The 63,219-nt window shown below is 53.6% G+C and overlaps 1 protein-coding gene across 3 annotated transcripts; it reads right to left on the bottom strand.

The window, feature by feature from the left end:
* Nucleotides 1–7,121: 7,121 nt before the first annotated feature.
* RSPO1 (R-spondin 1) lies at nt 7,122–21,802 on the bottom strand (the record flags this gene model as incomplete). Of its 3 annotated transcripts, none has more annotated exons than XM_082832520.1 (5): nt 7,122–7,321; nt 8,030–8,218; nt 8,512–8,661; nt 10,648–10,934; nt 21,705–21,802. In XM_082832520.1, 5 exons carry the CDS (start codon nt 21,800–21,802, stop codon nt 7,158–7,160), a joined length of 888 nt encoding a protein of 295 aa, XP_082688646.1. In that variant the 3' UTR covers nt 7,122–7,157. The 3 variants fall into 3 exon arrangements, with proteins under 3 accessions (XP_082688646.1, XP_082688647.1, XP_082688648.1); XM_082832521.1 differs by having other exon boundaries at nt 10,648–10,839; nt 21,709–21,802; XM_082832522.1 differs by lacking the exon at nt 8,030–8,218 and having other exon boundaries at nt 10,648–10,839; nt 21,709–21,802.
* Nucleotides 21,803–63,219: the final 41,417 nt, after the last annotated feature.

The following is a 63,219-nucleotide window of genomic DNA, read 5'->3' as shown; positions in this document are numbered from 1 at the left end:
GGAGAAATCAAACACAGTCTTCAGCAATGGTTCTGCCCTTGGGAGACAGGCCAAGTACATATTCAAGGCAGTTGTTGCCCGTCTCCCAGCCGCTGGGTCAGATCCGGAGTCTGAACCAGAAGGGTTTTCTGTGTATCTCAACTGGCACAAGCAGCTGATGGGCCATCATCATGCTTTCTGTCTGCTCCCTTCCTTCCATGTGGAGTCCAGCCTTTGAAAGGTGGCTGGAGAGGCCAGGATTCCACTTGGTGGCCAAAGAGAGGTGACTCCAGCTTCAGGCCAGTCCCAGAGTACGGCTCACTTTGGGCTTTGCTCTGCCTTTGGCTCCCCGGCCCCATGGCACAACAGATCAAATGAGTAGAGAGCAGTCCAATGCCCTCTAGGATGTGGTTTCCTCATGCCCCAGGTGAAAAGCACAGAAATGACACACTGGCCCAAACCAGGAGCGATTATCCAAACGTAAAGCCCTCAACGATGAATCGAACGATAGAGATGTTCAGATGAAAATGCTGGGTTCTGCGATCACGAGCCTGCTCCTCACTTGGCCTTGACACCCGAGTCCTCCCCCTTTGAATCCTCCAAGATGAGACAGTGGGTTCGACAGCCCACATGGCCATCTGCACGTGCCCTCCCGGCAGCCCTGGGGCCAGCAGAGCCAGAGCTCATGGGGCCGTCAACTCAACTTCCCCAGCTTCTTTCCAAGTCAGTGTCTTGCTCCGGCTCCCAATCCTTGAAAGTACACTTCTCATGGTCCCTGGGATTGTGACACCCTCATTGTCACCACCATTGCCAAGGGAGCCATCCAGCACTGGCCTGGGAAAGCACTTTTCTTTGTTCCTTGAGCTGCCAGCTTGTTTGACAGGCTTGGATCTGGTCTGGCTGTCCCAGCATCACTTAACCCCCTCCACTGCTCCCAAATCCCTGTTCCCCCTCTTCCAGTTCCCCTGCCCTGAAGGCTGCCGGCTTATTCCTTTTGGAGATGAACTCATTGTTGACTTTAACTCACTTCGATGTTTCCCAGGGAAGCATGCTGGCGGGAGGCCCACCCCAGCTCCTAGAAGAAGACAGCAGGGCCGGTGCCAAGACTGGGTGCCAGGGGCCTTGGAACTGCCAAAATGCCTCCCATTTTATGGACAGGCCTGGCTCGACCTGAAGACATTCCAAGTACTTAATCAGCAGCCCATGGTACATATTGGGTTGCAGAGGGAGCCCTCAGAAGCCAGCCCTTTCAGGAGATGAAACTCAGCCAGAGGAAGGAACCGGCCTTCTCCATGGGCCAGGCTGATGCTCCGCAGATGGAAAAAGTGCCTCCCAATAACAGTAATCAATAACCAAAGGCTGGCAGCTGCCGCGGCCTGGCCTGAGGGGCCCTTGGGGGCCTTGGCTCTGCCCTCTTTCCCGCACAGGACTGAGTCCAGCCAGGAATCCATCTCACCCACTACCCTGCACCAAGCTCCGGGAGAGCGAACAGGCGAGGGAGGAACCATATTTCACATACTTTCTCTTTAAAAATGTAGCCCTGTTTCGCAATTTCCTACTTAAGCTCTGGAAGGCTCTAGGGTAGGACCCAAGCCACCCACTCCAACCACTGGCCTGGGTCTCTCGTCCTCCCCACCACTAACCTGGTAAGCTAGAGGTGGGAGAGGAAGGTAGGGACCCAGGTTGAGCAGCTCTCCCACCCTCCCCATCAGGGCTGCTGACCCAGGGTCTATTTGATGCCGAAGCCAAGCAAGGCTCCAGGCAAAACCTGTTTATTCTTCACCCTGTGTCAGCTCTTTCCCTAGGGAGAGCCAGGAGGGACACCACACCGAAGCAGGTGCTCCCAGCTCTGGTATGCTCCGTCTCAGCAACCCCTGAGGCACCTGATCTCCAGATTTTCTCTACAGCCCTGTAACTAGGCTTTTGTTCCGGCTCCCTTTTACTAGCCAGGCAGCACTCTAGTCCCTTTGCAATGAATCCATCTAATCCTTCAGAAATGGGACCTGTTCTCTCTGGTTGTTTTCTCCTTCCTTACCGTCGTTCATCAGGGTTTTCACTGTTTAGATCTAATCTGGACCACAGCTGGAATCAGGGGCAAAAACCCTCCAGCACCTGGATTACTGGCCCTGGGTCAGGGACTTGAATGGGGCCCAGGAAGCTGACCTTTTTCCTAAATTCTCTCTGTGCTTCCAAACCAAACCAAACCAAACAAACCAGGGTGGAGCGGGGGGAACATACTTAAAAAAACAAACTCAGAAAACACAATCCCATCACCCAAAATACTGAAATGGAAAACAAATGCATTCTCTGGAGAATTGATCTGAAACATACCAGAGCTGGCACTGGGTAAGGTGGCCAGAAATGTGTTAGTCCGAGCAAGTCTGCGACCCTGTAGAGGAAAAACTTAACATTTTCCAAATGACACTGTGGCCAGATAACAGCAGTATGCACATCACATGCTATTGTTGCCTAAACCTGGGAGTCGGGTTAGGAATCTTTTTCTCTTTTTAAATATTTATTTATTTGGCTGCGTTGGGTCTTAGTTGCAGCATGTGGGATCTTCGTTGCGGTGTGTGGGCTTCTCTCTAGTTCCAGAGCACTGGCTCTCTAGTTGTGGCGTGCGGCCTCAGTAGTTGCGGCACGTGGGCTTAGTTGCCCCTCAGCACAGGGGATTAGTTGCCCCGTGGCGTGTGGGATCTTAGTTCCCCAACCAGGGATCAAACCCATGTCCCCTGCATTGGAAGGCCAATTCTTAACCACTGGACCGCCAGGGAAGTCCCCGTGTTAGGAATCCTGACGTGACTCCTCTCTCCAGCACACCCTCACTCTGAAAATCACAAAGTGTGACTTCTTATCCAACCTATGGTCTCTGGCCTCAGGTGGGTTGCTTCTAAGGCTGCAAGCAGGTAACTGCCCCCCCCCATCTTGAAACCCATACCCTACCTCCAGCTCAAAAAAAGCATTGTTAGTCTTAAAAGGACAGAGTGAGACAGATGGGGGTAGATCCAGGTGGGAATGTTTGCAAGGACACACTGGAATTGTACCTGAACGCACCAGTATATCCGTCCCAGGAGAATTCCCTCCCACCGGTAATTCTGCAGATGTGGAAGCTCAGGACCCCCTGGAGCTCCTATTAAGTTCCCTCCCTTAATGCCTAAAGCATCAAGAGCGGCGTTAGGAGGGATGTGGAGAAGTGGGATGCCTCAGCATCACCCGGGTGATGCAGGAGCTACAGGAGGATCCAGCTCACTCTGATTCTAAGATTCTGGGTTTTGGTTTTGATGTTTTAGAGGAAAGCTGAGGACAGTGCTTCTGAAACGTTTAACATGCATGTGAATTACCTGGGGGATCTGTTACAAGGCAGATTCCGATTTCTAGGGCTGGAAGGGGCCTGAGAGTCTGCATTTTTAGCAAACTTTCAGATGAGGCTGAGGTTGCTGACCCATGGCCACCCTTCAAGTAGCAAGGACCTGAGGTTCTGGGAGATGGGGACAAATCAGAGCCAGAGACAGCCAAGACATGCAGGGCCTGATACCCAGACAAAGACAGAAAAACAGAGAAGCAATGGCACACACAGATAGAGCTAGGGGTTGATGAGGTGGGAACAGAGAAAGACACGGTGACAAAAAGTGGGACAGAGAAGGGACAGAGTCAGAGAAGCAGGGAGGGGCAAAGGCAGAGAGACCAAATCAGAGATGGACGATGCATAGGGCTAGAGAGACTGGCAAAGACAGAGCCGGGGCAGAGAGAGAAGGCAAAGTAAGGGGTTAGGGGAGAGGACGGAGCCAGCCCGTGACCACCCAGGCTCCTGACCAGCAGCGAAGGGGCTCAGAGATATGGGTGGGTCGATCCCCACAGTGTGTCAGGTGCACAGACCTGAGATTCTCCACTTCCAAACCTCCCAGCCTTCCCGCTCCGGCACCCCCGTCTCTTTGCTCCTGTGAGAGCTGTCCCTCCCCACAGAGTCTTTCGGCACTGATTTCCCCTTCTCTCTCCTGTGTGTTCAACCTCTTCCTCTTAACTGGACCCTTCCCAGCAGGTTTTAAACATTTTCAAATCTTTCCCACCTAAAAAAAAAAAAAAAAAAAAAAAAAAAAAAAAAAAAAGACACTCTCTTGAGCCCATATCTCTTTCTAGCCCCTGTCTTACTTCTCTGTCTCTCGGCTAAACTTCTGGAAAGAATTTGTGCTGAATTCTGCCTCCATCACCTTCTCCAAACAGCTCTGGCTGAGGCCACTGCTGGTGCACATGTTGTAAGTCAGTGGTCAGTTTCCAGGCCTCATTTATTTGCATCTAGCAGCTTTTGGTCCCCTTGATCTCCGCTCCTGCTTGCTGGCTTCTGGGACGTGACCCTCCCTTGGCTTTTCCTTTGCCCGCTTGTTCTCTGACTCTTCTGCCAACCGATCCTCTGTTATCTGATCTTCATCCTTGGAGGGCCCAGAGCTGGGTGCTGAGGCCTCTCTTCACCCAGGGCTCTTCCCAACCCACAGCCCCAGCGATCTTCTCTACGCCAGTTGGCATTCCAGCTCAGACGTCCCCTGTGCGCTCTAGACCCGTATCTGTGTCAACGCAACGTCTACCCACCCTCGTCACCAGGATGTCTCATGGGCACCTCAAACTCTACACGGTCAAAACCAAAGTTTTGGTCTTCTTTCTCCTTCCAAACTGGTCTTCCTCACGAGTTCCACATCTCGGAACACAGCACCATCCTCTGTCTGGATGTTCAAGCCAGAAATGGGGACTTCATCCTTGACACCTCCCTCTCCCTTTCTCCCCTTTTCCATGTCCGGTTTATCACCAAACTCTGCCAACTTTATTTTCCAGATACCTCTGATTGTGTCCTCTTCTCTCCATTTCCACTGTCACCACCACATCTCACCTGGATGAGAGCAACAGCCTCCTGAACAACTTCCCGAAAATCTGTCGTCTATACAACGGCCGACATGATCAGACTTGCCTTTTGCAAATCTGGTCCTGTGGGCTGGCTGCTTAAAACTCTTCAGCGGCCTCTCTTGGCTCTGAGAATAAGGACCCAGCTCTAGGCGACCTTTCTGGGAACATCTCACCTCTCTTGCCCTCCAGGCCTCCCAGCTGTATTGGCCTTCTTTCAGTTCATTGAACACCAAGCTCCTGGCTGCCACAGGACATTTGTATGTGCTGTGCCCTCTATCTAGGACTATGCTGTCCAATACAGTAGCCACGAGCCACATACGGCTAGTGATCAATTGAAACGTGGCCAGTGCAACTGAAGAACTGAATTCTTAATGTTATTTCATTTCAATTAATTAAATTAAAATTTTTAAACACATTCAATTCAGTTATCAGAAAATTTTAACCTAGTCTTTAAACACTTTGGGTATGTGAATCTACTTTTCGACTTGAATTTTTATTAAATCAAAATACATATCAAGTATTCCTGGTGAAAATTTAGTATCTGAATTAAGATACGCTGTAAGTGTAAATATACACACAGAATGTTGAAGACTTAGTTTAAAAAAAGAATGTAAAATATCTCACTACTAATTTTTTATATTGATCACATGTTAAAAAGATAACATTTTTGCATATATTTGGTTAAATATAAGATATAATTAAAATTAGCTTCACCTGTTTCTTTTTACGCTTTAAATGTGGCTGTTAGAAAACTGTTAAATGAGATAAGTGGCTCATATTGTATTTCTATTGGACAGCACTGGTCTAGAATGCCGTTCCTCGTCTTTGTGTTAACTCTTATATTTATCCTTCAGAGCTTGGCTCAAAGGTCACCCCCTCTAAAAAGCTTCCCCGAGATAGGGTCTTTTATTTTTATTTAGTTTTCTTTACTTTCATAGCTCTGTGTATGTTTCAGTGGTTGCCTGCCTTTAACTCCTCTCGTTTATAATTATACATTTATTCAAATGATTACTTGATTCATGCCTGTTCCCCCACCAACCTCTAAGTTCCATAAGAGCAAGACACCTGTCTGGCTCCCCTCTGCAAACCAAACATTCATCCAGAGCCTGGTGCCCGGATGGCTGCCAGTGGACACTTCAGAGCACCACAAGAAGTGATTTTATCCACTGTTCTGCCTTCCCGTCCAACGGTCCCCAACCATCTCAGAGAGCCTGAGCACTCCCTCCCCCTAGAAGTGCCACTATAGCCCTTCCGTATATAGATTCTGCCTCTCCCAGGTGGGAAGTCTCCCTTTACAGCCGACCAGAATCCTTCCTGCTGCAAGCTGGCCGAGACCTTCGTTCCATCCTTAGAGGTAATTAAAGCAGTGTCTCTCAAACTTGAACGTGCATGCCAGTCACTTGGAACCTTGTAAAAGTGCAGACTCTGGTTCATCAGGTCTGGGATGGGACCTGAGATTCTCACTTCTCACAAGCTGCCTAGTGGTAATGTTGATGCTGGTCTGCAGACCACACTCTGAGTAACAAAGATGTAGAGAATCTGGTTACTGCTCTACATATCCCCCAAGTTTCCTTCCTGCTCTGGACCTTCTGTAAATTAGACCAGGAGGGGTCTCTTGAAATTCATTTCCTGCTCCCGTGTACTCTACCAACCCCATACCCTGAAAAGAAACGTGGTACCTGTGGCTACTGTTGTCATTTGGTTTTCGTTTTTAATTTGAAATAAACCTTTAAGCAGTTTTCAGAGTCAGGAAAGCCCTGATACGGATCGTGGAGGTGTAACAATACTCTCCAAAGATAAAGTCACACAGCTGGAGATGCTGAACCCCTCTCAAGCTTTGGCTGCGGTCTGCCACACCGGGCTGGTCCTATCAGCTCCTCCAGAAGTCTCCACTCTGCAGAGTCTGGGCTCGGAGGCTGGAAAACATTCTCTCTGATGTGCCCGCCGGGAGCATCACAAACCAAGTGTGCGCCACTAGGCCCTCTGCAGGGCAGAGACGACCCCTCTGCCTCCCTGCCCTGCTGACCCGGTGATGTCCGAGGGACAGAAGTGTCTTCCGGTAACCTCGATTGTGTGTGTGTGTGTCCGCGTGTGCGCGTGCACACGTTTGCATGTATGTCAGTTACACGTTTGGACGTGGGGTCTGTGTGCTCGTATCTGTGTGTACGTGTAGGTAGGGAGAGTGTGTGTATGCGTTGCCCCCAGTGCTCAAGTTCGGTAAAGCTCTCATCACACAGAGCAGTGCTGGACTCTTTCTGCACAGGCCCGGACGCTGAACAGTGTCCCTAGGTGGACCCCGCAGAGGTGACCGGCCCCACTGTCCCTTGCTGCTGCCGCTGCTGGCCCTTGCGTCTCCGAGCACCGGCGCCCGCCTCCTTGTTCTCCTTCCGGCCGGGGTTCCTGTTGGCATGCTCCTGCCGGCCCTGGCCGCCCTTCCTCCTCTTCTGCCCTGTAAGAGTCAACAAAGGGCGTCCTGACACAGCAGGGAGGCCCTGGGCATGGCCAAGGGCCCCGAGGAGGAATGTGGTGAGGAAGCTGGGCAGGGGGAGGTGGGGAGGAGGCCCATAAGCAGTCGGGGTCCCCTCAAGGTCTCCTCTGAGAAGCAGCCACTGCAGAGGGCGCTGCAACATGGGTACTGAGAAGGGGTCCCGTGAGCCTTTTCACCCTGCACCCCTCGATGAACCAGACGCCCTCCTCTTCCTCACGTCTTCCTCAGACCTTTGATCCCAATGGGCCGAGGGCATCTCCCAGATGGTCACTGCAGCTCTCGGGACAGGCAGGACGCCTCCCCCCCACCCGCCACTCCCCCACCCCAGGACACTGCCACATCATTGTCACCTGCAGGCTGTGTGACCTTGGACAAATCACTGCACCTCTCTGGGTCTTAACACCCCCTTCTACGTCCCCATCATCTGACCTCTGAGGGCGCTTCCAGTGCCGACATCCACTGGCTCAGAAGAAATGGGGAGGGATAGGGCCATAGCAGCTTCCCGGCCCATCACACAGCTGCGGGGCCCACTCTCTGCCTGGCATGCGTTTGCACAGTATGGAGTCCTGGCCTGAGCCCTCTCCTGGGCCACAGGCAGGAAGCAGAGGGGGTCAGAGCTCTCGTGGCTGTGTTGACCCCCGACCCCAGGGAGGTGAGGCCGCAGCTCACCCTCCGGGCAGGGTGTCCTCCGCCCCGTGCACCTCCGGGTCTCCTTGGTATCGGAGCAGACGGCGTGGTCCCCCCCAGGGGCGTGCAGCACTCTCCGTGTCCGCTCCTCCGAGCCCCTCCGGAAGCCACAGAGCTTCTTCTTCTTGGAGCATGGCCCCCACAGAGACCACTCGCTCATTTCACATTGCGCTGGCAGGAGGGGAGGGAAGCAAGAGGACAAGGGGGTCACGTCTCCTCCCCTGGCCCCGGGTACCCCAGGGGAGCCCCTCCCATCTGCTCTCAGCCGCAGCCCCAGGCTAGAGGCGTCTTTAGCCCAGAAGGCAGAAGAGTCCTGAGGGGAAGCTCAGAGGGTGGTGGTGATGCGCTTTCGCTGCACAGGGCCCAGCCCACGCTCGCCCTGGCCAGATCCCCCCAGCCCGCCCCTCCTCCGGGGTCCTGGACCCTGGGCCGCAGCGTTTGCCCGCCGCGCCTTCCTGCCTTACCGGGGCTGCTGCACTCCATGGTGCCGTTGGCAGCCGCAGAGCCCTCGGGACAGGCGGGATAGCAGCGGCCCTTGTGCAGGTACAAGCTCTCCTTACACTTGGTGCAGAAGTTGTGGCTGAAGCAGGCCTCACAGTGTTCGATCTTGCATTCTGAGGAGAGGGCCAGATTGGGGGCCTCTGGCTCAGCCGCGGATAGACGCCTCCCCTGGTCCCCGTGGCCACCCAGCCACGCCCACTCACACGGGGCAGGACAGGGGTCTGGGGCTGCAATTACCGCAGGGGAGTCTTGGGACGGAGAGAAAGGAAGGCAAGGGGATGGGGGGAGAGGTCAAAGCAGCCTCTCTTGAGGGCTGGCTGGGACTCCTGCCACGGTCAGCCAACCTCAGCCCCAACCCAACCCCAGGCCCGGGAGCCCAAGGGGAGGCCCAAGAGAGCCGGTTTCAGAGGAGAGGAGATTAGTGGGGGCGAGAGGAGCGTCCCAGCCTCTCACGGCACCCCGAGGACCACCTAAGCAGAGCTGAACCGAGGGATACAATGACACCCCGAGAGTGGCTGTGTGGTCTCCTCTCCCCCTATTGCCGGGCATCCACAGGACCCCAGAGCCCGGTTCTCCTCCTGCCCGGGGCAGCAAGAGTCTGCCTGGAGTAGGGGAGAGCGATCCCGGGGCAAATTCCTCTGCCTCTACAAGACCGGCTTCCAGGAACCACCTTGGTTGGACTCCTGGGTCCCTCCCCGAAGCCCTCCTGCCAGCTCTCCCTCCTCTGGGGAAGTGGGGGGAGGGTGGGTGGCCGGGCTAGGCTAGAAGCTGGAGGGGTCTTTCACAATCTCTCCCCTCCTGGATTGTGGGTGGAGCTGACTTCTCCCCAGTCTCCACCCCTGAAGCCTGGGATGACAGTTTCCCAGAAGCTGACACAGCCAGGAACGCCCTACCCCAAATCCCTGAGGACCAGGGTTCCAAAGGACCAGTCCCAGGGTCCTACCTCCGTGCTCACAAGCTTCCCAACGCCACCCCACCCTCCTCTGTGCCTCCTGGCCTCTGATTCCTGGGTTTGGTGGCAGGCAAAATATGAACAAAAGTAAGAATAACAGTAGCTGTTTATTGAGTGCCAGACCCTGAGGGCCTCCACATGCCTCTTACAACAGCCCGAGGGGGGAAAAAGCAAGCAGCCACGTTTGGAAGATGAGGTTTTGAGAGGCTGTGACTCGCCCAAGGTCACACAATGAATAAGCAGCAGGGCTGGGATTAGAACCCAAGTCGGCTGAACTTGGATCAGTCATTTCCCCTGAGACCTCGACGTTATCAGCTATGAAAAGGGTACCATCACTTAAGTCCATCTCCCTCCAAAGGTGGTTGGGAGGCTCAATTGATAGGAGGTCTGGAAATGCCTTCTAAACTCCAAGGCTCTGAACAGAACGGGAAGGTCACTGGCATTGTTTACAGGAGAGTGTTCGCTGCATGTCCCCCAGCCGAGAGGGAGGTGTGACAGCATGTGTCTTGGAGCATGTGGGACAGTAGCTGGTGTGAGAGAGCGGAGCAGAGTGAGAAGGGGGGGGGGGGGAAAGGGTGGGGAGAGAAGGCTGACCAGGGCTTGAATTTCCCTGCCCTCAGTGGAGCCGGCAGTGATTTTCTGGTTATGTGTCTCAGAGGCATCTTTCTGGCTGCAGTGCAGAGGGAGGGTGGAAGGGAACCAGATGAGGGTTGGGGGACAGATGAACAGGCTATTGCAATGGTCAAGGAGAGACGTGATGGGACCCTGAATAAGACCATGGCAGTGAGGATGGAAAGAAGATGAAGGAGGCACAATTTGGTTATTGGATGGATGGGGTGGGAGCATAAATGAGAGGTTGGCTCTCAGGTCTGTGGCCTGGGTGATGGGTTGGGACACTGAGAGTGACCCAATACAGGTCAGCGCAGGTTTGGAGGGAGGACATGTGGCTATGGTATGGGTTGGAAACGTGGGTGGGATGTCTGGGGAGAGGTCTGGTCAGCAGCTGGATTTTTAAATCAAGAACTCCCCTCCTCAGTATCCCTCTATTTCTCTTGTAGTACATCAACAGTTCAAAGCACCGCCCCACCCCACCCCCGCCCCATGTCCAGAGCTTCCGGTGCCCTTACCCAGCCCCGCCCACACTCACTGATGCACTTGTTCATGTCAGGGTTGCGGGCATCAAAGTATCCAGGTGGGCAGGACGGCAAGCAGACGCCCACCTGGCGGATGTCGCTCCTCTCCAGCAAGATGAACAGCTTGGGTGAGCACTTAAGGCAGCCGTTGACCTCCGAACAGAGCTCACAGCCTTTGGCACAGGCCTGGCTCCCCTCAGCGCTGACTGCAAGGATGGGGCAAGGGTGAGAGGCAGCTGTGGGAGAGACCTCCATGTTTCCCAGAATCCCACAAGGATGGGAAGTGAGTAGACAGGAGTTTCAGCCCGTAGAATGAATGTGCTTCTCAGAAAGCACAGGCCAGGCTGGTAGCTCTCTGCAAGGCTGCTTTATAAACCTCCCCAGTATCTGCTTTCAAGGGAGCTAGCACAGCAAGAGCTGCCACCCACCCTAAATGCCTCTTTAGGTCCAGGTGCAACACAAACTCACCCTCCAGGCTTGCCCCGTCATCCCCAGAGGAGGCACTGAAGCTGCACCCATCCTGGAATTTACACATTCCCTCATCCCCACCCCCACCCCAGAGGAAGGAAAGCTCAGCCTCAGGTATGGATGGAGGGCTTTCATCCTTGAGAAAAGTTTAAGGACAAGAGGCATAATGAGAAAGACACCACCTGCCCAGAGACAGGAAGACAGCTGGAATAACCTGCATCTAGAACAGTGCTCTCAAGCAGAGATGAGTCTGCTCCCCAGAGGACATTTGGCAAAGTCTAGAGACGTGTCGATTATCACACTGGCGGGGGGGGGTTGCTAGTGGCATCTGGGGGACAGAGGCCAGGGAGGCCGTTAAACATCCTACGATGCGGGGGGGCAGCTCCTACAAAAACAATGTGGCCCAAGATGTCAAAGGTGTTGAGGTTGGAACCATCCTTTGAGCCAACGTGGTCCCCAGCCCCAGCGTCGAGTCTCAGACCTTTGATCTTGTTTCCTCATTCACTCGTTCAACCAACACTCACCTGGCCCCTCCCAGGTACCATGTGCCGTGTGAGTGCTGGCGACGTGGAGGGAAAGACGCCCGGCCAAGCTGAACTAATCTCTCAGGGGTTCAGACAGACCCGCAACCAGGAACATGCTGGCAGCCACAAGGCCACGCGATAGAGGACCCAGAAATAAGGGAGGAAGGAGTCACAGAGGAGGCGCCATTTGGGCCAGCTCTTGAAGAATAAGTAGCGATTTGTCCATTGGGAAGTGGAGACAAGGGCCCTCCAGGGGCAAGACCACAGAGGCGCAGAATGACCCCAAGGGAATTGCGGATAATTTGGAGTACAAGTGAAAGATAAGGTGTCCTATCGGGAGGGGCCTTTTATATCATGCCAATGGACTTGAATTCCATCCTGTCGGGCAGCTTTTCCCAAAGAGTATTCCTTGGAACGTGATTCCCCTAAATGTTCATAGAAGGATGTGGAGAAAAGGCCATTGCACCAGGTGAGACTGAGAACCACCGGGTCCGACAAGTCTAAGCAGGATTCTTTACTGCAGGACGTTTTGCAGCCTTTATTAGGCTCCTGTGAATTAGAGTGACTCCGTAAAATGGGGAAAGAGTGAACTGCACCTCTGAGACATTTTGGCCACAGAACCCTTGTTTTGCAGAGTTTGGGGGCCATCTTTCTGAGAGCCGATAAGACAACAGGAAGTCATTGGCAAGTTTTAAGCAGGAGAAACACCCAGTCTGATTTACATGTTGGGAAGCTTCCTCTGCAGCCTGGGGAGAGACCAGAGACTGGAGGACCTTTAGGGAGGAAGCTGACCTGATCATCCAGGTGAGAAAGTCTTAAACCGAGTTCTGTTCAGGGGAGATAAAGAGAAAACGATCTGAGAGTTGCTTAGGGGAAGCAATCAGTGTGGTTGTGGTGACCAAGCGTAGCGGGAGGAGGCTGCGGTACTTCCCGGGGTTCTGGCATAGGGGATGAGTGGGGCCAGTCACTAAAAGAGGAACCAGGCAGCGAGGTGCTGTAGATACAGGCTGGAGGCAGAGAGCCAGGGGAATCAGAGCAGAGATGGCAGGGGGTCGTGCTGCAACGGAGGACCCAGAGCTCAGGCTTCAGCTGGCTGGGCCTGAGCCGATGGCCCAGCCTGTGACCCTGGGAGAAATACTGCATCTTGTGGGCCTCCCTTCCCACCACCAAAATAGGGAGATCAGGAGGCCCACTCTGCAGGGTTGCAGGAAGAAGCACGTGCTCCAGGAATGATCCCTGATTTCAGAACAGGGGAATGAGTAAGAGAAAGGTGAACAGAAGAGAAGAGGGGAATAACAAACACAACAATAAAACAACAACAACAAAATCATAATCGTAATCATGGCAGCTTATTCCTAAAGGTTGAACACGTATTCTGTGGCAGGCGCTGCTCTCAGTGCTTTACAAATATTAACTCCTTTGAGCCTCACAACCCGTGAGGGGGGCGCTACTACTTTTATTTCATCCTGTTTCTCACAGATGAGGAAATGGAGAGGTCGAATTACTTAAACAAGGCTTCACCGCCAGTATGTGTTCCAGGCAGAGGGGACAAAGTTTATGAAAGCCAGGGGGTAGGACAATACAAGGTGACATGCAAACTGAAAGCATGGTCAGACTGATTTTTTTAAATAGAGAATTTATTTATTTATATAGAGTCAACGTTACCATTTAATTAATCAATGAATTTAAAACTTAATATCAGGGCTTCCCTGGTGGCGCAGTGGTTGAGAGTCCGCCTGCCGATGCAGGGGACGCGGGTTCGTGCCCCGGTCCGGGAGGATCCCACATGCCGCGGAGCGGCTGGGCCCGTGAGCCATGGCCGCTGAGCCTGCGCATCCGGAGCCTGTGCTCCGCTGCGGGAGAGGCCACAGCAGTGAGAGGCCCGCGTACCGCAAAAAAAACATAAAACTTAATATCACTCTTGTTGGTTGGGTCATTGTAAAAGAAAAAAACAAGGCTCCAAATGTGGTGTCGAAGTTACGAGGGAGCCCCCTTGGGATTAGTTTTCTAGTTCGGGCCATTATTCAGCTGTATTACAAATTAATGTCACTGTAGATTTTAGTACCAGTTTTGCTTCAAAGATATGAAGTTGTCTATACTCAAGGTTTTTATTTAAGTCATTATTGAAATGAATGCTCCTTCTAGGTTTTTGCCTTGGTTTCGAAAACCAAAGTCATCCAGGTGTCCCAGCTGTGGGCCTCTATCACTATGCTCCCGTAACTCATTTATTCCTTCCTTATCACTTCTGTTAAGGACAGATTTGCAAAGGGCCTTCTCAGAATCCTGCTGCCCGACCCCACTCAACCAACAACAGATCTCTGTGTGCATCTCCCTTCAGAGCTCTCAGTGACACGCAAGAGAAAGTGCGGCCCGTGGGGGATCTGAAATTAGTTCAGCATGGCTGGTGTGTGGAGTGAGTGGAGAGGGAAGCAGGGGCCAAAGCAGGAACAGCCTCGAACCCTTATAAAGGAGTATGGACGTTACCCTAAAGGCCATGAGGAATCCCTGGGGGCTTTAAAACAGGAGACATGGCCAGGATTCCAGTTTAGAAAGATCACTCTGTGGTGTGGAGACCAGATTGTAGGGATGGCAAACCTGGAGGGAGGAGGACTCCCAGGTTCAAAGAGATGGAGCTGAACCAAGAGGATGGACAGGTGTAGACACAGGTGAGATATTCAGATGGTAGAATCAATGAGACTAGGTGATGAACTGGACGTGGGGTGAGAGTCCGGGGAAAGCACAGGTCAAGGGTGATGCCTAGGCGTTGGGCTTGGGTGGTGGGGTAGCCGTTGGTCCTTCACCAAGAGAGGGCCCACAGGAGGAAGAGCAGATCTGGGTGGAGGAAATGATGCCTTGTGTTGAGTTTGTGGTTCTCATGAGACGTCCGGGGGGATCTACTAGGCAGCTGAACCTGTGGGTCTGGAAGTCAAGAGAAACATTTTGCCTGGAGATGGAGACACGGAGCCCTTTATATAAAACAGTCATCAAAGGCCTAGAGGTCCGTGAGATGACTAGCAGAGAGGGCACAGACAGTGAGAAAAGGCATTAGCCATTGAAGAGAAGGGCAGAAACAGAAGGGCCAACGAAGGGGCTGAGGAGGACCCAGACAGGTAGGGACACTCAGAAGCTGCATCACGGAAGCCAAGAGAAGAGGACACTCAAGGGGGGAGCGGGGAGCCCAACGCCAAACGCTTCTGAGATGTCACGTAAGGAATCAGCCACAAATCAGCCACGTAAGGAATGGCATCCCTGGTGGGGGTGGAGGGCAGTGGCTGAAGGGTAAAGGAAGGTGAGGAAAGAGAAACATCTTATTCAAGAGACTGGCTATGGAGAAGGGAGAGAACTCAGGGATCCGTCCTGGGAGCCATCACTGGGGCTTAAATCCCTGGGAGAGGAAAGCGTCCCGGGGGAAGGAGCTGTGCAGCTTGAGAAGAGGATCAAGAACTGCGGCCCGGGCAGTACTCGCATTCAACACACAAGTAGAGGAAGGTGCCCGGAAAGAAGCTGAGAAGGAATAATTGGAGAGATGGAAGGACATTGACGGGGGTGGGGGATGGAAACCGAGTGGAAAAGGGCGAGATCTGCGGGGACCGGGGCTGGGAGGAGACCGTGAGGGGGGAGCCCTGGGCAAATCTACAACACGTGCACTAAGAGGTGATTGGGTGACCTCAACAAAGGCAGTTTGGTGGAGTGGTGGGATGCCAGCCAAACCACAGGGGGCTGAAGAGTGAGTGGAGGGGATAGAGGTGGGGGGGGGTAAAGTGAGGAGAGGGACAGAGGGGGTCAGGGAACACAGACAGAAAGGAGAGACCAGCTGGGGGTGGGGAATGTGATCACAAGACAGAGGCAGGGTGAAGTGATGGAGTGAAGACCCAAGGATACGAGAGGGTCAAGATACAGAGCTCAGGTGGTAAGACAGGCCTTGAGGCTTGGGGCTGGGGTCAGGGACAAGAGACTAGGGAGCTGAGCTCCATGAGGTTCGGGGACTCAGGAAGGGAGAGTGGTGCTCAGCAAGGAGGAGGGGGCTTGGTGACGGGCAGGGGCAGTCCGCTGAGGAAAGAGACACTTATCAAGGGGAATGGGAACCAAAGGGTGTTCTCGGCTTAGTGAGGCAAATAGATGGGCAGCAAGCGGATGGAAAGCCAGAGGGGAGGGGGCTCTGTGTGTGCCGGGGTGGGGGGTGTCCAAGGAAGATGCTGGGTATGGGCAGAGGTTACATAATGATTCAAAGGGAGAAACAGGCTCACTCATTCCACGGACGTTCACCGCACACCTAACACGTGTCAGAACTGCTAGGAACTGGGGATGTGGAGATGCAGCAACAAACGCCCACCTAGGGCTGGCTGCACACTGTGAGGACTGTAGGAGCGATGAAGGGCATGCCCTTATGCAGCAGGCTAGGTGAAGAGGGAGTGCAGACAGGAGAAACAGCCTGTGCAAAGGCTCTGAGGCACTGACCATCCGAGGGCATCCACAGAATGGAAAATAGGGCTTTAGTCTATTGACAGGGAAAGGGACCTCAGAAGGGCGTGGTCAGATTCACAATCTGAAATGCTGCCTCGGGCTTCTGTGCCCCAGACAGGAGGGTTGCATGCCGGGGAGGCAGCCTGGCAGGGCTGGAGCCTGGCTGAGGATGGGTGGGCTCAGTGATGGGGAGGGCGCTCAGGGAGCTGACGGAGCCTCCTTCCAAGCTCTTCACGAAACCCCCTCATGCAGTTCTGCCCTTCCCACCCCCACCCTACTGCCCCCGCTCCCAGGCACTCAGTGGAGCCTGAGTGCATGAACCAGGAAGGCAAGGCTGTGTCCTCCTCCCTTCCCTGGTGCGTCTCGCCCCCTTCATCCCCATGCAAACCCCTTTCGGGCTGATGTTTCTACAGTCAGGCCTTGCCCCAGGGTGGCTCAGCCCCCACCCCGCTGAAGAATGGCTTCTGGCCGCAGTGCCTCCTCTCCAGGGACTTCACTTCTCCCAGGTCCCCAACTTTGTCATCTCGAGATCTTTCCAAAACCCCAATTCTGATGGTGTCACACCCCTGCCTAAAACCCATCAATAGCTCCCTATTGGCTGCAGAATTAATACCCAGCTCTTCCACCTGGCCTAAAAATCTTCCATAGGCAGATCCCATCCACCTCATCTCTTCACACTACTTCTAAGCAATATGGAATTATTTTTGTTCCTCTGAACACATCACACTACTTCACACTTCTGTGCCTTTGCTCAAGTTGTTCCTTCTGCCTGGAACACCCTCTGCCTCCTCTTGAGTTTAACTTTTTCAAGTCTCAGAACTAAGGTCACCTCCTACAGGAAGTCTCCATTGATCTCACCTCCATGTAAAATCTGGATGGAGTATTTCTGTGTGTTCCCTGCCCCCAGTACTTGAATCCATCATGGTAGACGTCACCTTGTGTCGTTATTATCTGCTAATATGTCTTTGCCTCTCATTAGAAAGAGCTTTGGAGGTGGAGCCTGTCTTGTTTCTGAATGGGAGCCCAGTAAGGGGTGAGGCTCCACAGGGATAGGGCTACCCCAGAATGTAGGGCTGAGGATGTGACGAGTGAGGCAGAGGCTCAGGGAGGGGGTTATACGGATGGAGCTTACTGGGGGGCTTGATAAAGTGTGGGGAGCAGGACAGGATAGGAATGAGGAGTTACGGGAGGTTGGGCGAAGGTCAATGCCAAGGGAGGGGAACTCTCCATGACCCAGAGGAGGGCTGACCTTTGTTTGGGGGTGGTATCTAGTCTTGGAGGAATTAGACTCGGTGAGAGAGCCCTGAGTTAAGTGGGCGGGGGCAAGGGCAGGGCAGGGGGATGACAGGAACTGGCACCTTGCTGAGCGTGTTGAGGCCACATGCTCTCCCAGGAGATGTGCCCATTCCTGGTGCCCTGGGCACATCCCCCGGGAAGATCCGGCATCCTTTAACTCAGCTGTGAGCTTAGTTTAGACCTACACTTTTTCCTCGACCGGGCCCAAATAGCCTTTAACTGGCCTGTTTGCCTCCCATCTCGAACCACCTCCCCTCGCTCGGTCCTGCAGCTGGACCACACTGCTCCCCTAATTCAGATCTCTCCGTGGGTCCTCATTACCCACAGCTCAAGTCAGGTCAAGGGCCAACTCCTCAGCCTGGCGGGTACCAAGCGCTCCACCCTCCGACCTCTGCCCACTTGTGCGGCATCGCTCCCAGGACGCTCCCTCAGCTCCAGGCAGCTTTCGTTGCTCTACCCTGATGGGCGTTCAGCTTTTTGTTTTAACAGCACAACCCTTCTTTTCAGTAGAAAAGAGCGTCCACGTATAACACAGAATGAGCAGAGCGGCTCCAGTGAAAACCTCAGGGCTCCCTAGAACTGCACCCAGAAACCACTCCTCCAGCTACCCCCTAGCCGCACCCCACTTCCTGCACAGTCTGTGCCGCGCCCCAACTCCTCACCTTCGGACAGGCTGGTCCCCTGCCTGGAGTGCCCTCCGCCTCCCCCACCCCCCCACTCCCTTGCCTGCACATCAACTACTCATCTTTAAAATCACATCTCAGGAGTCACTCCCTCTGGGCCCTCGCAGCCCTCCTGGTTCCTTTCCACATCCTCTACACCAGGTTAAATTGCCTCTTCCCCCTTCACCCACGGGCTCCTCATGACCCGTCTCTGCCACCCGGGGCCGGGCTCTGGGGGTTCGCAACGGGCGAGTGGGGAATGGCCCAAGGAGTGAATGGGGCTTCAGCCAGGGAAGAGGGATTCTACAGATGGTTAGTGGCAGAGGGGAGGAAGGCTCCAGTTGGAGGACGGGGCAGTGAGAAGGGGCAAAAAGGGGAGTCCAGAGAAAGACAAATATGATATGATATCCTTACATGTGCAATCTAAAAAAGTGGTACAAATGAACATATTTACAAAACAGGAATAGAGTCACAGCTGTAGAAAACAAACTTATGGTTACCAAGGGGGAAGGGGAGGGGAAGGATGAATTGGGAGATCGGGATTGACATATATACACTAGTATATATAAAATAGATAACTAAAAAGGACCTGCTGTATAGCCCAGGGAACTCTACTCAGTGTTCTGTCGTGACCTGGATGGGAGGAGAATCTGGAAGAGAGTGGATTTACGTACACGTGTGGCTGGTTCCCTTTGCTGTGAGGCGGAAGCTAACACAGCATTGTGGATCGACTATATTCCAATAAAAATTAACTTAAAAAACGGGGAGTCCAGCTTCTGGAAGAGTCAGGGTTCAGTGAAGGAATGCAGGCTTCATGGGGGGCAGGACTGAGTGAAGGGGCCCAGGAATCAGACGGGAGAAGGGTCTCAGTAAGGGGAGGGGCACTCAGTGAGAGGCATGGTGAGGGAAAGACGGCCTGTGATGGGCAGGAAATCCAGGTGGGGAGGCGGTCAGCAGAGGGCAAGGGCCAGTGAGGGTGAGCGAGGAGAGGGTTCGGGGAGGGGAGGTGTCCTCAGTGAGTGGGACAGGAGGAGGACGCCCTGTCAGGGTTTAGGACTCACAGCTAAACTTCTCCCCTCTGTGCAGGGACACCATCTCTCAGACCTGAGATCACACATTTCTGGGCTCGAAACTGGTGTATGGCTCAGAGCTATACTGGGTGGCTTCTGGTGGCCCCACTGGCATGCAGTCACGGGATGGCAGAGGCGACAGACCTCAGGCTCATATACACAGCAAGCCTGCCTCTGCCCCCCAGGCTGCCCACTGCCCTTGCACGTGGTGGGGCCCAGAGCAGCCACACGTGCTGTCTCCATCCTTTCTTCCCTCCTCCACTCCCATGGAAACCCTGGGGCAAATGGTCCACAGCTTGTTTATATAATAATGACACGCATCTAAAAGAGCGGATATATGTATATGTATAACTGATTCACTTTGCTGTATACCTGAAACTAACACAACATTGTAAATCAACTATACTCCAATAAAAATTTTTAAAAAAGGGGCTTCCCTGGTGGTGCAGTGGTTGAGAGTCCGCCTGCTGATGCAGGGGACACGGGTTCGTGCCCCGGTCCGGGAATATCCCACATGCCACGGAGCGGCTGGGCCCGTGAGCCATGGCCGCTGAGCCTGCGCGTCCGGAGCCTGTGCTCCGCAATGGGAGAGGCCACAGAAGTGAGAGGCCCGCGTACCGCAAAAAAAAAAACAAAAACCATGACATGCATCCTGACCATACAGAGCTTGATATTTCACAAAGGTTTCACAATATGTGCACCTGTTATCTCATGTAACCCTCACTGCATTCCTGTACAATCACTCTTGCAGGTTTATGGTTATTTCACAAGTGTTGCCTAGCAACGTCTACCCCCATATCCCCCCCGAGCCTCTGTCCATTTTGGACCCTCGTCGCATCTTGAGTCTTTCCCACACCTCTCCCCAACCTCGTCGCACCCTTGATGGTGATCAAGGATGTCTGTCAGTGACGCCGTTTGGTAATAAACACTGGGCTAAATGCTATCGAGGCTGTGAGATGCGGCTCTATCAAAAGCGGGCACATCAAAATCGCTGCATTTGACTGGCTGTTGCTGGGAGTGGCCCATTCTGATGGCCAGACCAGTATTTTTCTCTTTTTTTAGTGCAAGCGATGAACCCAGGTCTTCTGACCCCCCCTGGTGTAGGTGAGTGTGCGGCTCACCAGTGGAAGCGTGACCACTAGTGCACATCCCATGAGGATGAGTGGCCTCTCCCGTTCTTTCTCTCCTCTCGGAAATAGAGGAGACTGATTATAAATCGCTAAACCGCATCTGGCCCGTGGAGTCCACACTACCGGGCACGACAGATGAGAAGGCAGGAAAATTAAGGCCTCGCTGCTGATTAAACCTAACCGTCTCTAATTGTTTGTTAAGCCGGGGATTTTCAGCTTCACCAGTTCACTGAGCTTCTCTCTCTGGGCTGGGTTCTGGCCTTGGCCACTCCCGTGGAGACCCAACAAAACTCCATTGCCTTTCAGCCTTTCCTGGCGGACCTGAGTCAGAAGGCCTCAGAAGTGAAGCAAGAGATGGTCGGACTAGACTTCAGAGGACCTGTCTGCCTGGGGGCGTGACATCTCGGGAAGCTGAGAGACAGATAGGCTCGGGTCGGGCCTCCATCCCGCTCCCTGGCACTGTCCCTCACACGCAGTGGCCACTCCCACCACACAATGGCAGGTACTGAACCCCCATCCCTGGAGGCATCAAGTGGAGCATGGGGGACCTGCTTTCAGGACTGCCTAGGATGGGATCCTGGGAGGGACGGCGAGGATGGCGGGGACAGGTAAACTCCTTCAGGCTCTGTTTTCAAGAAGACTGGGCTCACGGGGACCAGGAGACCTGGGTTCCAATACTGACTGCGTGTCCTTTGGAATGTCATCTCTTCCCCTTTCTTAGCCTCAGTTTTCCCATCTGTACAATGACAGGATTTAATTTTTTTTAGGCTGTGAAGACCCTTTCCTCCAATGACATCTTACGTGGAATCTTCCCAAAAGCAGGCAAGAGGGAAGCTGCTCTGGTTTGAAGGTGGGGGGCCAGCCTCCTGCCCACGGCCTCCCCTTCACCCCCCAGCACACATCTTTGAATCCCACTGGGCAGGTTTAAAAACCACAGCAGTGGACAGTCCCACGACCTTCTCTACTCCACTGTTTCTGCCCCGTGATCTGGGCAGGGACATCTGTTGCCCACCACGAGGCTGTGTGGGGTTCCTGGCCCCAAGGGGTTAAGGGCTGCACTTCAGACACCACTAAAAGAAAGGAGCCCTGAGCTCCTGTCCATAAAGGGGGGGACACAGCACCCCAGGAGCACCGGGCCGGGAAGCACTTCCATGGATACCACACAAAGCTGGTGTTATGTCAAAGGGCAGAATCCACAAACTGGACCCTCACAAGAGAGGGGTTAATCTAGAAAGCAGAGTCTACAAAGGGGAAAACAGACAGAGTGAGTAATCTACAGAGTGGGTAATCTCAACAAATTAATCCACAAACAGGATAATCTACTGAGCAGTGTAATAGACAAAGTAGAAATCTGCAATGGTCATCATAGAATGAAACGACCAAAGGCCCTAGTCCCCAGACAGCACCCTCACCACCACCACTCCCAAGGCCCACGGTGGTCCAGCCGCCTCCGTTACTCACTCCGCCTCTGCCTCTTCCCCTTGATCCCCCGGCTGCCGGCAGCGAGATGCATCCAGCTCAGAACCAGGGCCACCACACACAGCCCAAGCCGCATAGTCACTCGCCAGCTCAGGCCCCTGGTGGGAGGGGTGGTCTCTGGGGGGTGGATGGCACAGGGCTCTTGCTAACGCCTCCGGGGCTGGGTCAGCAGCAGGAGGCCCAGGCCTGGGCTGTATCCCAAATCCACCATAATCTCAGCTGGGGACAGAGAGGGTGTGGGGAGCCCACTTCTCCATCAGCCCATAAGGAGGTCCAGAGAGCTTTCCTCAAAGGCACCTTGGGGTGTCACATGGGAGAACTCTTTGTCCTTCAGCAGGGACACCTCCAAAAACCAACCTGTTGGGGGAGGAAAGAGAAGGGTTAATTCTGGGGAAACATGGGGCCCCCCAACCTATGCCACCTACGCTCCCATGTGGTTCCCTACCCAGGAGACTGTGAGAACTCAGAATGTTTGGACATTACAAGTTACCCACCTGGCGCCCCTGTAGGAGAAATCTGCTCCTCTTCCTATCTTGTAAGAGTCCCTACCATGGGATGGGAGTTGGCTGCCCAAGTGGTTGGAATATGGTGGACACTCAGATCAAACTTGTGGATCCCTGGAAACCAGCTGCCTGGTTTCCGACCTGCCCAATGTTAGGAAGTCCTTCTTTAGGTCTACCCTACAGACTTCATGCTGCAGTAACATCGTGTCTTTTAAAGAACAGCTCTCTCTGTCCTTCTGTGAGTGACCCCTCAGCCTTCTCTCCCCAGTGCTGAGTCACCAATGTGCCTTTCACCTGCCTGGAGCTAGAGCAGTGGCCCCCGACAAGCTGGCAGACCCTGCGTGGCCCTCTGGGCTTGGCGGGAGAAAAGGAAGTAAGGCTTCCCCTGGCCACAGAAACTCTGACACAGCAGGCCCTGCGGGCCTGGCCTTTGTGAAAGGATAAAAGAGGCAGCGACGCCCGCCCTGGCCAGAGACACAGAGAATGGGGATAATCCCCCTGCCCAGCGAGAGCCAGGTCTGTGGACCCGCTGGCCCGGGTGATGGGGGCAGGGGGAGCTGGTCCCTCCCCGGTGAAATGTGTCTGGGAAGTTGGAGCCCAACCTGGGAGTCGGGGGACGAAAACCCACTTCCCACTCACAGTATTGCACACTTTCACAACAGATGCCTGCACGTCCATTGGCCCACACACTTGCTGCACACACACCCACACCCACACAGGGACGGGAGGAAACAGAGAGCCTTAGAGAAGCTTTGTAGATGCCAGAGAAGCATCACCCTCCCACCGGCTGCTTAAGATGCCTTTGGACAAGTCACTTAGCCTCTCTGAACCTCAGTTTCCTCATCTATGAAATGGGGATAAATATTTCACAGGTTTACTCTGAGAGCCGGCTGAGTTTTGGCTTAACGAATGAGAAAGCTGAAATGCTAGAGCGGAGGTGTCCCTCCCAACCCCGTCCCAATCCTTTCCCCCTTCGCCTCCAGGGAGGCCCCAGGAGAGCCCACCTGCATGGGAGATAAATCATTATCCCACAGGGGAGTTCAGCACTCCCTCCTTGGCCTCTCCCACCGGCTTTGAAGGCCAGACACACTCAAGTGGTTAAGCTGCTTGTGAGAAGTGTTTACATGAGACTGATGGATCCCACCTGGTGCTGTGGCCAGAGCCTGCGGAGATGCCCCCAGCCACCCCCAAGCGCCCTGTCAGCTGCCAGCCCCTACCTGCCCTTCCAGTACTCCCTGCGTGAACCACCAGAGCCTTCCCGCCTTCTCCAGCCCCCACCACACACTTCCATCACCCACAGATTGCAGACATCCGGCTGAGTTTATCAAACCGGGGTCTTCAGCTCCAAGTACACAATCCCAGACGCTGGCCGTGGAGTATGATGGTTAAGGTCATAAACTTCAGAGTCAGACTGCCTGGCTGTGAATGTTGCCTCTGCTACTTACTAGTTGTTACCTTAGGCTAGTTGCTTAGCTGGTCTGAGCCTCAGTTTCTTCATCTACAAGAGGGTGGTTGTTGTTTTTAGAGCTTAAGTGAGTTAATACATGAAACTGCTTAGAACAGTGCCTGGCACATAGGGACTCAATAAATGCTGTATTTTCTATGACCAAGACCGTATTTTGTGTCTCCCTTCTGGTGGCCATCTAAAAAGCAATAGAAACAGTTTTCATACCATCTGGATCCTAATCTTAACACTGAGCACTGTTATGCCATTTCCATATTTGCATTTATCTTTATGGTTGATTGCCTTGGCCCCAGTGATCACTCAAAGTGATAGGGTTAAACTTTAATGGTGGCCTGTCTCAAACTGAGATCTGAGGACCCCTGGCAGATGCATCCTCAGGGTGCCCTGCGTCCTTAAACTTGACACACTGGAGGAAGACCGCATCGGACAAAGCTGGTGTTAAATCCTGAGTGTGCGAGGCTTTGGTCTCGCTGTGTGATCAGTAGCCCTGGGTCCTTGGGGCAGAACAGGTCTATGCATCTCTGCACTCCCTCTGCCTGCCCAGCACGGTGCCTGGTACTTCAGAGTTAGTGCACAGCAAATGTTATCACCCTTCCTCTCCCTCCCTCTACTTTTCCTCAGTCCTCCTGGGTCTTAGCTTTCAGTCTGGCCCTTGCCAGGCTCACCCAACCCTTGCCAGGGAGGATCTTCCAACCCACTCCCACCAGTATCCCCATCAAACCATGATCTCAGCAGGGAAATGGGGAGGAGGCTGCAGATCTGCATGTCACTGGAGCAAGTGGCACTGGCCTTCCTTGCCCGTCACTGGATAGGAAGAGTTTCAATACAGAATCAACCCTGGAAAGGAGCGAAGAGTTCATTCTATCAGGGATACAAGCAACAAATAGGAGGGACACTGGGTGTGGAGAGGGTGAACTGGAGGGCAAATGTCCCATCCAAAGGGAGCATCTGCTATTCCATTCCAACTGATAGTTGATAGGCAGAAATACTGGTTCCACATTGCTAGATCTTCTGATTTTTTAAAAGAGAAGTGGAAAACTCTGAATTTTATGTGATATCTGATTTTAAAGGCAGGACAGGTCTCAGACTAGGAATGCTGCAGTACCAAGCCCCAGAAGGTCACAGGTCCCTGAATCCACATCCTTCCAGAGAGGAGGTCCCTGCCCGCCCCCCGTCCCCACACACACATATGCAGTGGGTACGCACACAGAGACAACCTTGGACCAAGGCTGAGAGAGGGGATAGGAGCTAATGACTCTCTTCTAAGTAGCCTGTCTCATTCCCCTTGGTTCCTCTGCCTGATTTCCTCTGCCCCTTTGGCTACGTGGCACAGACAGGTCCTATCTGGAGGCCCATCGCTCTGCACCGGCAGAGCCAGCAATGGGAACTGCTGGCAGTGATCAATGTCTCAGGCATCCATGGGAGTGAGGAGGGGCATTTTGTCTCTGCCAGGGTCGGGCTGAGGGATTCACATTCATGACGTGCCTGCACCACCTGCCATGCGCCAGGCCGTCACTGACTCCTCACCACAAGGCTAAGAGGAAAGCAGAATTACTCCCACTTTATGGGCACGTACAGGTTAAGGGTCTTGGGGTTACAAACCTAGTCAGTGAGCGAAGGGTTTGCTGCTCAGGACTGGGGATCTGGAGGGCAGAGCAAAAGGCGCAGGGAGCGGAGGGGTGTAGGGCACAACCCAGCTTGGGGAAGGGGTGGAAGGCAGAGGCAGAGGCTGGGGCCCAGGAGAGAGGCCCCACGTGCTAGGTGGTCCGAGGAGGGGAGGACAGACTGGGGAGGGGCGCACGGCTAGGGGTGGTGCTGAGGGCGGGGACTCAGTGCCCCCAGAAGTCTGGATAAACTTTCACCTTCTTCCCTGAAACGCTATTTGGATAAATTGGTACCCGGTCCGGGGCCGGATACAGACCCAGAAATGTAAACCATCCAGATAATTTCTCCTTAGCCCTCCCCAGGACCAGCTACGGGTGGAGAGGGCTGGCAGGCGGGGGCAGAAGGATTGCTGGGCTGGGGGCGGGACGTAGTACGTGCCGGCCCGACCTGTCGGGATTAGCGTGTCTGCCGGAGCCAAGCCAGGTGCTGGGGCCCCCCGCCCCCCCGCCCCCCAACAACCAAGGGCAGCGGGGAAGGGCTCCTTCGCGCCCCTTCATCACGACTCCAAGCGCTCAGAGCCTTCCTCCCTATTATCGGGAGAGGCCCAACAGGTGCAGGGGGAGGGGAGGTGGACCTGAAGTCCCCCTGACTGCCCCCCAAAATCCAAGAGAACTCTCCAAGTCCAATAGGTGGGTTTCACAAGAAAACCCTTGCCCCAAGCTCGCGCACCCGGAATCCGACCCGGCCCTCCTGGGAGCCGTGGGTTAACAAACAGCCCCCCTCTTTCCCCAACCAAGCAAGACCGTCTGTCCCTCAGCCCCCCGAACCCGCGGGACAGTGAGCCGCGCCACCCCGCAGCGCACCGTGGGGGCGCGGCACACACCGCCTGCCACGTCGGACCCGGGCCCGGGCTGCGGCACTGGGGGTGGTAACTAGAGGCCGTGGGACTCGGGGGAATCCGAGGCCAAGACACCAGGAATCAAGAGCTTCTGGATCGGGGGTGCTGGACAATAGGTCTGGTGGATTTGGGGAGTTCAGAACTTTGAGTGAGCACGATCACCGGGGGCTGCCGGGTTGAGGGCAGCCCGAGGCAGCACCGCGAGGAGGCTGCCCACTGGCTTAAGGGATGCCGGGGGTGGGGACGGCAGGATTCGCAGGAGGGACTCCAGAAGGTGCCCTCCCCCGCCCTCGCTGACCCGACAGCAGTCATAAGTCCCCTTGCTCTGGCGGTCTCCCCGCCCCCCCTCCCCCCGCGCTCAGCTCGGTCAAGCCCAGATGAGAGGGCCCACGGCGCCCCAGGTCCCAGTGGAAGGGGGCGCTAGGGAGGAGGACGGGGCAGCTCCGTGGGGACTCACCTCCGCGCTGCCAGCCGCGGCGGGGGCAGGCCCGGGAGGGGCGAGGGCGCGGCCGGCTCACCCGCTCGCCGCGGAACTGTCCTGGGCGCCCAGCGCGCCCGCGCTCCGCCCGCCGGTTTCCAAGTTGCTCAATCTGCGGGCGGCTCACGCCCTCCGGGGCCAGCGCCCCACCCGGCACATCGGTCCTCCGGGGCGGCCCCGTCCGGCCCTCCTCTCCACAGTGCCCCACTCGGCCGATCCGCTCCCGGCTCTCTGCCCGCGCCGGGGCTCTCCGTTGCGCCTCGGCTCCGCCAGAGCTCCCAGCCGGGAGAGGGGCTAGTCCTCCTAGCGCACGAGGGAGGGAATCCCCCCCCCTTTGCAGTCCCACCCCCGAGCCGGCCCCCCTTCCCGGGATCCGCAGCAAAAAACGGACTGGAGCGCCAGGCCCGGGAGTTCGTAGCCCCCCTCCCGCGCGCACTTGCCCCGAGCTGGGGCGCTGCGCTTGGAGCGCAGGGCGAGCACCCGCACACTTGGTCTGGACCCTGGCGCAGACCCTCTGTCCTTGTCTCCTCCCCTTCCCCCACTCCGCATCCTGGGGATTCCACGCAGCCGGAGCACCGGCTGCAGCTCCAGGCATCTTGGGGTCAGAACAGGGCCGGGGAGCCTCTCGAAACCTCAGTTTCCCCATCAGGAACCTGGAAAGTGACAAGGAACAGGCTCAACGGGGCCTGTGGTCCCGGCCACGCCCTCCTCTTCTCAGAGTCAACTCTTCATAGCATCTTCCCAGTTCAGAGGAAATGTGAGGCTATAACGTCCCGGGAACCCAGGTGAGGACCCTCCACTGGGACCTGGTGCAGGAGAGCGAGGTAGATTTTGAAATAAGACGGAGATTCAAATCCCTGCTCTATTACTTACCAGCTGTGTGGCCATGCCTAAGTTACTTAACCTCTCTGAGCTTCAGAGTTCTCATCTGTTTTTTAGGGGCAGTGAAATGATGGGTGCAAATGCCCGGTAAACGGTAGGGACCCTATGCATGTTTGTGGACTGGGTCTTGAAGGGCTGCAGGCACCTGCAGTGACCCAGATGCTGTTGAAGTCAAGCCTGAAGAAGGGAGGGAGGGAAACACTTCTTAGGGTGGCAAACAGCTGTTTTCCAGCATCATTTCAGATTGGGTAAAGGGAAATGGGCTAAAACTATAGTTAGCAGGAGTTAAGTTAGAGCAGAAAAGCTATACTGATGGGGGGGGGAGGGGAGAGGGGAGGGGGTAGGAGTAATCAAGACAGGCTGTGGAATCTCCTTCTCAGGAGAGGAGGGGGGAGCCCTAACTATGGAGGCGAGGGAACAGGGTCTTTTACAGTGACAGGGGCATGGACGGAGTGACCTCTGGTGTGTCCTGATGGCCAGGGAGCAGAGCTGGTGGATGGCCAGAGAAAGTGGAGCAGTTGGGTCCCAAATACCAGGATTTGGGCTCATTCAGCCGGATCCTTGCCAAGTTTGCAGGGGGCAAACAGCCATTTCTGAGTTGGTCCTGGGCCCCCTCCACCCCTGCTCTCCAGCCCCTCCCCTCTCCCCTCTGCCCTGAGCCTTTCCTCCAGCTCACCGGCCCTTGGCTCTGCTCTGTGCCTAATCAAACAGCCCCAAATGCCGAAAACTCGATGTTTATTTTATTTTATTTTTTTACACACTTGCATAACTCCCTGACAAGCCACGCCAGTCGTTGGGCTTTTTGTTTGGTTTTATTTTGTTGCATTTAGGGGAAAAAAAAGAGAGAGAGAGAGAAAGAGAGAGAGAATGAATAACACAAACCACCCAGCCCCAGAAGCTGTCCCAGGCCAGGCAGTGGGTCGGGTTTCCTGCCTGAGGAAAAGTCTGTGGGAGTTGGGGGGCCTCGCTACTAGGCTCAGGAATGAGTGAGAAAGGGAAGAAAGCCACCTGGGTCAGAGAAGATAATGAATTAGAACCATGTGACAAAAATGGATGAATGAGAAAGAGAATTTCTTGTGCACCTAATATATGCCAAGCACTGTGCTTTGCATCTAAATTCCGTTACCTAATTTTGCAACCATTTTACTTTCTTTTTTCTTTTTCTCACAAATGTGAATTCCAAGCCTCAGAGACATCAGGTAATTTGCTCAGAGACACACAGCCTGTAAGTGGCCAGCCCGGTTCCCATTATGCTAAATAACTTGTAATTTCCCTGAAAGAGTCATGGACCCCTGGGTTTGCATATGCTGGTCATTCTGCCTAGAAATGCCTTCTTCTCTGGCCCTTCTCTTACCATCCTTCAAAATGTTTATGTGAAGTTTCACCCAGCCACCTTGCACATCAGCCTCTGGACCTCGTGTAGACCTATTCATCACTCATCACTGGCCTGTGGTCATCTCTCCCACTGCAGTGTGAGGCCCTTAAGGGCAAAGGCTGTGTCTGATTCAGCCTTATGATCCCAGCACCATAAACATACTTAACTGATGTTTGGTAAACTGAACCCCTAGACAGCCAGGATTGCATCTTTTGTAGCTCCTGCAAGCTTATTCAGATGATGTCCCAGGTCACTGTTACTATTCACCCAGGCCAAGATCATCATTCTCATTAGAAGACCTAAGGTCAGTGGACTCAGGCCAGGGCAGTAGCTCCTAGAGATTAGTGAAATTCTTTATATTTCATGTCATCCTCTATCAGGCAAGAACCATTGTACTACCTGCAGTGTCAGTATCAATATACTTTTAGCTACAAGTAATAGAAGACCAGCTCAAAATGGCTTAGAGAGCAGGGTGGTGTATTATCTCATGTATCAGGAAGAGCTGAGGTAGGAATGATCCAGCAGCTGAGGAACCACACACATCAGATTCTGTCCTCTAATCTCATTCTACCACCCTCAGTATGTTGGCCATTATCCTCATGATCACAAAATGGCTGCAGCAGCTCCAGGCACTACATCTTCAACCAAGTCCAGCAATAACTTAAAGAGTTACGTGGCACTCTAAAATGGTTAAAAAGATAACACTGTGTTATTTTATCCCAATTAAAAAGAAATTTAAAAGAGCTAACTGGATCACATGCCCACCACTGAACCAACCAGACAAGAGTGATGATGTTACTAAAATTAGCTTAGACCAGTCAAGATTTAGCTGAATTATGGGGGGTAGGGTGTTCACAGACAAAAGCAAAACTCTGACAGCACTGAAGAAGGGGAGATGGGCTTTTGGGTAGGCAACAAACAGTCCTTGTGATCACACTGTGACTCAAAGAAAAGATGACTTCGTTATTGTCAATTTATTGCAGACTCTCCTGCAAACCTTAGTCTCCGTGACCCCATTGTCCTCTGAGACCTTGTCCTCTGCCTCTCTTTCATGGAGGCAATATAGGATAGTGGTCAAGTGCACCGACACTGGAATCAGGCTTGTCTGAGTTAGCAGCCCGTCTCTAGCACCAGCTAGCTCAATGTCCTTGGACCAGTCACTTCACCTCCCTGAGCCTCAGTGTCCTCATCTGTAAAATCAGTATAGTAACACTGCCTGCTCCACCACAGTTCTTATGGGCCTAACATAAGGAAATGCATTTAAAGAGCTCACCGCAGTGCTGGGAATCTTAGTATTTAGTACATGCTGGTTTTTTATAATTAGCTATAATTTTGTCCTGTCATTCATAAATATTAACTGCTTTTGTATCCCAGGCATTGGGCTGGGAATGGAGGATAGAGAAATGGATATAAGGGAATTCCCTGGCAGCTCAGTGATTAAGGCTCAGCGCTTTCACCGCGGTCCTGTAAGCCGCATGGTACAGAAAAAAAAAAGAGAGAGAGAGAAATGGATATCATACTGTCCTCCTAAGGCACTCCTGGTCTAGTTGGGGAGATAGATTTATGAAACAAGGGAGATGAGGAAGAGTGATGGCACAAAGAAAGGGGCAATCGTGGCTCCTTGAGGGCATCAGAGAAGCTTCTCCAAAGAGGAGATGCTTGCTTGAAAGACTTGGCATTTTCTAGGCACGTGAGATGAAAAAGGCATTCCAGGCAGAGGGAATGGTGTGTGCAAAGGGCCAGAGGCCTGATGCATCATGGTGCCCTTAGAGGTATAAGTTCATCCTGCTTTGTGGGGATTTAGGATGAGAGAGGTGGGAAGGAGGGCAGCAGGTGAGATCCTTCCAGAAGGGCCTCGTGGACCAGGCTAAAGGACAGGGACTTTACCCTGAGCGCAGTGGGGTTTATGAAGTGGATAAGAGGCAGGATGGAGTCGTGCATTAGAAGGAGTGCCTGGCAGCTCTTGTGAAGGCTGGCTTTGAAGGGGAGAGTCTGGAGGGGGTGAGGAGCCCCAGAGAGGGAGGATGGGGGGTGGAAATGTCCTGCTCTTCCCCTTTCCTCCCTCATTCTCCCTTCCCAAGGGCCGGTGTGTCCTCTGGAAGCCTGCTCCCACCACAAACCCACCGTCCCAGAGTCTCTGCCTTGTAGGGAGCTTGGGCTCCCGTAACACACCTCTGGGATGCCGCAGCCCCCACCCTGCTGGGTCTGGAAAACCCACCGATTCTCGCCCGGGGCGGTGGTGGGGGAGCACGAGCCATCAGCCTCCTTCCCCTCGCCCCCCCTTCGTGGCCCTCCCTGCAGTATTCTGGGAAATTCCTGCTCTTTTCAATTCCTGCTGTTCTGCATCCCCCCTCTCCTCACTGGGGTTACCTGCCCTCCAGTAACTTCTTTGGTTACCCAGGACGCTGATGTCTGTCTCAAGGTCCTCTTCTCCATCGCAGGCACAAGCGTCACCCCAGGGACCTCACGCTCTGTGTCAATGCCATGTTCAGCACCTCCCGGACCTCCCAGACAGTGTCAATAGTCCACTTCAGCCTCCTGCTCACATGGCCACTCCCTCCTCTTGGCCTCACCCAAACTGCTCCATCCCTGAGATCCCAGACTCCCCTCACGGGCCCCCACCATACCCTCCTCCTCCCTCCCCCCCTACTTCAGATTCTTGACGTTTTGACTACTGGATAATGATTTCTGCCCTGGCCTCACCTCAACATCTCAACTGCCCTGCAAACCCTCAGCGCCTTCCCACTGAGCTCTGCAGAAGAAGCCCCCAGCTACCTGCCAGCCTCCACTGGGCACTCTGCCACCAGTGTCCCCCGCCCCCCCCCCGCTCAAGCCACCCAGGCCCACCCTCATCAAGACAGCTAAGACAGCTAAGAGTGACCCCTTCAGTGTCCTGCCCCTAAAACTAAACTCGTGACCCAGAACCTCTTTCTCTGCTGATTTCCCCCTTCTTGGTAAACAGCAGTGAACCTGACAAACAGGAAACTGGGAGTGGTTTTTCATTCTTCTCCGTCTCTCACCTACCACATCGACTCCATTGGCAAATTCTGTTGGTTCTACCTCCAGACCATTTCCCAAACCCACCTACTGCTTACCTCACTGCTACCCCTTTATGCCATCTATGCGGCTTACCTGGTCCATTGTAAGCGTCCCTGACAGCTTCCCCTCTATCCCCGCTCCCTCCCCAGCACAGGCTTCACACAGTAGCCGCAGTAAACTTTAAAAATTATAAAGCAGATCCCATCACTTACTTCCCTGCTTAAACCTTCTAGTGATTTTCCATCACACTTAGAATAAAATCCAAACACCATCCCTTATAAGGCCACATCCCTCCGGCTTCATCTATTGCCCCTCTCTCGGCTTCAGGCTTACCGAGCTCCTTTCAGCTTCTTGATCACTCCAAACTCTCTCTCATCTCAGGGCCTTTGCACCGGTCCCCTGCCGGCTCATCCTTCCCACAGACCTTCACGTGGGCAGCTTCTTTTCTTCCTTCCAGTCTCAGCTTAAACATCATTTTGTTTGAAGGGCCTTTCCTGACCTCTCCATCTAAGTAGTTCCAGTAACATTCCCTATCACAGCTTCCTTTCTGTTTCATTGGATGTTGTATTTTTAAAAATTTATTTATTTTTAAACTATAAATTTTAAACAATTTTTATTGGAGTATAGCTGGTTTAAAATGTCATGTTAGTTTCTGCTGTACAGCAAAGTGAATCAGTTATACATATACATATATCCAGTCTTTTTTAGATTCTGTTCCCCTATAGGTCATCACACGGTATTGAGAAGAGTTCCCTGTGCTATACAGTAAGTCCTTATTAGTTAACTATTTTAAATATAAAAGGGTGTTTATGTCAATCCCAATCTCCCAATTTATTTCTCCCCCCCTTCCCCCCAGTAACCATAAGTTTGTTTTCTTCATCTGCGACTCTATTTCTGTTTTGTAAATAAGTTCATTTATACCACTATTTTAGATTCCACATATAAGTGATATCATATGATATTTGTCTTTCTCTGTCTGACTTACTTCATTCAGTATGACAATCTCTAGTGGGCATTGTATTTTGTAATCATTCACTTGCTGGCTCCCCTGTGGGACTGGAGTTCCCATTGCTTGCATGTGAAGAGCCCTTCTTCCTTTCATAGTCCCTGCGTGGTCCGTTGCTAAGGTCACCAGCAACCTCCTAATCGCCACATTCTGTAACTCCTTTGTCTTCCTTTTCTATCTCTCTGCAACTTTTTTTCTTTTCTTTTGGCCGCACCCCGTGGCATGCGGGGATCTTAGTTCCCAGGGATCGAACCTGTGCCCCCTGCAGCGGGATCTCAGAGTCCCAACCACTGAAATGTCAGGGAAGACCCTCTCTGCAGCTCTTGATACCCCCTCCTTCTTGGAAGGCTTCTCTCCACGGTCCTGGCCCCTGTTCTCTGTCCTTTGCCAACCTCTTCTCCCAGCCCTTAAGGGTTTTTCTTGGCCCTCTGTGCTACTCTTTGACCATGAACTAAAATAGATAAAAAACACAATGTCTGATAGTAAGAAAAGTAAGTATGATGGTTAATTTTGTGTGTCTACTTGGGCAGGCCATGGTGCAAACATTATTCTAGATGTTTCTGTGAAGGTACTCTTAAGATGAGATGAACATTTAAGACTTTGAGGAAAGCAGATCACCCTCCATAATGTAGGTGGGTCTCGTCTGATCAGTTGAAGGCCTTGATAGAATAAAAACTGACATCCACTGAGCAAGAAGGAATTCTGTCAGTAGATGGCCTTTGGACTTGAACTGCAACACCAGCTCTTCCTTGGGTTTCCACCTTCAGCCTATCCTGCAGATTTTGGAATTGCCAAGCATCCACAATTGTGTGAGCCAATTCCTTATACTACACACACACACACACACACACACACACACACACACACACACACACACACGCACACACACAAAACACATTGGTTCTCCTTCTTTGGAGAGCTCCACTAATACAGTGTTAACTAAATGTTAACTAAAAATCTCCTAAAGTCTTTTCCTTAGTGAGATCATCCTCACAGATTCAAACATGTTGGGGCTGAGAGTTCTAGTCCTGGGTTTGCCACTTTCTGGCTGGGTGACCTTTTCTGAGTCCCTTGACACTTCTAAACCTGTTTCTCCCACAGTCTTTCCCATACCAGTAAATCCAATTGCTGAAGGTAAAACCCAGAGGCATTCTGGATTGCCATCTCCTTACTCCCCAGGCTGTTGCACTTCTGCCTCCAGAGGGCGTCTGAACCCATGCACTGGGCTCCATCTTCTCTCCCATCACCCTGGTCCAGGCACTGTCATTGCCTGCCTGGTGATGCTGGTCTCCTGGCTTCCCTTTTGTCCCCACAATCCACAGCAGCCAGGGTGATTTTTGTTTTAAATATAAATCAAATCATAGCACTTGTATGAGTTTCCTATTGCTGCTGTAACAAATTACCACAACCTCAGTGGCTTAAAATAACACAAATTTATTATCTTTACTCTTCAAGAGGTCAGAAGCCCAACGTAGGGCTGCGTTACCCCTGGAGGCTCTGGGGAAGACTCTGTTTCCTTGCCTTTTCCACCTTCTAGAGGCCACCCACATTCCGTGGCTCGTGGCCCCTTCCTTGCATCGCTTTGACTTCTGGCACTGTCATCACATCTTGTTCTCTGACTCTGAGCCTCCTGCCTCCCTTTTATAAGGACCCCTGTGATTATACCGGGCCCACCTGGATGATTTAAGATAATCTCTCCATCTCGAGAGCCTTAACTTAGTCAAGCTGTGAAATCCCTTTTTCCAGGTCAGGTAACACATTCACAGGTTTTGGGGATGCATGTAGGAATCTCTGGGGGGCTGTCTACCATGGCACTCTTAAGTCTTCCCAGTGCACTTAGAATTAAGGCCAAACACTTCCCCTGATTCACAAAACCCTTGGTGGCCTGCCCCTGCTCTCCGATTCTGCCCATTGTGACCTCTTGCTGTCCCCTGAGAGCCCCAGACTCAATCCTGCCGGACAGTCTTTTTTTGCTTTTCCCTCTGCGTTGAATGTTCTTTTCCCAGGTCCGTACATGGCCTGCCCTTCTTGTCATTTACGTCTCAGCTCAAGTGTCATCTCCTCAGAGAGGATTTCTCCGGCCTAAAGTAGCTCTAACAGGCCGTTCTGTATTATTTTCTTCACAGCACTTTATTTCTGCCTGGTGTTTTCTTGTTTATTATTTGTTTGTTTGGTGTCTGTCTCTGCCATGGGAAGACAGGCATCTTCAAAGCCAGGCTCTTTTCTCTCCGGTATCCCCAGCACTGGAACTCAACTAGTATTTGTGGAATACATCAGTGAGCCTCAATTTCCCCATCTTTCCAATGGGTATGATAATACCTCTGTCTTATCAGGCTACTTGGAAGAGTAAATGAGATAATAATAGCTACCATTTTTGTTGTTGCCAGCAATGAGCCAAGCGCCACACTAGGCACTTTACACTTAAGACAGAATGTTAATGTGTCAATTCAATGTCATTTGGTGGCAAAGAACAGAAACCCTCTTAAGCCAGCTCAAGGAAAATGAGGTTTACCAGAACTCTACAACTGATAATCTGGTGAGTATCCAAGGAGAAGAATCAAAACGCCGGAGAGATGGGCTGCCTCCCGGGAACCAGAAAGGTGACAGTCATCGCTCTCCATCTGTCCCTCTGTGGGGTCACCTGGTCCCTTATCACCACTTCTGTCTGTGCAGCTGTGCCTTCTCTCTGAAGACCAGCTTCTACAAGGCTACTTCCGTCCCAACCCGGCCTCAGCTCTCTGTGACCTAACAGCGTTAACAGCGTGGCTGCCCAGGATCTACTTCTGTCTCCCAGGGTCCCAGCCCATTCCAGGGAGAGAGCGTTCATGTGGCTGCCTGGGCACGTGCCTTCAGGAGGGATTGTGGGAAATTCCCTGGCAGTCCAGTGGTTAGGACCCGGCACTTCCACTGCTGGGACCCAGGTGAAATCCCTGTGCAGGGAACTAAGATCCCGCAAGCAGCGAGGCATGACCAAAAAAAAATTTCCTTCCAGGAGGGATTGTGGATAGAGGACAATTCCAAAGAACGGGGTGTGACTGGGCAGACACTCCAAGACACAGCTGCCATAAAACAGAGTACTTAGCACGTTCTGGCTCGTAGTACATCCTCAACGAACACTCTCCCTTCTCCAACTGCCCTGCCATCTTCTTAGTCCAGAGCCCTCTGTCTCCTTCGTATACCCATCTCCAGCTTGGTTCGCCTATCTTCACACCTGTCAATACTTCAAGCTGCCGGCCATCTCTCCAAATTCAACCTAGAAAAAGTCAGATTACTCCTTCCCTAGAAACGAGCCCAGCTCCCTAGTCCTCCTGTCTCTGACCCAGCTGACCTCTTCCAGGCAGCCCAGCTCCAAATCCCCACGCCTCCTGTCACCTGTCTCAGGGCTTCGGAAGGAGTCCGTACTTTCCTATCCTCTCCCCAGCCCCCGTGGTTAGTCATCTCTCCATCTCTTGTCTCCAGCACCAGAGAGTTAGTGAGTGTTTGTCCTCCCACAGCGTGGCAGGGCCAAGTGGCAAAGCCCAGCGCTTTGGAGCCAGGCTAAAGCTGGGTTCAAATCTCAGCTCTGCCTGTTAATTTTGAGACCTTGGCAAGTCTCTTGAACTTGACAAGTTCCGTTTCCTCATGTGTAAAAATGACAGTAATTATAGCTCGCCGCTTACAGGGTTGTTGGGAGAACTGACAAGATGCGTGTAAAGCTGGCATATAGGTATTTTCTCAATGACAGATTTTTTTGTGTGTGTGGTACGCGGGCCTCTCACTGTTGTGGCCTCTCCTGTTGCAGAGCACAGGCTCCAGACACACAGGTTCAGTGGCCATGGCTCATGGGCCCAGCCGATCCGCGGCATGTGGGATCCTCCCGGACCGGGGCACGAACCCGTGTCCCCTGCATCGGCAGGTGGACTCTCAACCACTGCGCCACCAGGAAAGCCCCCTGAAGTAACATTTTGAGTGGCTTCTATACGTGATGTCATCAATGTAACAACATATATTTGCCACTCTTGCATTGTTAGACACTTGGGTGGGGAAATCCCCCATGATAAACAATGCGCAATGGACGCCACGTGTCCAGAGGCTCTGCTGCTGACGGGGCAGTCGCTTGAGGGCTGGCGTCATACACCTGCTGGCTTGCTTAGTGCTCAACAACGCTGTGGGCTGGATATGATCATCCTCATTGTACAGACAAGGAAACGGCGTGACCATGCGGGCAGCTCCCCTCAGGTGCCACAGCCACTAATGACACACCCAGGTTTGCATCCACGCCTCTGTGAACCATCACCCGACTCAACCATGTCAATCAGCGCCGCAGACACGACTTCTAACTGCACTGCTGCTGTGCGTGCTTGGAAAGTTCCTTGTCCACTTCGCCAACCCGCTTCCTAGCACACAGAACGGTGCCTGGTGCGTCATATGTGTCTGAGAAATGTTGAATGATGGGCTTCCCTGGTGGCACAGTGGTTAAGAATCCTCCTGCCAATGTAGGGGACACAGGTTCGAGCCCTGGTACAGGAAGATCCCACATGCCGCAGAGCAACTAAGCCCATGCTCCACAGCTACTGAGTCTGCGCTCTAGAACCCGTGAGCCACAACAACTGAGCCCGTGTGCCACAACTACTGAAGCCCGCGTGCCTAGAGCCCGTGCTCCACAACAAGACAAGCCACGCACTGCAACGAAGAGTAGCCTCCGCTTGCAGCAACTAGAGAAAGCCTTCGCACAGCAACAAAGACCCAACACAGCCAAAAATAAATAAGTAAAACAAATAAATTTTTAAATAATAATAATAATAAATATAGAATGATGAATGGAAAAGGTGGCTGTGTTTGAGCTTGTTCTCATCATGATTTGACCTCCACTGGGTATTCTCTTTAAAGAAAAAAAAACTTTGCTAACTTGACAGGCAGAAGTGTTACCATTGCTTTAATTTGCGTTTCTTTGATGACTGATAAGATGGAATATATTTTGCAAACATCTGCCACTAAACATTTATAATTTCTCTCTTGTGAATTAAAAAAAAATTTTATTGAGGTATAGTTGATCTGCAGTATTATATTCTCTCCTGTGAATTTTGTATCCGTATCGTGTGTCCATTAATCTATGGAAGTCTTTGTGGGGTGTTTGCCCCTTAAGTTGTATAAGATTGTTAGATGGCAAGAATATTCATTATTTGCTTGTCATATTCATTGCAGCTATTTCCCCCAGCCTGTCCTTTGCCCCTTCCCTCAGACGACATTTTTTTCCCACGGGGCTCCTGGGTTTGCATCCATTCTCTTGGTTAGATCATGAGTCCCCAAGAGTAGGCAGCAACTTTCCCAAATCTCTCAGCTCCTTGTCAGGGGCCTGAGCACAGAGCAGGTTTCTGATGAATCATTCTTCAGGGTCACACGACATTCAGTGTGCTTTGCAGACACTTGCTTCCTTTGATCAAAGGCGTCCCCACCGGGAAGGTATTAGCATTTACATCTTTCTGATGAGGACACTGAGGCACAGAGAGGCTAAGTGCCCTACCCACGAGCGGCCAAGCCTGGATCTGAACTCAAATCGTCTGACTCAATAGCCCGTGCTTCCTCCGTCCCACTGAGATGCTGATGGCGGTTCAGTGACCAGCAGCTCGTACAGCCCTGAAGCCCCTTTTTCTTGTGGGCCTGTTGTTTTGCATGGTGTCCGTGAGTGTGTGTGTGTGTGTGTGTGTGTGTGTGTGTGTGTTGCATGGGCTGAGGGGAGGGAATGAAATAAAGAAGCAGTTGGGGCTGAGACTGGATGGTGGAAGGCCTTGAATGCCAAACCAGGGTCAGACTTTATCCTGTAAAGGATACTCAGATTCTCCACTCATGTCCCTGCCCCTCCATGAAAACAAGGGCCAGCACTGCCCAGACTGCAGGGCCCACGATCGGTGGCAGAGCTGGAAGGATGTCAGGAAGCACCTGGCCATAGCTCTCCTGTACCTCATGGAGGAGGGGACCAGGCCCAGCGAAGGGAGGTGAATTGCCCAAGGTCACTCTGCCACTTAGAGATTAGAAGCCAGGTGTCCCGATTCCCAGCTGAAGAGCGCATCTTCTATCACCCAGCCCCTCCAAGCAAAACCAGAGTGTCTAGAAGGAGATTGGGCTGAAGCTCTCATTCATTCATTCACTCATTTCATGTATTCAATTAGTATTTATGAGGTGCTTACTATACATCAAGTTCTAAACTAAAACAAAACAAAAAAAACCTAGAAAACAATGACAGATAAGACAGACTTGGCCCCTCTCCTTGAGGGCAGCACAGATGAGGAGAGGAACAAGTCATGCAGCAATTACATTTCAGAGGAAAGGTGCACCCTTTGGGATGAATTGGAGGCAGTGGGACTCCCAAGCAGAGGTGGACAAGCCATAAAAATTCCCGGAGAAAATGACTCTCAGCTGGGACCAGAGAGCACAAGTTGGTTAGGCCAAGAGCGGGAGGGAAAGGTTCGTATTGAGAGCGAGAGCTCGTGGGAAGTCCCGGAGGCTGAAGGTAAGTCATCGTCAGAGACCCAGAGGAAGTAGGACATGGCCGAATGTGCACTGTGAGGTTGGCGTAATGAGATATGATGCTCCTTAAGTCCCTGCAGGACTTAACACAGACCAAGCTGGACAGCCAATGAGGTTCAGGTGCTCCGGTCCCTGGACTCTGTGGGGAGGGGATGGGCAATGGAGAGCCCTCACTCATCCTGCAGAGTAAACCTTCAGTTCAGTATGGCCCAAGCAAGCTCAGGGGAAAGGAGGGTATTGGTGGAGGGAGAGGGTGGATGGGGCAGGTAGAGGAGTCAGGCAGGGGCTCATATGATGAGATTGGATCTGTTCATTGTGACGTGTGTGTCTGTGGATCTGCGTGTTCATCAGGAGTGTGTGTGTGTGTGTGTGTTCGTGTGTGTGTTTCTGTGTGCATAGGAGTCCATGTCAGTGCATGTGTCCAGGCACGTTTGCACACATGAACCCATCTGTGTTTGTCTGTGGGAATCAGTGGTTATGGGTGTGTACTTGCATCAGTGTGTGTGTGTGTGTGTGTGTGTGTGTCTGTACATATGTGTATGTGCTGTCACTTGACCCTAGCTCTGATGTACCCCTCCTTTTCGGGGGTGGAAGGAGGAGGGTGGGGATTTGCTAACCCCCATCCCAAGCATTACTCCCTGCCCCCTGGCTCCTTGAGCCTGTGCCCATCCCACTGCCCGCTCCGTGATGCATTCCCACCCAGGCGGCACCAGGCCGAGAGCTGACTTCTTCCAGCTTCTCTGTCAGCCTTCCCAGGACCCCATTTTGTCTGTGAAGAGTTGGACCCTGAGGTAGGGCAGGCCAGGATCTCTGAGGCAGAAGCAACTCAGGTTCACATGCATACACACGCACACCCAACACACACATGCACGGAAGTGTGTGCACACACACCATGCACAACTGAAAATATGCACATGCAATCACATCCTCTGGGCACTGGTGCAAGAGAGACAGGAGAAGCCAGCTAGGTCCGCTGTGCCCCAGAGAGGCCTGGGTGCCCTGTCCTGTGTCTTACATCTTGCATCCCGTGTCCAGTCCATATTCAGTGGGTGTCCAGGAACACGGATGCTGGGGCTGGTGGAGGGGCTGGTTTCTGAGTGCAGAGCAAACATGGGAGCCCTCACAGGTACCCTGAGGCACCAGAACACACAAGAACATCTATGTATGTTTATGAGACTGTAGGGGCAATGCGCCCCATGCAGGGGCACCTATGCACACAGAGTAACTGTGGTCATCTGGGCCTGCTCATGAGTGAAGTGGACAGAGCAAGGGCTTTGACAGCCAGACAGGCCAGTTCTTCTATTTACCTGGCTGTGTGACCTTGAGCAAGTCACTTACCCTCTCTGAGCCTCCGGTAAAGACAATGTAACATGGAGATAATAACTGCACCTCCCTCATAGAGTTATGAGAGAATGACAGGTACAAACTCGTTCATTCAGTGTATATTTATTGAGTGCCTACCACTTACCAGGCACCGTGCTAGACACTGAGGTTATAACACTGAACAAAACAGAAAAGTCTCTGCCCTCATGGAATTACATTCTGGTACATGCAGACTAACATGCACATTGCTCTGGGGCAAGGCCTGGCACACAGTATGTTCTCAATAAATATTTACTTCTTACGCTCTCCTCCCACCTGATGTTAGCTCCCGGGTGAGGAGCACGGCAGAAGCCCCTCTACTGGCCCACTCTCCTCCCTCTGCAGTTTTTGACTCCAGCTCAAGTACCTGCAGAAGCCTTCTTCAAGGGTAGGAACAGGGAGGACACACAGATGCAAACCCTGCAGACGTGCAATAGTTAAAATCATAGCGGTAGCAAGTGCTGCCCTTGGCCTTGGGATGGGGAGGGGAAGGAGGGCTATGTCCTGACTGCCCTCCCTGTGGCTGGGAGGAGAGATCCGTTTCAGAGGGCAATGGACAGCTCCAAGCACCAGCAGCACCACCTGCCACCCAGCAGCACCCCTGCTTCCCCAAGGGCCTATGGTCCTTCAGATTCGGGGGACTGACAGGAAAACTGGGGGAGCCAGGGAAGGCTCTTTGGGAGAGATGCTGCGCTTCCTCATCCAGGCAGACCCCCTCCTACTGAAGTGGAGGCCCCAATGGGAGTGTCTGCTGAAAGAAGAAGTTCCCAAGGTGCAGCGTCGGGACAGGTCACCTGGCTTCAGGATGGAGTCTGCAAGCTCTCACTGAGCACTTACTGAGGGCCAGGCCCTTTGGTGGCCATGATCTCAATGGGTCCTCACCACAAAGACTATCATTTGCCCATTTTGCTGGGGAGCAAAGCAAAGCTTGGGGAAGTTAAATGTTTTGTCCCCAATCACGGCGCAAGTCAGCGGCTGAGAGGATCTGAACTCGGGTCTGCTCTGATTCCAAGAACAGAGGAGAGAAGAAGGAGGTCGCCCTAAAGCTTGGGCAGGGAAGGGAGGGGAGCTGGGGGGCCCCTGGCAGATGGGCTGTGACTCACACCCCCAACACACACGTGTGCTGAGCTGGCTGCTCTGAGCTCATCGGGGTCTAACAAGGAAAACCCCTCCTCCCACCTGCTTTGGGGTCTGGGTTGAAGGAGCAAAAGGGCCGTGACTCACAGACAGCTGGAGGGTCAGCTTGGGGGAAGTGGAGCGAGGCATGGTAAGCCTCGGAGACCCCCTCTGCTTGCTCTCTGGTGGTCAGAGCTCCTCTGCCCCACAGCAGTCCACGGCCAGGCCCACCCCACCCGGGGCTCAGGGGAGCTGACAGAGGGATGGGCTAAGCCTGCCTGGAGCACCCCAGGCCGGAGCGGCCCTGGGCTGGTCTGGCTGAGCCGTGATGGAAGCCACCTGTGGTTGGCGGGAACAGGGGTAGATGGGAGGGCAGAGAGAGAGAGGGGCTCTTGTTTCCAAGTTCATGGCCCAGACCTGGGGGCTGGGGTTGGTGAACAGGAGGTGCCAATCAGTGGACCATCTGGGCAGAGAAGTCATCACCCTGACCTTTCACCCTACTGATCTGTGCCCCCCTCCCAGCCTCCCTTTTCCCTGGAGCTGCTTGAGAGTTCCTCCAGAGGTGGGGTGACCCGGGTGAGCACTGCCAGACATTAGAGAGGCGCGTATCATCGCCCTGCCCTCCCCGCTCCAGGCCCCCAGAGTTGAGTGGGGCTGTCCTCCCCTCCCCCCTGCAGCAGTGCTCCCAGCCTGCCTAGTAGCAGGAGAGGTGACTTTCTCCTTCAGCCCCAAGCCAGATGTCCAGCCCTAGGCCCTAGGAACCCAGACCACCCCTACCCGGCTGATCCCCAGCCCCGCCCCCAGGCATTCCGTGTGTAGCTGGGTGTGAGTGTGTGAATCAGCTGAGAAGGGAGTGCAAGTGTGCGCCGCGGTGGTGGCGGGGGTGCGTGTGAATGTGTAGGGAAGTGTGGGTATGTTAAGGATTGTGTATGGGAAGGTTTTGCTCCTGAGTGCACGTGCCTTTGTTTACGCCTGCACGTGTGTGTGTGTGTGTTGGCCTGGGTTGCTGAGCACGCAGCCACGTCCAGCTGTATACATTTGGGGGGCGGGTGTCAAGAATTGCAGGATCTCAAGGTTCTCAGGGACCCTAGAGCTCTTTCAATCCCACCCCGTGCCCGTGTATTCAGCATAGGAGCAGATGTGTGCGGGGGTGCGCATGTGCGTAGGGGAAGGTGGAAGCAGCAGCGGTAACAATGACCTGCGTTCTAGCCCGGGAGCACCCGCTCGCTGCCAGGCATCAGGCCAGGTGCTCACGTGCAAGATTTGAACCAGCATGATAGCCCCCTGAGAAAGGAAGGAGACGACATCCTTCTGTAAACAAGGGAACTGAGGCTCAGAGGACGGGCATGGTCCCCGGGCTCAGAGGGTCAGCGTCTAAACCACAAGCCAAGATTTGCTCCGGGCCACCCCTCCACCCCACCGGGGGGCTGTGAGGCTCACCTGCAACCTGTCAGGTGTTCAGATAGCGGAGGACCCGCGGCGGGGAGCTACGAGGGGACAGGTGCAGGGGGCGCGTGGGCATGAGCGCGCACGCTAGGGTGTGTGTGTCAACTGGGTGTGTGGGGTGTGAGCACATCTGTGGCAGCTGAGCAAGCATGAGCATGTGGAGTGGAAGTAAGTGGGATGCGAGTGTGGCGAGGATGTGGGGGTGGATCGCGGGGGTCTCTGGGAGGGAGGGGGCGTGTGCCAGTCCATGCGCATTGAGTGGGGTGTGTGAAACACACCGAGTTTTCCTGTTTGCTTTTTAGTCTCTGACTTCAACCAGGAACAGATGTGTGAGCAGGCCAACGAATTGGAAACATCTGAAACAACTGTCCGAGCTGAAGTATAATAAATAGGGCTTTCATCACATTCCCTGGAAGGGGGTCGCTGGGGACCAGCTCCAGGGAGCATTTAGCGGGGTTGGGGGTTGAAAGTGGCTTGAAGATGGGTGGGTGGAAGAACAGACAGACCAGCCTCCCTTCCCCTGTCCCGGGAAGATGGAAAGAGGGAACTGCGCCTGGCCCCTCCTAGCAGCCACAGGCCTCAGTTTTCCTACCTGTGTACTGGGCTTGGTGTTTGTTCTGGGGTCGGAGACCTGGCACCCTAAGGAATAAGCATTTTTAATTTGGAAACAGGCTGACAGTTGGCCAGACATGGGGCTGAGGGCCATCAGCCAGGCCTGAGCAACCGTCAGACATGCTGGTACCCTGGCCCCCTGGCCCTGAGCTCCTTGGCCCTGGACTCTGTGCTCCCCCACAATGCACACGAGGCCTCCTCCTGGACTTCAGCTTTCCAAAGGGAGACACACTGTCGTTTCTGTGCCCAGATGTGTCACTTTGAAGCATCTGATAAGAAAATTACAGCTGGGCCGGAGGAGGCAGACAGGGGCTTGGAGAGGGGTACTGGCCATGGGGTGTCCTGGCAGGCCTCACCCTCACCCCTCATGATGGCTTCGTCCCAGGCCCACAGCTGCCACAGCTGCAGACACACGGTCCTGAGCACGGCCCAGGGAACAGAGGCCCAGAGGCCTCATTCTGACAGGAGCCAGATGCAGCCCCCAGCAATTCCAGGGAAGGAGAGGTGGGAAGGGGTGAGACCCTCTGAGCTTGGGTCTCCAGCCTAGGCCATCGAGAGGCTGAGTATGGGAGGAGGTCAGACCACAGGCTCAGGATGGACAATGGTGGCCCAGAAATTTGGGCTCCAGGCATTTTGATCTCAGACCTCAGGGGCTACATTTCAAAGGAAAGGGCCTTGTGGGCCTGTCCCCAGCCTGCCGGGTCATGCCTGGTCTTTGTTCAGGGCTCCTCTGCAGTAGCAGCAAAGAAACATTCCCATGACCCTCCAAAGCCAGCTGAGGGATAGACTATCCTGAATCTACCACTGAGTCACCGCTAGCTGTGTGCCCTTGGCCACCGATGCAAGGGCCTCAGCGTCTCTCTGTGAAATGGGATACGTTAGCCCCCATCTCACAAGGTTGCTACAGAGATTCCGTGGGATGAAGTGTGTGTCCACTGCAAGAGCTAGAAAAAATCAGTGCTTGGTCAATAAATAACGACTGAAGACTTACCCTGGGCCAGGCTCTGGCTAAACCCTGGAGCTCATAACAGTGATCTAGACATCCTGCCTCCAGGCCTTTACACACACTGTTCCCTCTGCCTGGAACACTCTGCTTCTGGCTCTTTACCTGACTATTCCGACTCACCCTCCAGGTCCTACCTTGAACATCCCTGCCTTAGGAGGCCCCTCTCCAGCCCTCTGCCCAGGTTGGGACCCCATGACTTGTGCTCCCCTAAAATCCTGCCTTCACCCATTACAACAGCCATCACGCATTACTGTAACTACTGCATCAGGATGACACCCCATCCCATGCCCAGGCCCCCAAGGCTTTGAGCTTTGTGTCCACCTTACTCACTCCTGTGTCCCCAGCATTCCCTGTCTGGTGTGCATCTGTACGTTTTTTAAGCTAGCATTTACACAGCACTTACTCTGTGTCAGGTGATGTTCTGTGAGCTTTACATATATAATAACTCATTTGATCTTAACAATCCTGAGGAGGGTGCTATCATTATCCATCTTTTAGAGAAGAGAATGAATGGCCCCAGGTTACACAGCTCGTAACAAATGACTGACTGAATGAATGAATGACATAAAATAAGGTCACCCTCTAGTGAGGGAGGCAGGTCATTGTTTACAATACAGAGAGACACTTTGCAGTCTGGGAGCCGGAGGAATGAATCGGGGTGGGGGAGTAATTAAAGAAGCCCAGGTGACTTGGAGCTCAGGCCTTGGGCCCCAATAGAAGCAAGTCTTATTCGAGATCACGCTCACGGTGCTCGCTCTGGACCCTCTGGCCTCAGACGAGTGGGGCCTCTCTTCCTTTACACAACCCTGGTCCCTTCCCTCCCTGCTCCCTCAAAGCCCCGGACCCTGCCTCTCCCCTCCAAGCCGTGCTGCCCAGACTGGGGGGCCTACACCAGCCGTCCTGCGCAGGTTTGCTGACCTGCCCTTGCCTTGGTCCCCACCCCACATTTTCCCTGTCTGCTGACAGCATCATGGGAACAGGAGCCTGGGCCACTTGTTCCTCCTCCTTTTGTCTAAGCAACCAGATAAGCCCAATATTCTCAGCTGGGACGGGACAAGCTGTCCTCCCTAATCCAAACCAGTGCTTCTCTTTGGCAAGGCCCCCTGTGAATCCTCTTCCCCGTCCACCTCCCCCCAGAGCCCCTTCCTTTTGAGAGCCAGCCCCGGACTCTAGTACCTGAGGTTTTGAGTCACCGGAGGTGATTTCCAAAGGACCAGATCAACAGGGTCCATCTGGCAAAATTCAGATGTCGGGAGAACTCCTTGACCTTGGAGCCTGGACCGAGAGCTGGGTCTCTCTGTGGGTGCTACTGCAGCCGCTGGGCAGAGCTGGCGAGGGCCTGCCAGGAGGGGCTGGGCAAGTGCATTTTCAAAGTCCCTTCCCGCGCTTGACACCTAGGGTTCCTTGCATGTAATCCTGCCCTGAGAACGAGGACACTCCTGCATGCGTCTGCAATGTATGTCCGTGTGTGTATCTGCAGGTGTGCCTATTGACATGTGTGTGCCTCAGCGTATGCTCCAGAAGTGTGTTTCAGTGTGTGACTCTCAGTGCCTACATGGAGTGGCTGCGTGTGTTAGCACACAGCATTGTGTTTGTGTGTCAGGAGTGCAGACATCTGTGTGTCTGGGGGAAGCACAACTGTGAGGGCAGGTGTGCGCATGCACATGTCAGGAACTGGGAGTTGAGGGTCTCGTGTGGGTCTCCGTGTGCCTCTGCAGCTGTGACAGAGGTGTGTGTGCCCTGGGAAGTGATGGGAGCTCCGGCAGCTCAACAGTTACACCCTGCCCCGTCGGGGCGGTGGCGGAGGAGGTGGGAGGGCCTAGCTCAGACTCACAGAGATTTCAGAACGTTCGAGAAGGAGGCATCCCGGCCACCTCACAGTCACCCTGACAGACCCGCTGGGTGGGGAGGAAACCGGAGCCTTCGGAGCCCTCGTTACACAGCTTCTCCACTGTGAACCCAGCACTGTGGAACGGCGTGGGGTGCATGTCCTCCTGCTGGGAGTGGGGAAAGGTTGAGGAGGGGGCCCGGGTCCTGGAAGACTGTCCCGAGGGGCCCAGCCCTGCCCTCAGGGAGCCCTAATCAGAGGCGAGGTAACTAGAGGAGCCTAGAGCCGATGCCTCTTCCAGCCCCCAATGGGTGCAGGTGAAGGCAGTGTGGCCTGGTTCTAAACAACTTCTCTTGGGAAGCCCGTTCCCTGCCCCTCTGGGCTGGCGCTAGGTGAGGGCATGGGCACAGCTGTGTCCACCATGCTGGGAGTCCCCTCCCACCCCCAGGGAGGTGGGAGAGGCCTGATTGCTCTTCTCACAGGAGATGCGCCCTTACTCCCCCAACCCTTCGCAATTAGACGGTGTGGTTTGCAAACCCAACACCAGCCTGATAAGAAGCACATTGCCTCCCAGAAGAAGCTGGGAGGACAGGAGAGGGCAGCTCATCACGCTGCCACCTTAGGGAGGGCCTCAGAGCCGAGCTGGAGGGAAGAAGGCCAGGCGGTCCTTCAGCCCACCCGCTCCAGCCCCCTCCCCTCCCCCTGCAGCATGGTCCCCAGGCCTTTGCCTTCCCTCCTGGGGGGGTCATTTGGGAGCCAGATGTAGAGCTCCAGTCTCTGCGAGGGAGGGGAGCAGAGGGAGAGAGAGAGAACGGGCTTCGGAATCAAACAGATGTAGACACTGGAATTTGGGCTTCACCACTTGCACACAAACTGTGTGATCTTGGGCAAGTTTCCGAACCTCTCTGAGCCTTTGCACCAACACTCAGGGGTTGCTGAAGACTAAAGTAGATTGTGAATGCCACGCCTGTGAAGCCGTGCCCGACACAGTAGCCCGATGGTGCTCTGTGCTTGGAGACTCCGCAGGGACGGAGAGGAGAGAGGAGACATGGGGTGTGGGTGGGGTGGATTTGTAGCTAATTGCAGCAGGCCCTGTGGGTGGAGGTAAGTGCTGGGTGCTGAGAGCGAGGGGCTGGTGGGAATTCCAGCTCTGTCCCTGATGCTCTCTTGGGGGCCGAGTGCAGGTCCTGGACAGCCGAGTAGCTGCTGCAGTGCTGGGGCCAACTGCACAGGCTCACACAGTCCCAGCTCCACACTTACTGGGTGTGATCACAGACAAGCCAGTCTCTCCTCCAAGCTGTGGCTTTCTTCTCCCTAAAGCAGACAGGATAGTAGAATGACCTACCCCAGGGTGGTGATATGAGAAGCAAATTACTACAAAGGGCTCCCAACTCTGACTGCCTTGGTAAGCCTGCAAGGAAATTTCTCTCTCTCTCTCCTTAATCTATTTAAAATTATCTGATATTGACTGATCTAATCACTTTACACACAGTATCATATTTAACTCTTTTTCTAAAAAATTTTACCTATCTATTTATTTATTTTGGGCTGCGTTGGGTCTTCGTTGCTGCATGCAGGCTTTCTCTAGTTGCGGTTAGCGGGGTCTACTCTTTGTTGCGATGCACGAGCTTCTCATTGTGGTGGCTTCTCTTGTTGCGGAGCACGGCCTCTAGGCGCCCGGGCTTCGGTAGTTGTGGTGCGTGGGCTCAGCAGTTGTGGCGCACGGGCTGTGTGGGACCTTCCTGGACCAGGGCTCAAACCCGTGTCCCCTGCATTGGTAGGCAGATTCTTAACCACTGGGTCACCAGGGAAGTCCCATATTTAACTCTTAAAATACCCTTTGAACAACCCGTGTCTATCAAATGGTGAATGGATGGACAACATGGGGTACACCCATAAATGGAAGACTACTCAACAGTAAAAGGGGGTAAAGGCGTGCTACCTGCTACAACACAGATGCATCTCAAAATACGATACTAAGTGAGAGAAGTCAGACATCAAAGACCACACACTATATGATTCCATTTATAGGAAATGTCCAGAAAAGGCAAATCAGTAGAAAGAGAAAATAGATTAGTAGGTGCTTGGGGTTCAGAGTGACTTACACGGGCATGAGGGATATTTGGGGGGTGATAGAAATGCTCTAAAACTGGACTGTTGCACAACTCCATACATTTACTAAAGATCATTGAACTGTACACTTAAAGTGGCTGGGTTTTACAAGGGAATTTTATAACAAGATTTTTTTTTAAACCTATGAGATAAACATTATTAGCCCTTTGCCCTTAAAAAAATTCATAGTAAATTTCTGGAATTCAGTGCCAGGGCTGTTTGCTTCCAAAGCCTTTCATTTGGGAGAGAAAAGAAAAAACAAACAACCTGAGATGGATGATCTCTGACTCCAGTTTCCTTCAGGAACCAAGAACTGGCTCAGAGAAGTGAGGTGAGGAACAGGGAAGGGGGATTGTTCCAGAATGCCTCACCCAGGGAATAACTGAGAACAGTTATTCCCTGGGTGAGGCATTCTGACACTCCCAGTCCTGTCCCGTGGGCCGTGCCTGGGCACTTCCCCGGGCACCACTGAGTTCTCGCTGCCATTGTTCCCCCGGCCCATACATACACACAGAACATATAATATATATAAGGCCATGTTCTGAGCAACCATTAAGCTCCAGGCTTTGCACTCAGTGTTGTACAGACATTATTTCTACGTGACAAGGTGATGCTGCAAAGTAAGAATTATTATTTCCATTTTGCAGATGAGGTAAGTGAGGCCCAAGGAGCTGTGACTTGAAATGCCGCCAAAAGTTCCCAAACCTCCTTTCTCCCTCCTACACCAAGTGGCCTCGGATCTCTCCATCTATTTCTCGTGGGCTCTAGAAGTCTCTATGCAAACCTCCTTCTGCCTCCGTCTTCCCAGCTCCCTCTTCAATCAGTCTGTCTTTTCTTTGTCTCTCTTTGCTTGCCTCCGTCTCTCAGTCTCTCTGTCTCTGTGTGTGTGTCTCTGTCCCTGGCTCATTTATTTTTTAATAACCACAATAATGAGAAAAGCTCCTTTCCGACCCTCCTGGGGAGGGAGACAAAAGGAGGGGAGCCTGGGGAAGAGGGGGAGGGATAACCTCCCTTCTTGCTCCTGAGAAATTTAATAAAGGGCCTGAGAAAGTGCTGGGCTCCAGGGCCGGCCAGTACCCTGGGAAAGGGGGCAGCCCCTCCCCCACCACAGACACGGCTCTGCACGGGCCTGGGGTCAGGGGAGGGAATGTCTCCATGCTGGGCCCCCCTTCTCCAGCTCCCAGGCTTTATCTCTCCCCTCCCTGCTGGTGGGAGCAGTTCCCCCAGCTAATCCGCCCCTGAATATGGTCCATACCAGACTCCCTCCCCTTGACCCAGACCTGCCAGCTTTCCCAGGAGAGCTGCTCAGAGGGGAGAACCACTCAGGAATTGCAGCCTCTGGGCTCACAGGAGGTCAGGCGGTCCAGCCTCCTGCCTTCTGCCGAGTCCAGGCCAGCTCCCCACAAGGCCATGCCCAGCCCCCCAGCAATGTCTAGCAAGAGGGGGCTAGGCCTGCCCACTCCCATCCTGGCCTGCATGGAACCTGATGTCAAAGTATTCAGCTGTCCCTGAGACCCTCCCCAAAGGCCCCAGCCCCTGGCCAGAGAGCCCAGGATCCCGGGAGGGAGAAGACTGAGCCCTTCCCCTGCTCCCTTGAGGACCAGCATCAGACAAGATGAGAGAGAGCGGGTTACAGGTGTCTCGCAGCCAGTCCCCAGCCTCACCTCCCCCTCCAGGGGTGACCTGGAGAGGGCATTAGCAGCTCAGAGGTGGAAGAATGCCCTCGTCTGATCTCCTGCAACTTTTGGGGGAACCAAGGTGCTGAGAGTGGCCGGTTGATGGGTGAGAAGGGACTTCTCACTTCTGACAGTCAGGGAAAGGAAGGCCAGGTCCTGCTGCGCAGCTGACACAGACCCACAGCGAGGGGCGGAGCAGCGGGTTGGTAAGACGCTCCAGCTCATCAGACAACGTTGAGGCCAAGTTCAGTGGTGCAGGTGGGCACATCCAGCTCCCCACCCACGACTGTGCTCCAGGGTCCTGTCCGCCCGAGGCCGTGGGCCCTGAGGCTGCCTGGGTATAGTCACCCTGCTGCTCCCAGTCGTCTGGACAGCCTTTCCCAGGCCGGGAAGCCACACAGAGCTGACAGCATCTCTCACTTGGCCAGGAGCCGGAAGGAGGGGCTGGGGAGCTGGGGCCTGGGGCCTGGGGCCTGGGACTGAATCTGGGACTAGATATTCGCCAGCCCTGCTGCTGTGTTGCAGGGCTAGGGGGAAAGTAACAATAGCAGCTTATCCCTCGGAGGGCTTGCAAAGTGCAGATGCATTATCTCACTAGATCTTCATGGCAATGTGCTATTTGCACTTTAAAGATGAGTGAATTAGAGGTAAGGAGAAGTTGGGGCCCTTGTCTAAGGCTACACAGCCCATTAAGAAGAGAGTCACAGGGCTTCCCTGGTGGCGCAGTGGTTAAGAATCTGCCTGCCAATGCACAGGACACGGGTTTGAGCCCTGGTGCAGGAAGATCCCACACAGCCCATGCGCCACAACTACTGAGCCCACGCACCACAACTACTGAAGCCCGTGTGCCTAGAGCCCATGCTCTGCAACAAGAGAAGCCACCGCAATGAGAAGCCCGTGCACCGCAACGAAGAGTAGCCCCCGCTCGCCGCAACTAGAGAGAGCCCGCGTGCAGCAACGAAGATCCAATGCAGCCAAAAATAAATAAATTTATTAAAAAAAAAAAAAAAAGAAGAGAGTCACAATTCAGGCTTGGCACTGGATGGAGCATGGCTGACTGCAGGGCCCGGGCAGCACTGCTTACCCAGGGATCATGAGATACCCTTTCTGTCTCAAGAAGCTCACAGACAAGAGAAGTAAAGTGGGGCTGGGGTGTTGGGAGGGGTAAGGAGGGGCACTAGGGTGGGAGCCAAGGGACAAAAGGTTTCAGAGACAGCTTGAGCCGGGACTTAGTCCTATTTCATTAGAAACTGGAAGGCAGAGCAGTGACCTCACAGGCACTGCCGACAGATGCCAGCTGCCGACAGGCTCTTCCCAGACTAATAGAGCTGCCTGGTGCCTGGGGGCAGCCAGAAACAGCCCACACTCCTGCACACCTGGGCCGAAGGGCTGGCCTTGCCTTTTCTGGGCCCTCTTGCCTGGGGCCACAGGCAGAGGAAGGGAAAAAGGGGCCAAGAGATAGAATGAAGAGACAAACACATCCCCAGCTCCCAGCCTGACTCTGCTCTGTGCCAGGGCCTGCCCGGGGCATTGTGCGGGTGTTAGATGAAGCCACCGGGCAGCTCCCTGCCTGACCTCGAGGAGCTGACGATCTGGCATCCTAGAATCTTCTCAGAGAGCTATGGCCATGGGAAGTAGAGTGTGGTAGGCATAGAAGGGAAGGCCGATGAGCCAATGCCAGAGAGTCTGAGCTGCCAAAGTCCCCTCTTCGGCTATAGGGAAGGCCTGGCTGCTTCCTTTTCTAAATCTGTAGGAGCAAAGGTCAGAAAAGTAAAATATTTCCCAAATATCCTACCCCACTGGCAAAGCACTTTGTGCCTTTTAAGACCTTCCCTGGTTCTCTCAGATCATTTTGGTCCTCCAATCCTTCAAGCCAGGGATTATAAACTCCATTTAAAAAAAAAGAATCTGAGGCCCAGAGAGGTAAAGAGCTTTGCCTGAAGATGCACAGCCTGTGAGGAGAAGTGTGCAAAAGCTGCCTCTCCCAGATCCTTGTCTGGTGTGTTTGGGGTGGGGGGGCTGGTATAGGCTGAGCTTGGCGGAACTCGGGGGGAGCTGAGCTGGTTCTGACCCCACCTCTCGCCAGGGGGTGGCTGCAGGTGGATGGGAACAGCTCCCACCTGGAGTTTAGCACCAGCCCAATAGAGGCTGATGGGCAAGGGAGGCTCTTCAGGACACGTGTTTCCACTTTCACTGGAGTTGGGAACTAATAGCAGAAAAACCTGTGAAGCTGCTAATGGGATAATAGAGAAAGTATTTATTTATTTTTCGAAGGAGGCCTGAGAGGATCTGGAGAAGGCTCAGTGTGAGGCCACGGAGGCGGGAGGTCAGCCTGCTGTGAACAGGGATTAAGCAGACACCGTGGAATGAGGGGGTTTCCGGAGAGGAGGCTGGAGACAGGGTCTGGTCGGGTGTCTCAAAGTCACTCCCCCTGGAGGGGGGCAAGGCTGGTCTGAGGACTCGAGTCTCTTCTCGGTAGGGGCATTCGCGCTCCAAGCTTTCCTCCACACCTGCCATCCCCACCCAAGGTGTCGGGGCCAGGGAGGCCATCAAATCGATCTCCTGCCTCTAGGCAGTGTGTCCTCAGCCCCTCGAGGGCAAAGCCCGGGGACCCGTCTCCCTCCGTGTGCGCTGCTTCAGGAGGGTGGCGGTTCTTATTACTCCTTCAGCTGGAGCTGGGACCATCTGCAGGAAGCTAGTTCTATTTCATGATCAAGGTACAACGAGCCTAGCCTCCCCCATCCTGCTGTTGAACTAGTTGTCAACAATTTTCCAGCTGATAGCACTGCCCTTGGGCCTCCCAGTGCTAACCCACTTAGGAGCCCCGTTGAACTTGAGGGCAGCAAGTCTCTTAAAGGTCATGAGGTCCTGTGACTTTCAGCCGTGGGTTTGGGGGAGGCTGAGCAGGTGGGGTCCCAGACCCTTCCCCCACTCCAACCAGAGCAGCTCTGCTTTTCTTTGTTTTAAACATCGACATTCCAACTCAGATTTTTCGCCAAAATACTGAAGGGTCTGTTACTGTAAAAAACAAAAAGCATGTAAATATCCTTGTCCTTGCCCACTCTGTGCAGGGAAATAACTCAGGACTCAGAGAGAAGAGACTTGTCCAAGGTCACATAAAGCAAGCCACCCGCCTCCTGGCCCCGAGCTGTCCCTCCATCCTCCGCCGGAGTAACCAACGTGACTTTGGGAAAACCAGAGACAGATGGAAAACAGCTCTTTAGGGCGCGAGGAGGCAGGAAGGAGTGTGTGGGCTGGTGTTCCCCGGGCCCTTGTGAGCACTTTGCTTCATCCCTCCAGGCCGCAGGAGGCCTGCGCAGCAGAGGAGACGGTGAACACCGGGTGAGGGCGGAGAGGACGCAGTGGCCCGGCTGTAGTCTAGCTGGGGGGCTTTGGGGTTGACCCAGACTGACGGTGGGGCCCTTCCTTCTTGTAGTGGTCCCTGCCTGAGGCTCCTGCTCGCTGGCCTGCTGGGTGGCAAGTTGTCCTGGTCCAGGCCAGGCTGACTTTCTCCTTTCAACCCCAGCCCAGCCTGGGAAGGCTGAGTTTCTGGAGACTCCCACTCGGACTCTGCCCGGTAGGCATTCCAGGATTCCTGATGCCCCACACCGGGCACCCAGCTGGTGAGAGCTCACCCCTCTTGGTTGCCAGTGCCTCTCCACCAGGAAAGCTCTTAAGATTCTGGTCAGATGCAGGCCCGAGTCTCCAAGCCCCACTCACCACAACTACATTCTGTTTCCTCGGGGACGTGTGCTTGACCTTTGTCAGTCCCATTTCCAACCCACCCCCACCCCCAGTCACTTTCCTGTTCTGGTCCCTCGTGCAGTCTTTTCCTTGGGGGAGCAGGGAGAGGCATTCAGGGAGGATGCCCGTCTGCCTCTGTGCTGCCTGGCTCTGGGACAGCAGGCTTAAGTTATTCCTGGAGATATAGGCAGACATTGGGAAGAACTTCCTGACCGACAGGGGCTTAGCGGCTGGAATGGGAGCCAGAGGAAGACAGTGAAATCGTTGGCCCTGGAGACATTCCACAGGGGCTGGGCATGGGGGCAGGTCCGAGGGGCTGTCCAAGGTGGAGGTAGGTTACCTCTTAGAGGCCCCAGTCCTACACCTGACCACAGGCCCAAAGTCCGTGCCTCACCCGTTTGTTTGACAAATATCTGTCGAGTATCTATTCCATGCCAGGCATCCGCTAGGTTCTGCAGAAGAGCAGAAAACAAGAGACATGGTACCTGCTCATCCTAGGTCATGGACAAAGTACCGGCAACTTCAAGATACGCATTGTTAGTGATAGACAAAGAATCAGGAGCTAAGGACAGGCCACCTGACCTTAGCTGAGGAGTCTCAGCTGAGACTAGAAAAAGAGGGAAGGCATAAACAGAGGAAGGTCCTAGAAACACGTCACCCAGGACCTGAGCCCCATGGAGATACCCCAGAAGCTCCGCTGCGGTGGTGTCAAGGAACCTCTTTCCTTTCACTGGTGATTTTTTAAAAAATGAATAGCCCAGCGAAGAGAAAAATAAAATCACCAGATCACACGAATGACAGTAATCCAGATAGGCGTTCTTATCAACGCTACATTTTTAGCCCAGTGCTTGGCACACAGTAGTACCTCAATAAACATTCGTGAAGTAAACATTTGGTCAGTCTGGAACTCAGCCCTCCCACTTGTCCTCTTTCTCCTCCCAAACTGCAACTTGTCTCAACTCGGAACCCCACCAAGGAGAGGATTAACCTCCAAAGCATCCCAAATAATACATTGACTAGGGCTTTCTCCTATAACTGTGACCTACAAAGGAGTAAAAACAATGACGACTAATGTGTATCAAGTGCTTATCACGTGCCAGGCACGCTTCTAATCACTTTGCATGTGTTAACCTCATTTAGTCCTCACAACTGTCATATGAGATGGGTTCTCTCGTGGTCTCATTTTACATGAGGAAATCGAATCCCAGAGAAGTTATGTATGTCACCCAAGGTCACACAGCTAGTACACAGGTGGAAAGAAGCACTTTCTGTGTATCTACAGGGTGTCAGGCATAGTTGGGGCCTTAATTCTTAGGATAATTAATAGAAGTAGGTATCATCCTGTTTCGACAAATGAGAAAACCAAAGCTCAGAGAGTTAAGTAACTCACCCAACCTGGACTGCTCCCCTGGAATTTGACTCCCAATGCAGTGCTCTCTCTCCCCTGCACCCCATCAGTTTCCTGAGGTCTTTCCTGAACTGGGGGGCAAACAGCTGCCCCTGGTGAGCTACGGGGAAGAAGCGGCTCCAGGAGGAGAGCTGGCCCAGTGACTCGCCAATGGGATTTATGTCCTGTCCAGGGTGGACATTTTGGCTGCTGAATGAAAGGCTGAGCAGAGCTCCAAGATGGAACTTATTCCCATTAAACGATTGCAAATGTCAGGCAGCACGGCCTCGGAGCTCCTTGCGCACGCACCCAGGCGGCTGGAGGCCAGGCTGCCCATAACAAGCATGCCCGCTGACCTCATGGTTACTCCTGATGCAATTGGAGCCCACTAGGAGACAGCGGGTTCCGACAGGAGCCTGAGCAACGTGCTGTCCGGGGGACACTGGGGCCCCTCCTGCCTGAGAGATGGCGCTGGGACAGAGGCTGTTGTTCTAATTGATTGAATGAGATCTGTTCCAGTGCAGATGGATGCAGAAATTACCTGCAGATGTGACTATGCACAACCATTTTAACTGTCTGGGCTGTCACGCAGGCTCAGGGAGCCAGGGCCTCTTAGAGCAGGATTCATTTCATGCAGCCCCCCGCCTCTGGGCAGGGCAGGCTGGTGCCAGACTGAGCTGATGAGTGATGACTACCTCTTTAGGGCTTCCCAGCCATCAGTGCTTCTCGGTCCTGGGCTGTCCAGAGGCCCAGCTGGCGGGATGGGACTCCCAGGGGTCCTGCCTAGTGGCTTCGTGGAGAACTTCTGCCGGGGCACAGGGAAGCCAGGTGCCAGTTGTCCTCTGTGCCGGCTCCCGAGATTCCTCTTCCGTGGGCTCTGCAAAGCCCACCTCCCTGGGTCTTTGAATCCCTATGCATTTCTGGGTTGTATAATACTGGATAACGCATTTTTTTAAAAAATCCATATAACTATAGCAGTGGTTCCCACACTGATGACACAAGATCCATGAGAATACTGACTCATTCATTCATTTCAGCACCCACGAGCCTCCAAACTCTGGTCCTTGCTGGGATGTAGCAGAGGATCAGCCCTGGCCCCTGTCCTGGAGGAGCTCACAGCCCAGGGAAAGGAGGTGTATGTATAAATGGCCGGTTATCACAAAGTGGGATGGGCTATTCTACTGGAGTACAGGGTACTGTGGGGACTTAGGTGAGGGAGGTGACTCAGCGTGGGTGGTCAAGGCCAACTTTACGAAGGAGGTGACATTTCAACTGAGCCCTGAAAGGTGAATAGAATTCCCCCAGCCCCGCAGATGGATAAGGGGAGTAGGGTTTCCCTGGCAGGAGAACCCCCATGAACAAAGGCATGGGGGGCAGAGGAGACCTGAGGAGTGCTGGGAGATGAAGTGGGGTTGGTGGGCCAATGAGGGGCCTTGAACACCACGCTGAAGAGTTTGGGTCTTGGGACTTCCCTGACGGTCCAGTGGTTAAGACTCCGTGCTTCCAATGCAGGGGACGTAGGTTCGATCCCTGCTCGGGGAACTAAGATACCACATGCCATGTGGCGTGGCCAAAAAAAAAAAAATTAAATTAAAAAAAAAAAAGAGTTTGGGGGACTTCCCTGGTGGTGCAGTGGTTAAGAATCCGCCTGCCAATGCAGGGGACACGGGTTCAAGCCCTGGTCCAGGAAGATCCCACATGCCGCGGAACAACTAAGCCCGTGCGCCACAACTACTGAGCCTGTGCTCTAGAGCCCGTGAGCCACAACGACTGAGCCCGCGCTCCATAACTACTGAAGCCCACGTGCCTAGAGCCTATGCTCTGCAACAAATGAAGCTACCGCAATGAGAAGCTCGCGCACCACAATGAAGAGTAGCCCCTGCTCGCCACAACTAGAGAAAGCCCACATGCATCAACGAAGATCCAACACAGCAAAAAATTAATTAATTAATTGTTTTTAAAAAAGAGTTTGGGTCTCTACCTAGACGCCCTGGGAATCTTTGAAAGACTTCAGGAGTAAGAGGATACATGGTTAGATTTACGTATAGTCTAGAACAATCCTCTTGGCAGAGGGTGGACTGGAAGGACAGACTGGAGGCTGAGGCCAGCAGTAGTCCTGGCACTGAGAAAGGAGGGGAAAGGACAGACTCCTGAGAGGCGTGGACAGTGCCACCATCTTGGGGACTGATATGCTGGAGCTGGGGCAGGGGTACGGGGACCAAAAGGCAGAAGAGAGGGAGGTGTCAAGGCTGATAAGCCTGGAGGGATGGTGGGAGGAAGGTGGCCATGGAGGGAAGGAGGAAGAGGACCATCAAAGCACTGCTGCCCAGTGGTCCAGTTCAGGGAACCAGGATTTCCATATTATGATCCTGACTGCTTTCAGAAGTGTTTTGAGAGTTTCTCTGCTCTTTCCTCACATTAAGTCAGCATGTTAATCCCTACTCCTCTTCTATGCATTTCCTCTCAATATGGTGAAAATAATCGGGAAACATCTGGGGAAAAGTATGAGGAGCTCTTTGAGGGGAATCACTGCTTAAAGGCAGTCTATCTGGTGTTTTCTGAGCCCTCTGGATCCACTCTGGGTGAGGGGCAGAGAAGTCCCAAGCCCAGCCTTGCCGCTGAGCCCAGAAGCTTCCTCACCCAGCATCCTTAGTGGCGGTCCAAACCTTCCCCTCCCTCTCCAAGCCTCCACCTGCCCGATCGCCCCTTCTACAAACCACCTTGCCTGCTACCTGCCACTCAGATGGCCCTCCCTCCACTATCCACCTTCCACCCAAACTCACTGTAACTGTTTCTGCTCTTCCTTCCCCTGGCCCTGAGCCAGCGTCTCCACCAGTTCCGGGACTTTGTGCCACCAACCATCCCCTCAGCTTACATAACATTTCCTACCTCCTCCATCCCAAAAGACCCCCTCTGCACCTCCTTCAAGCTATTTTCTTCCTTCCCTTCCTGTAAGTCTTTCTGCACACATCACTTCCATGTCCTCATCTCTTTTCACCCCTCAACCCGCTGCAAACTAGCGTTCCTGCAACCCAAGCAACTTCTTACAGAGGTCACAGCCATCCTCATCCAACACGACCCCTCTGCACTCTTACCAGCCCAGACCTTCCTTCATTCTTGAAACAGTCTCCTTCTTTGGCTTCTGGCCCCCAGGACCTTCTGGTTCTCCCCCGACCCCCTCTGACATCAACCTGTGCCACGTCCTGCAGGTTGGGGCTCCCCAGCAAAGTTCCTCCTTTCTGCACACATTCTCCCAAAACTTGATCACTGCAGCCCTGACTCCTCCAGTGACATCCAAACCCACCTCTTCAGAAGCCAGCTGGACATCCCCCACCCCTGACACCTCTCACATTCTGTCCTCCACCACCCACCCTAAAACTCTTCCAGTTCCTGTGTCCCCTGCCTTGATGAATGGCCAGCAAGCTGGAGCCATCCTCCTCCATTCTACATTTCATTTATCACCAGGTCCCGGTGACTCCACCTTCCAGATCTCTCTGGAATCGACTTCTCTCCGTCTGCACGGCTGTCATCCTGGTTCAATCTTTTATTTCACACCCGGACAGAGTCTCAATCCTCCTCTGCCTGCAGTAGTCCTCCCTCCAGATTCCTGCATGCCTGGTCTCTACCTTCCCCTCTGACCTCATGTGCCACCAATCCCTTTCTCTCTTCACTCTAGTCTCCTTGCCTTCCTACTGTTTCCTGGACACACCAAGCTGGTTCCCATACCTCAGGACCCTCTGGAAGCCTTTTCCCCTGGATCAGCAGTTTTCAAACTTTTTGGTCTCATGACTCTATTGCATTCTTAAAAATTGAGGACCCCAGAGAGCTTCTGCTGGGGTTCATATGGCTTGTATCTATCAACATTTGCCAAAATAGACATTAAATCTGAGAATGTTTTAAAACACTGGAACACACAAGCACACGCCTCGTTAGCTGTCAGAGTAAGGATGTCATTACACAACACAGGGCACCTGAAAACTCCCCTGTACACTTGTGAGAGAATGAGAATAGAAGAGGCAAACAGTGTCTTAGTACAGTTAGCCCTCCGTATCCACGGTTCTGCATCTGCAAACTCAACGAACCAAGGATCAAAAATATTTGGAAAAAAAATGCCAGAAGTTTCCAAAAAGCAAAACTTGAATTTGCCATGCTGGCAACTACTTACATAGCATTTACGTTGTATTAGGTATTATAAGTAATCTAGAGATGATTTAAAGTGTACATACGTGAGGATGTGTGTAGGTTATATGCAAAAACTATGCCGTTTTATATAAGGGACTTGAGTACCTGTGGATTCTGGTATCCTCGTGGGTTCCGGAAACAATCCCCCACGGATACCAAGGGACCACTATGTTATAAAACGTTTCCACCTTGTAGATCCCCTGACAGGGCCTCAGAGTCCCCAGACGACACTTTGAGAACTGCAGCCGCAGCTAATACCCATCTCTTCCACTGCATTGCTGCTCCATGCCCCTTACAGCATTTATTACCATCTGCAAGTACCCACTTTCTTGCTGCTTATTTTGTCCCCCACTAGAATACAGGCCCCGTGAGGGCAGAGGCCCAGACTCTCGCCCACCTTGGAGCCTAGCAGAGCGTGTGACACATGGTGACATTCAAAAGCAAGGTTCTCAATGAATGAGTTGTATCAACGCAGTTGTTCTCTACCTTTCCTGCATATTAAAGTCACAGGGAGGGGGTGCTTTCAAAATGCCTGCATCCCAGCCAATTAAACCAGAATCTGGGGGTGGACACAGGCATTGGTGCTTTACAAAGCTCCCCCAGTGACTCCCATTGCAGCCAAGAATAAGAACCACTGGTCTCAATCCTTCAGTCCTCACCAAGGGAGAGACTGTTTATTCCTTGTTTGTTCAGAGTTACACAGGGTCTAAATGATGGCCGCTCCACATCTTGCCTGTCTCCTGCTGGGCCAGGCAGCCAGGGCGAGGGGGACTGGATAGAGGATGCTACTAGGCTGGGATCCTCAGCCAGAAATAAGTGCCCTCCTCAGACCCCGGGCCTTGGATCAGTGTGCTGGGGTCCACGGAGGTGGACAGGAGGTGCACAGGAGGTGCACAGGAGGTGCTGGTTATTCCCACAAACTGGTCTACGAGGCTGGCTCACTGGGTGCACTTTCCCCCACACGGTGGTGTGGAATTCTGCTGCTTGGGTGACTCGTGGAGCATGATGGAGACTTCAGTGGATGGAGACAGAAATGAGGCAGGTCCCAGATTGCCCTGGGCAGCGGGGTGTCTCACATCCGCCAGCCTTGCCTCTGAGGAGTTGCCAAGCGTAGCCGGGAAATGACACACCCTTATGCTCCTACCTGAGCCAGGCTTCCCTCACTGAGTGGTCCCCAGAAGCCCTGCCTGTGACGGGCGGATCGCAGGCCTTGCTGGGAACCACTGCTGTGGGTAGAGTCAGCCACCATCCCACCCGCCCTGCACTGTGCCAGCCACACTCCTCTCCTGGGCTCACTTCCTCTCCTCCACCGCACAGGGGAGGGAACCAAGGCACAGAGAAGTCTTGTTGACTGGCTGAGGACACTGGCCAGGGCTGCCTTGGATGGCTATGTAGTAGATAGGAACGCTGGAGCTCCTCAAGGATTAAATCCCAGATCAGCCATGTGACCTTGGAGAGTGAAGTCACCTGAGCCTCCTAAACCAGACTCATCTGTAAACCGGGGGAATAAATCTACCCCACAGGGCGGTCGTAACGGATCTAAAGGCACTGGACGCAAGCCTGAAGCAGAGAAGCTGCTCAGTAAAGAGTGATTATGGTATAATTCTCGTCGGGCTCCCCAGCCCCCCTTCTCCCCATCACACCCTGCTGCCTCTCAGGGGAGCGCCCCTTCTCCCCATCACACCCTGCTGCCTCTCAGGGGAGCGCCCCTTCTCCCCATCACACCCTGCTGCCTCTCAGGGGAGCGCCCCTTCTCCCCATCACACCCTGCTGCCTCTCAGGGGAGCGCCCCTTCTCCCCATCACATCCTGCTGCCTCTCAGGGGAGCGCCCCTTCTCCCCATCACACCCTGCTGCCTCTCAGGGGAGCGCCCCTTCTCTGTGTGTATGATCTGAAGCTCTTTTACATTCATTAGCCCATTTAATTCTTGCAGCAGAATTCTTGTGACGTTGAAACTTTTGTTTACTATCCTGCTTTGTTTTTGCTTTTTTGATGAAGACACCGGGGTCCAGAGAGGTCGGGTCACCTGCTCAGGTCCCACAGGGGCGAGTGGCGGATGTCCTGATTCCCCGTCCAGAACCGTCTCCACCTCACGGCAGCAGCTGCCACAGGGGCCTGTGGCCGACCCCGGCCCCAGGGAGAGGTTCCACCCTGGGTTCTCTGGGGAGGAAAGAGGCTGGGAAGCCTGAGGTGGGAGGGGGTGCAGGAAAGAGGGTGGAGCTCTGTCCTTGATGTGGTGGCCAGGCCCATTCAGGGCTGTCGCCAGAGTCCTGGGGTTTGGCTGGGACAGCAACCATCATAAGGCAACCACCATTTCCGCTGGTGTGGCAATGCCGGGTGGATCTGGGAAGCCAAGCCAGGCAGGGCTGGGGAAGGGAGGAGGTTTTGCCTTGCCTGGCCTGAGGCTCTTCGTCATTGGGGTGGGGGGGTCCGCTCCTGCCTTGTTTCACTTCTGTCACCAGCCCAGCTCCCAGACACAGGTAGCCAGGGACAATACCCTCAGCCCAGCTGATACCTGACAAAGGAGGAAAGGCCTCAGCTTTAAGTCCTCCGGAGGGTGGAGGAGGGCAGCATAAAACAGTTACTAAGAACCTACTGTGCGCTGGGCCTTATCCTCTATGCTTTGAATAAATTAGCTCACTTAATTTTCCTAATAGTCCGGTGAGTCAGGTATTGTCCTCATTTCACAGGAAGAGAGGTAGAGCCAAGGCCCTACAGTCCTAGGTGGTACAGCCAGGATTCTGCCGAAGCTCGTGATCTTTCCAGGACACCACGGCTTTAGGGGAGGCCACGGCCACCGGTGGCCGGTCAGCTCTGCCAAGGGCCAGCCCCCCGGCCCCGCACAACCCCACCAGGTGGGGCAAGTCCACCTTCTCCGAGCCGGGCTGCTGCAAAATCTCTGCAGCATTTCTGCCACTCGGTTCAGTCCCCAGAGGTGCTGAGCACCTTGCTGGGCCAGTAGGGGTGTAAGGATGGATACAAAAACTGAAGTGATAGAGATACAAGGAACATGCTGGAAAAGGAAGGGTTGTTCTTAGTAGGGGAATAAGAGAAGACATCACAGAGTAGATGGTGTCCCAGCTGGGCTTGGAGAAAGAAGGTGGGTTCCCCCTCCCGTGCAGGGAACTGTGTCTTGCCTTTGGGGCGGGGATGGGGATTAGCAGCTGTTTTTTTCTAGCAGAGGCTTCAGTCCCTCCATCAGAGCAGGCAGCTTCCTCCTAGCAGAGTGCATTAACCGAAGTCTTTTCTGGTGAAGGTGAAGGT

Source organism: Leucopleurus acutus, assembly GCF_964270905.1.
Source record: "Leucopleurus acutus genome assembly, chromosome: 2".
In the NCBI taxonomy this organism is placed as follows: Eukaryota; Metazoa; Chordata; class Mammalia; order Artiodactyla; family Delphinidae; genus Leucopleurus; species Leucopleurus acutus.
The sequence above is the reverse complement of the archived record's forward strand: the minus strand, read 5'-3'. Positions and strand labels throughout refer to the sequence as shown.